The 72,089-nt window shown below is 42.5% G+C and overlaps 3 protein-coding genes and 1 long non-coding RNA gene across 10 annotated transcripts in view; 2 read left to right on the top strand and 2 right to left on the bottom strand.

Annotated features, from left to right (window-relative positions):
• LOC121681568 (polycomb group RING finger protein 3) overlaps positions 1–16,098 on the bottom strand; it is a 20,244-nt gene extending 4,146 nt beyond the window's left edge. The window contains exons 1-8 of the mRNA XM_042061371.1: positions 15,976–16,098; positions 5,198–5,300; positions 4,432–4,549; positions 2,990–3,086; positions 2,341–2,396; positions 1,664–1,774; positions 1,344–1,426; positions 817–954 (exon numbers count right to left, since the gene is read on the bottom strand). Of these exons, the coding sequence (XP_041917305.1) occupies positions 817–954; positions 1,344–1,426; positions 1,664–1,774; positions 2,341–2,396; positions 2,990–3,086; positions 4,432–4,549; positions 5,198–5,212 (618 nt within the window). The 5' untranslated portion in view covers positions 5,213–5,300; positions 15,976–16,098. The remainder of the gene's footprint in view (positions 1–816; positions 955–1,343; positions 1,427–1,663; positions 1,775–2,340; positions 2,397–2,989; positions 3,087–4,431; positions 4,550–5,197; positions 5,301–15,975) is intronic.
• Positions 16,099–19,184: 3,086 nt separating this feature from the next.
• Positions 19,185–30,113, top strand: slc49a3 (solute carrier family 49 member 3). 2 transcript variants are annotated; one of them, XM_042061359.1, is made up of 10 exons: positions 19,185–19,597; positions 21,421–21,579; positions 22,310–22,529; positions 23,056–23,132; positions 23,582–23,719; positions 25,909–26,025; positions 26,154–26,306; positions 26,549–26,706; positions 26,918–27,024; positions 28,550–30,113. In XM_042061359.1, exons 1-10 carry the CDS (start codon positions 19,430–19,432, stop codon positions 28,864–28,866), a joined length of 1,614 nt encoding a protein of 537 aa, XP_041917293.1. In that variant the 5' UTR covers positions 19,185–19,429; the 3' UTR covers positions 28,867–30,113. The 2 variants fall into 2 exon arrangements, with proteins under 2 accessions (XP_041917293.1, XP_041917294.1); XM_042061360.1 differs by lacking the exons at positions 19,185–19,597; positions 21,421–21,579 and adding an exon at positions 21,631–21,661.
• Positions 24,256–48,207, bottom strand: LOC121681554 (nuclear cap-binding protein subunit 1). Of its 5 annotated transcripts, none has more exons than XR_006022176.1 (24): positions 47,989–48,205; positions 46,853–46,941; positions 46,509–46,609; positions 46,082–46,238; positions 45,437–45,544; positions 43,054–43,175; positions 41,099–41,168; positions 40,791–41,006; positions 40,319–40,416; positions 39,981–40,044; positions 38,432–38,542; positions 37,758–37,822; positions 37,480–37,542; positions 37,291–37,365; positions 37,032–37,135; positions 36,272–36,394; positions 36,030–36,132; positions 35,391–35,484; positions 35,190–35,293; positions 34,962–35,079; positions 33,710–33,850; positions 33,510–33,623; positions 32,837–33,076; positions 24,256–24,273 (listed from the first exon to the last, which is right to left on the bottom strand). XR_006022176.1 is itself a non-coding variant. In XM_042061353.1 (23 exons), the coding sequence occupies exons 1-23, from the start codon at positions 48,020–48,022 to the stop codon at positions 32,963–32,965; spliced, it is 2,385 nt and encodes a 794-aa protein (XP_041917287.1). In that variant the 5' UTR covers positions 48,023–48,207; the 3' UTR covers positions 32,524–32,962. The 5 variants fall into 5 exon arrangements, 2 of the variants coding, with proteins under 2 accessions (XP_041917287.1, XP_041917286.1); XR_006022178.1 differs by lacking the exon at positions 24,256–24,273 and adding an exon at positions 24,293–24,311 and having other exon boundaries at positions 32,839–33,076; XR_006022177.1 differs by lacking the exon at positions 24,256–24,273 and adding an exon at positions 24,401–24,416.
• Positions 48,208–69,558: 21,351 nt separating this feature from the next.
• The window catches only part of LOC121681573, a 2,766-nt gene continuing 235 nt past the window's right edge, over positions 69,559–72,089 (top strand). The window contains exons 1-3 of one of the 2 annotated variants that reach the window (XR_006022185.1): positions 69,559–69,673; positions 70,591–70,653; positions 72,033–72,089. The exon at positions 72,033–72,089 is cut by the window's right edge and continues 235 nt beyond it. This is a non-coding gene — a long non-coding RNA (uncharacterized LOC121681573). Of the gene's footprint in view, positions 69,752–70,590; positions 70,654–72,032 lie in introns of both variants that reach the window. The other variant, XR_006022186.1, reaches the window with a different exon arrangement.

Here is a 72,089-nt window from a genome sequence, read left to right as displayed (position 1 = left end):
TCTCATGGTAAGATGGCGTCCTGAAATTTGTTTTAGACAAGGGGCGCAAGGTTCACGGAGGTGAACGGCTGGACAAACGCAAAATGACAATGTGTTAAACAATGTAGTAGGCCTAAGGTAGACAGGCTTTGTGGTTAAAACTATGAAAACCTGTAAGGTTAGGCTAGTCTGATTCGCGATTCATTATCGGAAAATCCTGACAGCGAACCCGATGCAAAGCCAAAACGCCGCCTAAATCAATTTGTTGACCTTTACCGTTTCATGGCTTCTGCTGAGAAACTAGTTCGCCACACACACTGAACTTGAATCAAGCATTCTTCAGAATGCAGCTGATCAACCCGTCTCGTCTACTTTCACTTTCAATTAAATCCATTAGTAAATGGAATACACTACTTGCGGCGTGATATTCGTTAAGATGTGAAGCACAAAACCCGTCGTTATTGTCAGCGGCCTGTTATAACAATGGCCTGTGTTATACAGAAATATAGCCTACCTCTGACCGACAGACCCCCCCCACCCCAAAAAAAAAAAAAAAAACTCATCGGATCTATACGAATTGTGTGGGTCTCATTTTCAAGTCGAAAAAAACGGAATTCCGTTTAAAAACGAAAGAATCACACCCCTGGCACATATTGCCCAGTCCCACGTTGATTTGCCTTTATGGCGGATGTTGAACAGATGAATGAACCAATGAATGAGCCAAATCCGTGATCAACTACAGACACCAAATTGTGATTAAATATTCAATCAACTGACAGCCTTGGTAAGTATGTGCATGATGTGTGTGCATGTGCGACTGCATGTGCATGTGCGTACCTCATTGAAGGACGTCAGGTTAAGTTTTTTGGCGATGAACTTCTTGAGGTGAAGGACGGTTGCCTGAGCTGAGCAGCGAATCCACTTCCTCTTCAGACCACGCAGTTTACTACTGTTACACTCCAGACAGATGCTCACCTACACACACACACACACACACACACACACACACACACACACAAGAGTCATATCCACTTCCTCTTCAGACTACGCAGCTTACTACTGTTACACTCCATACAGATCTCACACTCTCTCTCACACACACACACCCCAAACGAAGCAACATGAAGGTATGAAGGTAACATGAAGGGAAGATGTAATGTAACACACTCCTTTATAGATCTGCACAGGAGTGTCTGTCTGAGGGTGTGCCCTCTAGCTTTATGTGTGTGTGTGTGTGTGTGTTGGATGAGTAGGACTAAATGAGCAGAGTGTGAGCCTGAATAAAAAAAATAACTATAAAGAAGAATGCTGCCCCCCCCCCCCCCCATAAGGATGTATCTGTATGTGTGGTTGTCCAGGTGTACCTGCTCGTCGCTCCGGTGATAATCGTTGTCCTCCTCGGGCTTCTCCTGCTCCTTATTGGCTGAGTCCTCGGTCTTCACATCACCTGCAGCACACAACACACAGTCAACACACCAGTGGGACAACGTGTGTGTGTGTGTGTGTGTCTGTGTCTGAGTGTGTATGTGAGTGAGTGTATGTGTAAGTGTGTATGTAAGTGTGTGCATGAGTTTGAGTGTGAGTGTATATCTGTGTGTGGGTGTGTGTTAGTGAATCTCTGTGTGTATGTGTGTGTGTGTGTGTGTGAGTGAATGTGTGTGTGTGTGTGTGTGTGTCTGCGTACCATTGCGTTGGGTCTCCAGGTGAGGTTTGAGGTTACAGAGTTCTCCTTTCAGGTCCCCTGGGACCTCCATCCCCAACTTCTGATAGAACTCCCTCTGTTTCTTAATCTCCGCTGGAGAGAGAGAGAGAGAGAGAGAGAAAAGGTGAGGGGGGGGGGGTCATGTTAAAGACAACCATCGTGATGAAAAATGAGGAGAAGGCGTGTGTGGAATGGTAGAGACAGAATGTGTGAATGTGTGTGTGTGTGCAGACTACTTGTTTTCGTATTTGGTAGCCTAGAACTACACAGGTTGGTAGAAAGAGGGCTGCAACAGCTTGGGATGACCAAACAGAGGGCTAAACGGCTGGCAAACAACTGTGTCATCTCTGCTATTATAAGTGGCCGCCACATATGGCAGAGACATTGCTACTTGTACCCTTAAGGACTGAGTATTATGCTTATTGAATGATATTATGAAGACCTGCTGTATGTCACTGGTCCATGAGTTTGTGTATGTATTCTACTGCATCCTTAATATTTGTGTTTGTGTTCCTGTACCATTTTCTTTATGTGGACATTAATATATGGTTAATATGTGTGTGTGTGTGTGTGTGTGTGTGTGTGCACATGAGGAGAACATGTGTGTGGAAAGCCAGAGGTGTGCTGGGGAAAGGGGGCAGAGAACTCTGAAGACTCACCTTCCTGAAGACCTGGAACCAGTTTATACACAATGTCCTGCATGGTCCGATCATGACTGAAAGACGGAGGGGGAACAAGAACAGAGATACAGGGATGTTTAAAAATTGCAGAGAGGAGAGAGAGAGAGAGAGTGAGAGAGAGAGAAAGAAAGAAAGAAAGAAAGAAAGAAAGAAAGAAAGAGAGAGGAGAGTTTAAACAGCAGGAGAAAGGACAGTTAATTTCCACAGGGCAGAGTGCAGGCCCTAGAGCTATCATATGGAACTGGAGAGACTGAGGAAGTACCACACCCATTCTGTTCAATGGCTGATGCTAATAGGCTGAGTAAAATCTAATTCCAAGTAAAGTTCCATTAAAGCCATTATAAGGACACCATAGGATATTTTAATGAAAAAAGAGAAGGGGTTTAAGGGTGTAATAAACTGCAGGAGCTCGTCTTTAAAGTTTGCGGTGGCCAACTGGGGATGTTAACTTGCTGACATTAACCCTTTAAACCCAGACCCCCTGGTGTAGGAATGAGAGATGTCAAACTCATCCATCCCATAATACCCCACATAAGCCAGCATGTGACTCACACACAAACATATGAGTAAGAGAGAGTGTGTGTGTGTGCGCGTGTGTGTGTGTGTGTGTATGTGTGTCAGTACTTACCCGATATACTGCAGTGGATGGCTCTGATGAATAACAATTCTGCATGTGGGACAAGTGTTGTTCTCCTCTAGATACTTGACAAGACAGCTTCTGCAGACTACACACACACACACACACACACACACACACAATCAACAATTATGACCATTTTAAAGGTATTGTGGATTTCTTTTGCTGGCCCATCTTTACATGTATCTGTGCTGTTCCTGGCACAGTTGGTCTGAGTGTGTTACCCAGGGAAGGGAATGTGTGTGCTGAGCGATATGTGTGTGTGTGTACTGTTCTGAAGTGCTGCTGAGCCAATAGTGTGCTGTTCTGAAGTGCTTTGGTGCCCTCTAGTGTTTAAATACAGTAATTTCACACCCTAGCCACCAGGAGGCAGTATGGCTCTCTCTGCCCCCCAGTCTGACCCTGAGTCTACAATATGGAGAATGATCTGTCTGCAGAGCCGCAGAACCACAGCCACAGTTTCACCACAACAAATTCACCACATACTAATCTTCACACACACACACACACACACACACAGTAAACTCCATTTACACACTCATACACACACACTCTCATATCCTAAACCCTATACCCTGTAAATGTTGTATGTTCAATAAATGTAAATGTTCAATACCAATGCTAAGTAGCTTTGAATAAAAAAAGTCGGTCTGCTAAATAAACATAAACCTGTCAACAGTACTACAGGGCACCATCATACAACGGAGTGAACTGAGATTGCATTGTGTGTGTGTGTGTGTGTGTGTGTGTGTGTGTGTGTGTGTGTGTGTGTGTGTGTGTGTTTTCTTTTTTGAAATGCAATGTTTATTGAGTTTTGAACATAGGGACGTATACATACAGTAGCATTCGTCTTAAGTACAGCAGTCAAATGTTCCCATAAAACCCCCTTCCCCAGATTCCTACCCCACCCCACCCAATCTGTTACCAGATAAATAACAGTCAGCTAGTTACCATTAGTTAGATTAGAGTACAAATACATATACTGTATGTTTGAAGCAATCTTAAAAAAAGCACATACACATAATAAAAAAGGATTGAGAAAAAGAAAAAGAAACACATTATTTAGAAAGTAACTCTTTAACCATATCTATGCAATGTAGCCAATTATTGATCGTGGATGACTTTGCATGGTTAATTCTATAGTTAATACTATCAATAATTGGTTTTAAAGTTCTTAGTAAATAATGTCTAATAGTGTATACAACCAGTGTTTTACAGAAAGATCATGGGGTGGATGCCACATCTGAATCACTAATGTTTTGGCCGTGGTTGTACCTGCTAACATTTTTGATTATCAAGCAAAAGGTGCAGGATCCATTGGAAATGTGGTGTTTATTAAATTAGATATGGTATTAACGACACTATTCCAGAAAGAAAACACATCTGGAAATAAGGAGCAGCTGTATTTTCTGCTGAGTAGAGTGTGTACTTACAAGTGTGCAAGCACTCGGTTACGGTGGTGGCGTCTATCAGGTAGCCCTCACACAAACGACACGTGATGTGAGCATTGATGTCCCACAGCTTAATCTTCCTCGTCAACATGTCTGGGTTCTATATACACACACACACACAGAGAGAGAGAGAGAGAGAGAGAGAGAGAGAGAGAGAGAGAGAGAGTGAGAAGATACACAATAAACAATATTCACACAAACAGAGGCCTTTAAGGTGCAGATCCCATTTAGCCCATGTTTGTCTGAATCCAGCTGGACATCTGTCTGAAGGTATGAATGCTACTGTCACAAACTAGGTGAGTTTACATGGAAAGTTTTTTTGTCATTCCATTACACTATTCCGATTGAAAAATGTGTGCTATCTGTGCTTACAGGCGTTCTAGAATCTTTGATCGGCACAGACGTTGTTGCTTTACATTTCCTTGAGAAGATACAGCAGGCAATCCGACTGACCGTATACATGGCTGTTCAATCGGAATAAGAACGGAGTACACCACCCCTTTCATTCTGATTAAAATTATAATCGGATCGGTGATTTTATTCCGATCAAGGTGTTTATAAGTGTAATTTTTATTCCGACTGAGCGATTTTTTCTATTCTAATCGGAATAAAAGTGTCAGTGTCTGAAAAGTCAGAGCTGTTCCCATAGTGACACTATTTATCAATATCAATTCTCACAGAACACACACATACACACAGAAAGAGTGCATTTAAAAGGAGAAGTTAAAGGTGAAAGGTTGTGTCTTACCCCGAGGGCCGCCATGTGTAAGCTGAGCAGGTGAGCCAATCAGCTCGCGTGTCCAGGAAAGGGGGAGGGGCTAACTCTTCATCACGGACCGCCCCTCATACACCTACACAGGTGACGAGAACAAAAACACAAATCACTTACTAACATGCACAAACAAACACAGAAACTCTCTCTCTCTCACACACACACACACACACACACACACACACACACACACTCAGATAGAGCCTGTTGCATACTCATTCACCAGTATGCACCATTCATTCTTATGCAAAGCACTTCTTACACAACAGCACACACTACACAGGGAAAACTCACTACATGAACCATATTACTCACACACACAAACTAAAGCTCTCACTTCTCTCTTCTCTTCTCACACACACACTCATGGACACAGTTGTCATGTATAAAGCTGCATTGCAGAGAGAGAGAGAGAGAGAGTTAGAGATAGAGAGAGAGTTTGTTTGTTTAATTTAAGGCAATTTCCGCAACTAAGGCTATTTACAGTTTTTCTCAGTCGCTTTGGTGCTTTTCTCACATCACTATTAACATTTGCACAGCAGTTAGTGCATTTCTCAAAACAATTAGTGCAAACTGCAAAACCTAGTGGATAACCTGCAAAAGCACGTCACTTGCTCAAAATGGATAGTCCATTCCTCAAAAGCAAGTATTTATGTCAATGAAACTGCCAGTGTCATCAAAATGAGAGGTCTTGACACCATCGTTTATGAACAAGATAGTCAAATGGCTTTGTCATGTTTTCATACGACAGTTTATGCTCTCAGTGTTTTCCCCAATGAAAAAAAAGGTCAGAACTCAGTGACACTACCTGAAAATGCTCAAGACAGCACTATACAGTACTTGTACAGCTATTTGAAAACTACAGTAAAGTTACAAATTGCTGTAGTTAGGGGAGTAAGTGAGTACAAGACACTGAATATGTACATTTCACAGTTTTACTGTATATGCTCTTTGCAATTCTACAGAATTGTGACAGAATTTGATAATGTTGTATGAAATGAAGAATAGTTTTATTGGGAACGACTATTCAGCATCCATAAGTATAGTTAATTTTGACTGACATGACAAAGCAAGTAATACATGTTCAAAAGCATTTGCAATTTGTTCAGAGGAAGGAGAAATTGCTACTATGATGTGCACAAATTACTAAATGTTGTGGAGGTTGAACTAATAGTTATGAGAATTTTTCATTCTGATCTGAGAAAAGCACCAAAGTGACTGAGAAAAACTGTAATGGCCAGAGCATTGTGTGTTATAGAAACTTAAATATGTTTTTAGATAGAGAGAGAAAGAAAGAGAGTAGATTCCTTTATAGATGGATAACTAGACAGACAGACAGACAGACAGGATGGATAGATAGATAGATAGATAGATAGATAGATAGATAGATAGATAGATATCCTTTACATCCACACAACAATATTGGTGGTAATTGTTGCAACAAAAAGAGGTAACTCAACCTAGTAAATAGGAAAAGAATGAAAATATGTAAATAAATACATAATGCATTGTTCAAATCCATTTTGTAGTCATATTGCTGAAGGGAAGAAGTTATCTTGCAAACGTGTGGTTTGAGTTTGTATGGACCTGTAGAGTTCTCCAGAGGGGAGAAGCTGGAACAAGTAGTGGTTTGAATGAGAGGAGTCATTGATTATTTTGGTTGCGCAGTTTAAGGTGTGCTCAAAGTACAGAGGGTGGACTGGAGGGAGCTCACGGGACAGATAGACAGATAAAGGATAGAGAGAGAAAAAGAAAGAAAAGATAAAAGTATATATATATAGAGAGAGACAGAGAGAGAATGAGAGCGTATAAATTACAAACACTTCAAGTTCAGGGTCACACAGCCAGACAAACAAACACACACACACACAGACGTAAACATGCAAACAGACACAGATACACATGCAGACACACAGATGACTCAAAAAGGATAACTAGTGATGTAAAACACATTTTTAGAGGGTAGCCTAGTCACACACACACACACACATGCACGCACACACACGCACACGCACACACACACACACACACACCCAGTTTGTTTCCACTGTTTAGCCTTAATGGCAGCAGTTTCAGCCTTCTTTCTCAATATCGGACCAATTTCTTTCGTTTATGTCCCTCCCTAGTAATAATAAGTCCCCAAACACAATCCCAGGGTTCTTCTTTAAGCTGTTTCAACACAAGTGATGAGGTCAGATGTGTTTGTGGAGGCCAGAGAAGTGTGTAAGAGTGTAACGGTTCCAACAAACACTGTGTGTGTGTGTGTGTGTGTGTGTGTGTGTGTGTGTGTGTGTGTGTGTGTAACACAAGTGATGACGTCAGCTGTGTTTGTTGAGGGCAGAACACAGTTGTGGGGAAATTGTGTAGGAGTGTAAGGGTTCCAAATAACACCGGGACACTCACACACACACACACTCACACACACACACATACACATACACACACACACACACACACACACACACACACACACACACCAAGCCTGTTTCATCCAGAGCTGCAGAGAAAGACAGGAACTCCTCTTCATTTGCACTTCAAGTAATTTCTTTCAATACAGTAGCAAGTGTAGCAGCTCAAAGGTCCCAAACATTGATGTTTCAACCTCTATCCATTTTAATAACTATCAGCAACTATTTTTGTGAAATCGTTACAGTCAATTCTAATCTTGCTAGTAATAAGTCTACATGCATGGACTGCTGAACTGTTTCAAACATAATTCACCATTCACCAAGAGCTAGCTGACGTCTATCTCCAACAGTGGCAGCTAAACCTACCGTAGCCCCACAATTCCATTTATGTACTTGTATAATTATGACCGCCGCGCAGCGAAGCGGCGGTCATATAGGTTTAGTCAGATTTTTTTTTTTCTTCTTTTTTTTCTTTTTCGCATGCCCACATTTCCGTCAATGATTCCCGGGACACTGAAAGACCGGGGTACACGAAACTTGGTGGGCATGTAACCCCACATGGATAGCATGGAACCATCGTTTTTCGTTTTGATCTGTAGCCCCCCCGCTGGACTGGACCCCCCGAAAGGAGGGTAGGGCAGACACAGTTTTCTGTGAATATCTCGAAAACCGTAGGGTTTAGGAGGACCATTTTTTTTTGTATGTTGATCTCAAGGGGCCATGTCAACCCATTCCATAACCACTCATTTCATGTATAGCGCCACCTAGTTAAACACAAAAAAGTAAAAATGAGGTGTTGTAATTGAAGGTATCTGTGACCTAACATAGTCAAAACTGCACGAAATTGGAAGTGTAGGATCATTATGACACCCTCTGTATGTACGCCAAGTTTTGTGGAATTCCGTTCATGGGGGGGCCACACAATAAATTAATTTATGTTACTATACCCCAACTGGCCTGTAGGTGGCCGGAGACAGTTTTCTGTGAATATCTCGAGAACCGTAGGGCCTAGGAGGTCCACCTTTTTTATGTATGTTGGTCTTAAGGGGGCATGTCAACCCATCCCATTACCACTTATTTCATGAAGAGCGCCACCTAGTTAAAAATTAAAAAGCAAAAAATTAGGTGTTATCATCACAATATCTCTGGCTGACAAGGTCAAAACTGCACAAAATTAAAAGTGTAGGATCATTATGACACCCTCCGAATGCATGCCAAGTTTTGTGTACTTTCATTCATGGGGGGCCTTACAATAAAATAATTTATGTGTACATTTAGTGACGTACATCAACAAGGATTCCCGGGACACTGAAAGACCGGGGTACACAAAACTTAGTGGGCATGTACCCCCACATGGATAGCATGGAACCGTCATTTTTCGTTTTGATCTGTAGCCCCCACGCTGAACTGGACCCCCCGAAAGGAGGGTAGGGCAGACACAGTTCTCTGTGAATATCTTGAGAACTGTAGGGCCTAGGATGACCTTTTTTTTCCGTATGTTTGCCTCCAGGGGTCATGTTAACCCATTTCATGTGCACACATGTGCACAAACAGATACACACACACACACACATACATTCACAGTAATCATACGTATGACACATACTCACACAGTAGACATATGTACGCTTGCATGCACAGGCACAGGCACATACGCAGGCACACACACAAGCACGCACACACACACACACACACACACACACACACACACACATAACATAAACATGTACATGCACACATTTCAAGAATTTCTCAGAATTATGAACAGGCAAGATGGAGGTGGGCTTGTATAAAATGAATTTTACATGTGAAATCTATGAACTAATCATGTTTTGGTACTTGTTGTCTAGCAGATACCAGTGAGAATTGAGTGTGGATAATGCAATTTAGTGAGACAGAATCATATAGGCCTTTCAGCGTGATTTATTTTTCTGGAAAAAATGTGCTGGACTGGGCGGCGGTCATATTTTGTACCGCTCGGCGGTACATCTAGTTAAATAAATAATAAATAAAAAAAAACTCGTTCTCATCACTGGACTTTGGCAACCAGCAACCATCCATGTGAGGAAACTTTTTTTTTACATTTTAAAGATATAGCCTTTATCTTAGCTCAGAGGTGCCAGACAGTTCTTTGCTGCCAATTAAAAAGTTAATCCAAAGCTACGAAGTTCTATCACATTAAACAACCAAAGGTTTTATTAATCACAAATCTCAAACTAAACCATTTATCCCCATATAATAACAAAATATGAGTTGAAAAATAAACAGAAGTAGGGAAAGAGTGAATGAGTCTCAGAAAGGGAAACGAGATATGGAAAATTTTAAATGATCTGTATACTGGTGGAAGAGAATGTGAACTTGAAGAGGTGTTGTCATCTTCAGTGTTTTATCTCAAAATGTTCCCGCGCCACAGATCATATGCCCTCGGCAACAACTCTCTCTGATAGAGCTTCTGATGTAGGCTAATTAACACTCTCCAACACTGGTTTGGCTTGGCAGCCTTTTAATGTCAGCTGACTGCAAGATGATTACACTCAACAACTACGTTAGGCAAACCCAGTTGGATAAGCCAAGTGCATACAGGATAACTGAAATAAATTGGAATATTAGATGATCTGTGGCTGTCCAACAGCATTGGAATATTATAGATTATCTGTGGCAGTCCAACAGCATTTAACACATTTCACTTCCATTTATACAACTGGCTTGAACCCACCTCAGACTGCTTCATTACAGGGACTAGTTCGGACTGCTTCACAATCACAACAAGAACCATTTCAGACTGAAGCACGAAAGGAACCCCTTCAGACTGCTTCATGACAGGAACTCCTTCAAACTGAAGCATGACAGGAACCTCTTCAGACTGAAACATGACAGGAACCACTTCAGACTGAAGCATGACAGGAACCACATCAGGCTGATGCATGACAGGAACCACTTCAGACTGAAGCATGACAGGAACCACTTTAAACTGAAGCATAACAGGAACTTCAATTCTCTCTCTGTAATAAGTGAAATAGGTTTGGGCTGGAGAACCATCCCCTAAGCTGAGTGAGTGTGGGGTGATCCAAGCAGAATCCAAACATGTCCAACTTCATCCTACTCCTGCTGCTCTGAGAAAGGGTGCTGTTCTCACTACTGAGAGACGGGTGCTGTTTTCACTACTGAGAGACGGGTGCTGTTCTCACTACTGAGAGACGGGTGCTGTTCTCACTACTGATAAACGGGTGCTGTTCTCCCTGCTAAGAGACTGGTGCTGTTCTCACTGCTGAGAAACAGATGTTTCCCACAACTCCCCTGAGTTTCTGGAGCCTGTCTGTGTAGCCTCCGTTTCTGAAGCTTAACAGCTTTCTGTCTGCTAATGGCAGATGATGGTTGATGAAGGCTGTCTGTGTCCACCATGTTTATGACATGATTGTAGCAGTTCTGTGACAGGGCTGTCTGTCTGTCTGTGTCTCATGTTTATGACATGATCGTAGAAGCTCTGTGACAGGGCACATGTTTATGTCACATGATTGTTGCAGCTCTGTGACGGCTGTCTGTCTGTGTCTCATGTTTATGACATGATTGTAGCAGCTCTGTGACAGGGCTCGTGTTTATGTCCAATGATTATAGCAGCTCTGTGACAGGGCACATGTTTATGTCACATGATTGTTGCACCTCTGTGATAGAGAGCTCATGTTTATGAGATGATTATAGCAGCTCTGTGACATTGCTCATGTTTATGACATGATTGTAGCAGCTCTGTGACAAGGCTCATGTTTATGTCAAATGATTATAGCAGCTCTGTGACAGGGCACATGTTTATGTCACATGATTGTTGCACCTCTGTGATAGAGAGCTCATGTTTATGAGATGATTATAGCAGCTCTGTGACATTGCTCATGTTTATGACATGATTGTAGCAGCTCTGTGACAAGGCTCATGTTTATGTCAAATGATTATAGCAGCTCTGTGACAGGGCACATGTTTATGTCACATGATTGTTGCACCTCTGTGATAGAGAGCTCATGTTTATGAGATGATTATAGCAGCTCTGTGACATTGCTCATGTTTATGACATGATTGTAGCAGCTCTGTGACAAGGCTCATGTTTATGTCAAATGATTATAGCAGCTCTGTGACAGGGCACATGTTTATGTCACATGATTGTTGCACCTCTGTGACGGCTGTCTGTCTGTCTGTGTCTCATGTTTATGACATGATTGTAGCAGCTCTGTGACAAGGCTCATGTTTATGTCAAATGATTATAGCAGCTCTGTGACAGGGCACATGTTTATGTCACATGATTGTTGCAGCTCTGTGACGGCTGTCTGTCTGTCTGTGTCTCATGTTTATGACATGATTGTAGCAGCTCTGTGACAAGGCTCATGTTTATGTCAAATGATTATAGCAGCTCTGTGACAGGGCACATGTTTATGTCACATGATTGTAGCAGCTCTGTGACAGGGCTCGTGTTTATGTCCAATGATTATAGCAGCTTTGTGACAGGGTTCACAGAGCTGCTGTGGCGAGAACATGATGAGTGGATGTTGCATGTGATTTAAAGAGAAGAAGAACAGGAGAATGAATGAGACTGTACCGATAGGTTTCATTGCTCAGTTTACTATTACAGTTTATACTTAAGAGTTAGTTTTACACTGCATAACAACACAGACGCAGAAAAATAACATTACACCATTTAATTAGACATGCATGCACACGCACACGCACATGCGCGCGCACACATACACACACAGGCTGAATCTCAATCGCATCCCTAAGTTCTAAGCCCTGAACCCTCACACACTTAACTGACATCCATCGTAAGGGATCAAGTTTACGAGTGTGTAAGGTTTCAGAACGCTAATAACAGGAATGGGACAGCACCTGTGACCTATCATTAAATTGACAACATAAAAAACATGTTGCAAAGACATTTCCGTTTCCGTTTTATGGGAGTTTACTGATGGGAGTTTACTAATGTTTTTTAAGCATCCAGCCTCCATTTAGGTAACCCTGTGTTTCACGTCACAACACTATGAATTGTACTGTAGATAATTCCCTTGAGTAAAGTGTGCATAGATGCAGACTTACAGAAAGGGTGCGAGTGAGCCCTTGTGCACTTCACAATTTTGCAGTAGGACAGCCCTAAACCCTCACAAAGTTCACGGGAACACGCATCAAAGTGTGTGAGTCTGTGAGGGGAGAGATTGAGATTCAGCCATAGCATCCCCAAATGACTAATGTAATTTTGCTGTGACAACCCTTTGCATCCCCTGCAGTCTCTGTAGTGAACGATGTATTGACAGTGGGGAGGGTTGCAGGCTGGTTGATTGTGAATGCCTACACCTGCAGTGGGACTGGGATATAGAGGCCTGAAGATTTTGCTCACTCACACACCCTTCAGACACACACACACACACACAAACTGAGATTCTGTCACACACATCTGCTCTCTCCACAAAACTTACACACTCATTACTTCTTACACCTTTCATGGCAGCACCCACAGTTTGGTTCAAAGTGTAAAGTAACTTGTGTGGTGTGATTTCTACACTGACACAAATAAAAACAGGTAGCCTACGCAGTTAGCAAAACTGAGTAAGACTGACCCATGCAGTCTGTCAGATACAGTTAAGTTAACGTCACAAAAACAGGTACCATCATTTGATTCATGATAGCCTACTAATCCTGACTTGTCCAAAGTGTTGCCTGCTGCTCAACGTGAACATGGGTTCACAGTCACAACATCTGTGCGAGTAGTAAGCTTGCTTGTGGCAGAAACATTATAGTCATATCTTCAGTCAGTCTAGGGACATCGCCACCTCACAACAGGTCATTATGAGCTATGGCTGTCTGTGAACATAGTCTATCTGTTAACTGAGGACATGGCCTAATTACACGTAACAGAAACTCAGTGACCACATTGAGCTTTTTTGCTTGCCCCCACCACTTCCTACACTGTTTGGCTTTAGCTTAGCATCTGAGCAGATGGGGCAACAATATTCTATAGTTATGAGTGAGTGGGCACACTTCAGAAACAAATTAACCTGCTCCGCAGCACCTATAAGCAAACGCCTCTGTCATCTATTCCACGTGCCATCTCTGACGCATCTGCAACCAGCAACCCACATACATAACCTACACATTACTCCTGATCAATCGATCGATTATACCGTGTCCATTATTCCTGATCGATCAGTCATACCCAGGACATTATACCTGATCGATTGATTATACCCAGGACATTATTTCTGATCAGTCTTGAAGATTACCGTCACAAGTGAACCATTATGTGGTGGGCACATGCCTTTCATATCCTCGGCCTACGCCAGCCTGGGTCGTAACAGTCTGGCGTACGTACACACACACACACACACATTTTGGCCATAAATATCACACACAAGTTGCGTCCATAAGAGGGCGTGTGATGTGACCATAACCCTGATGACTGAGGAGCTGATCATGTTCCTGAACTCTCCACCTCTCTCTCTCACACACACGCACACACAGTTGTATTCAAACATACACACTCTCACTCAGTCTCTCTCTTACTGACACAGACAGTCTAACTCTTGCTCTCTCTCAAACACACACACACACACACACGCACAGAGAACTGATCCTTACCCTGCTCAGAACTCTCATTCGAACAGAACCAGCACCAACTAAACCAGTGTGGTGGAACTGTTTCCCAAGATTCACACACATCACACACACACACACACACACACACACCAAATGATCATGACAATACACTCACTAAAAACTTGCATGTCTAGGGAGGACACCAGAGTCATCAGAGGGGAGGGGGGGGGGTTATCAATGAAAATGGTGTGAGGGTGAATCATCAAGCCTCCATTTACAGGACACATAAACACATACACACACACACACACATGGTCGTCACAGACATTTGACGATAACTGAAGCTCTAACTATGCTTTATGCTTTTTACATCTATAAAAGCAAAATTGTATCTGCTTGTCCAGGGCAGAGGAGGCGACCACTAGACCAGGATCAGAGACTTCACTCACACACAAACAGACACAGACATACACTCACACACACAGATCCGAAAGTACAGTTGGCGCTTGAGTGTAAATTTTTTGGCAGGCGCATCAATGGGCCGCTGTTGTGCCAGATACCCTCACAGCTTCTTGGGTCAAGAGATTAAACAGCAGCCCTCCTCCCCACTCCCTTCCTCCTCCTCACACACACACTTTCACTTGGACATGTTGAATAGTAAGCTTTTATGTGAGAGAAAGGGAAAGATAGGGGTTAGGAAGATACCATGTGTGTGTCAAGACTAGCTCGAGGAGTTTTCCAACAGGTATCCAGAGAAAAACTTCGCGTCTTTGCCGGGAGTCTTGGGGAAATAACGGAGAGACAATGCGGGCTTCTCTGCAGCCTTCCGATCTAATCAATGATCAGCGCGTTGATCAATGCGAAAAGCGAGTGGGCTACTCAGGCAAGGCCTACCGACACCGGACCGAACCGATTCCACAGACACACTCACCACAAGTTCGCACCAGTCTTCACACCCTCGTTTCAAGAATCTCGACGGGTCAACTAAGAAGTTGCCAAGGCGTCTGAATTCCTATAGGCTGTGGTTGCTTCATGAGACATTAATAGGGATTTCGTTGATTCAGTGGTCTTAGGTAACCCACGCCACTGAATACTAAACTCGAAACATCCAGCGACACCCCACAGCGCTCGGCCTCCGCTCGGCTCGTAGTCGAACCTCTCGCTCTTGTCACTGGGTGAAATCCACCCCTCACCCCTCGCCTAGCTGCGTCTACTTCACCCACTTCCACTCTCGCCACTGTCCCGGTAAAACAGGTTATTACATGCTCACAGGCGCAATCACATAACCCGTCTCTAACTTTCTTAACACTGTTTTGTCCCGTTCTGTCCGAATACACAACCCAGCGAGCCCGTACCCCAACTTTCAGCGTCCTCACGGGCTCGTGAGGGTGGATGGAGCTCTCACGAACATTCCAGGCAACAACGGGAAAAAAACTGGTTTCCCGTGGAAAACAGCACGAGTATCTCAGGCGATATGTTCAGCCGTTCGCGACGGACACACACGACGGCACTAAAAATGTACTCCCCCGTCTTCCCAGCGCCTCAAAAGCACTTTTCCACGCGACAGCGATGACCCCGGCGCGACTGCAGGGCCCGGCGTCGCCATACACACAACACGAGCGCATATAACAACACGTATAGCATGCATAGCTACGGCCAAGCGGAAAAGACACGGCTCAGGGATCACCGAATACTGCACGGTTCCCCCGTTAACCACACAAAACGACAGTCGGATGGCACAAGCTTCGAAAGCGCGTTGAAAAAAAGCGAACTGACCTGTTTGGTAGCAGAGGAGTCCGCAGGATATTGGGTTCAATCCGAGTTAAATCCACTATCAGTAAAACAAAGAGGCGAAAATGTCCGGGCGATCCCGAAACCTACCGAGAGCCCACACTTGGTGGGGCTTTGCGCATGCGCACCGATGCGTATAGGAGGGGGCGGGGGATTAGGTAGGCTACATTGTATCTGAGTAGCTCATTCACTTCCAGCGTCGCTTTGGGAAGTTTGAAGTGCAACAGAATGACAAACATCACACACGCAGTTCACAGACTAAACACATGTTGCGTTTGCAAGACAAAGGGCTTCTGATGCGGTCTAATTACGTTGCTTCTCAATAAGGCTACTTTCTGTACAGCACATCTGGTCACATCTGGTCACAGACTCATAGATGTAAGACATTTGATGGCACAAGCTTCGTTTTATGTGCCTCATACAAAACTAGAATAATATAACGATTGTACATTCAGATGATTGATGGTTGGAAAATTGAATAAAGATAGATAGATAGATAGATAGATAGATAGATAGATAGATAGATACTTTATTGATCCCCAGGGGAAATTCAAGGTCTCAGCAGCATACATACAACACAAACACATTCTTTAACAGCAGAAAGAGTAATTAAAGTATATAATATAAAAAACACAACTAAGCGGTAAGGACAGTAGAAGATAAAGAATATGCTAAATATACTAAAATACAAATTATACTAACACTTAATACAATATATAAAAATATACTAAAATACAAATTACAAAAATACAAATTATACTAACACTTAATCTAAATCAATTCTAAAAACAGTATCCACATAGTGGTGATTAATAAATCAGAGGCGCTTGCAATGACTGAGGCAGGGACTGAGCCTGTGATTCTCTGTGCATAGTAAGGTATGGTAAGGTGCTCTGTGTGAATGAGTGTCATGGTGGTAGTGCAATGATGATAGTGGTCATGGTGATAGTGCAAATGAGTAAGTCAACAGTGCAACAATGCAGAAATAAAGTAAAGTAAAGTCTATATATCTATATATTTAACTATTTAAGAAAATGTGGCCACAGTTCGGCTGTGGCATGGAGGGGGGGGGGTTATGCATATGTGCTAATGTGCTAATATAGCACGCAAACAGTGAGGCATAAAGACAGTGGTACAAGTGGCTAGTGGACAGACAGTACCAAACATGGAGGGGATAAAGAGGCAGACAGACTATGCAGAGAAGTCTATCTCTCCTCTTCCCTTAAGTGAGGCATTGAACAGTTCAATGGCCCTGGGGACAAATGACTTTCTCAGTCTGTCAGTTGTGCAAGGCAGTGAGCGAAGTCTCCATCTGATCAGGCTCTTCTGTTTAACAATAGTGCTGTGGAGTGGGTGACACTCATTGTCCAAGATGTTGATCAGTTTGTTCAGGGTCCTTTTGTCAGATAGTGAAGTGATACACTCCAGTTCAGCTCCCACTACAGAGCCAGCTTTCCTTACCAGCCTGTCAATTCGCCCCACATCCTTCTTCCTTGTGCTTCCTCCCCAGCATACTACTGCATAGAAGAGGACGCTGGCAACAACAGACTGGTAGAACATCCTGAGGAGCTTACTGCACACATTGAAGGACCGCAGCCTCCTCAGGAAGTACAGCCTGCTCTGCCCTTTCTTGTAGAGTGCATCAGTGTTGGCTGACCAGTCCAGTTTATTGTCCAGGTGGAGACCCAGATACTTGTAGGTGCTAACCACCTCCACATTGACCCCATCAATGTGGACTGGTAGCAGAGTGGGCTTAGACCTGCGGAAATCCACCACCATCTCCTTGGTCTTTGAAGTGTTAAGTTGAAGATGATTGAGTTTGCACCATTGCACAAAGTCCTCCACCAGGCTCCTGTACTCCTCCTCCTGCCCGTTCCTGATACACCCCACAATTGCAGTATCATCAGAAAACTTCTGCATGTGGCATGACTCGGTGTTGTAGCAGAAGTCAGATGTGTACAGGGTGAACAGGACTGGAGAGAGCACAGTTCCCTGTGGCGCTCCGGTGCTGCAGATCACAGTGTCAGAGAGACAGTTCTTCAGTCTGACGAACTGTGGTCGCTCGGTCAGGTAACCTGTAATCCAGGTTACCAGGTGAGCGTCCACACCCATCTGCAAGAGCTTGTCTCCCAATCTGAGGGGCTAGATGGTGTTAAAAGCACTTGAGAAATCAAAGAACATGATTCTCACAGCACTTTTCCCCTTGTCCAGGTGGGAATGTGTCCTGTGTAGAAGATAAGTGATGGCATCGTCCACGCCCACTTTCTCCTGGTAAGCAAACTGTAACGGGTCTAGTGCATGGCGTACCTGGGGTCTGAGCATGCCTAAGACCAATCGCTCCATTGTCTTCATCACATGTGATGTAAGAGCGACAGGTCTGTAGTCATTAAGCTCACTAGGGTGTGGCTTCTAAAGGCAGTATAGGCCCATGTCTGGCCGGCCCATGTTCTGAAACCAAGGTGACCCTATAGGCTATATCATCCTCGGTCATGGCTAGGATTTTTTATTATTTTTTTGACATTTTGAAGAAAAACACTGTGACATGAGTACCATTCATCAATTTAAGCGGATGCTAAGAGTGCCCGCAAGTGGCCCATACAGTCTTAATCCCCTTCTCACTCTCTCTCTCTTTCCCTCTCTCTCTCAACACATCAATATCAACACACCAATATCACCTCTGATTGACATGAATATATCTCTCTCACACACACATACACACACACACTTAGAGAAAGAGAGAGAAAACTCATGTCAATCAGAGATGATACTGGTGTGGTGTGGGTTCGTTGATCTCTGTAAAAATGTGTGGTTTCGGTTGGTACACAACTGGTGGGAAGGATGGGTTCTTGATTTTTTGTTATCGTGATTTCGTTATTTGGCGTTAAAATGCAGGCCTGCACGCATCACTGGCATTACTTCTTTGGTCAAGAGATAGGCTAGACACACAGTTAGGTCTATAATTTAAATGGCAAATATGTTGTTTTTACGTAGACTATTAGTCTAAGACAGATACTTGAAAGGTGTTGAACTTTTAACATGATTCGTTATAGGCAATATTTTAATCAATTGCAGGTCAGTAAATCAAAGATACTAACCTACTCCAAACTTCAAACTTCATACGCTAAATCGACTCTCTTTAAGACTGGCTCGTGTCGATGTGCGCACACAGGGTGGAGCTCCAGCCAGCCCGGAATTCGACCGGGATAACCACAGAAACTCGGAGCATCTCGCTCCCGGCATTAGAGCAGAACGAGGAAACTATAAACCAGGACCACAAATGATCACGGTCAGGGCACATACGCGCAAGACTACCGCAAAGACAAGTTAATAATGAACGACCAACTCCTGGGGTTGAAGAGAGTTGTCAGATTCTGGAGCGCCTCTCGGGTAGAAGGAAGAGAGCTGTGTGTAGGCTACTTACGAAACTCCCTTCGCCCTGATGGATCACGACAGCCCGGCGGCGCCTGGCTTTGTTTCGGAGGAGGTTCGGTGCGAGCCCAGCCCAGAGCCCAACCAAGTCCTGCTCAAACTGCTTCAGTTTAAAGTGTACCGCAGGAGATGGTTTATTCTACTGGTGCTTTGTCTGCTCAACTGCTCCAACGCCATGGTAGGTGACCTGATTTCGTCCTCTGGATGGCAGGACAACTATGTGACTTTACTTCAATAAAAACAGTTAGCTATTTGGCGAAATAGAATCCACGCCTCTAGGTTAAGAGTAAATTAAAGCAGACGCGTGAAAAGTGTAGCTAAATTGAAGTTGCCGCGGCAGAATGACGCTTGGAACTATTGCGCCGAACAGCTGTGTCTGTGTGTCGCATGAATGCTGAAAGTGTTTTACTTGAACTTGTAGGCCAGCAGAACAGATGTTTTACCGGAGAAATGTACCACTAGATTTGACATGTTTAAGCCTTATCCTAATTAATGATCAGGTTATTAAGGCTCGCTTTGTTCTGTAGCATTGTTTTTATAAGTCAAGCAAGGTCTGGTGTTGACAATGACCAGTTCCTATGGCCACTGACACTAAAGTTTAAGTTTGTCAGTCACTGGGGTTGACCGGGAGTGCACCCATTGATTGTATCAGCGCATGTATCAGGTGACCGGAGGGGGGGAAAAGTTTAAAACTGAGACATGGAGACCTAAAACCACAAACTAGGCCTACCAGCTACGAGCAGAGGCGTCAGCAAATTATGGGAAGCAGTGATGATAGAGAAATCACACACACACACACACACACACGCTTACTATGTCTGACACAGATCGTTGTTGTGGGGTAATGAAAATATTGTGACAGACAGACAGCGCTAGTGGGTCAGCAGGTCGTAGGGTGCCGTGGTGGTTTAGCGGTCAGTGTTGTTATGGTGTTATTATAACAGTGTGACATTGGCCTAGTTGTGTCCTGTCGTGGGCGAAACTATTGAGACAATTCAGTGTTTTCATGACATTCTCACATGTTTAAAACCATGACAATGAAGACGGTAGGAACACTTTGTTATTGTATACAATGAAATTGCTATACAACAATCAATAGTCTGATGTCCTTTACCTTTATTCTTCAAAACTTGCCGGTTGTGGCTGGGCATAGTCAAAATGGTAAAAAGTAATCTGCAATACTCTGATGTCACCTGCTCAATCACGGCTGTTTGATTCCATCCTGGTGAACAGCTTCTGCCTGTTTGTCTACTTGTACTGAAATTTACAATACAAAAAAAAAACATGATCTCCTTCCTGGGGGGTATTCAAAGTGGTTTAGTAAGTTAACTCAGAGTAAGTGGCAAACCTACAACAAAAGCCCTAAGGCATTGTTTTCTAAGGAGAATGAAGCCATACAGCTCTTCTATTAGGTTGTTTACCACTTACTCTGAGTTAACTAACCCAGGTTTGTCACTAAACCACATACCTGGAATACCCCCTTGGAGATTGTCCAGCAGTTTTCTGTTGGGTATACTGTAGGTCTGGACATGACCCAAGCCATGGCTCCAGAAGCTGAATGCCATTGTCACATAGCCAGTTTGTCACAGATTTTGCCATGTGGCATGGAGTTCCATCTTAGTGAAAAACAGTTGCTCCATGGAAGTCAAGACTGGAAGAGTTTTTCCCTTTTAGTATTTCTAACTATTTTGTATAATTTACAGTTTGTGTGCAGGGAGAACTAATACAAGGCATATGTTGTTTTAATACTTTTGTCCATCAGTGTATGTCTGTGTCAATGGCTCTATGTTAAGGGTTTCTGTTTGTATAAACATATATGTTCTTGTGTGTGTTTGTAATGTATAAATGTCCATGTGTTGTGTGGTTTTGTTTGTTTATTTTGTGTGTAAATGGCTGTGTTTCCCTTTGTATTGTAGGTTTAGGTTGTTATATCCATACTCATAGCATGTGTGTGTGTGTCTGTGTGTGTGTGTCTGTGTGTGTGTGTGTGTGTTTGTTTAGCTGTGGCTGACTTTTGCCCCGGTGGCAGGTGACTGTGCGGGAGCTCTGGGCGTCACTCTGGATCAGATTAATTGGCTCTCGATGGTCTACATGATCGTGGCCATCCCACTCAGCTGTCTCACTACCTGGATGCTCGACACCTGTGGTCTGCGGCTCACGGTACGTGTGTGTGTGTGTGTGCAGGCCTGCGTGTGTTTGTGTGAGTACCTGGATGCTCGACACCTGTGGTCTGCGGCTCACGGTACGTGTGTGTGTGTGTGTGTGTGTGTGCATGCCTGCGTGTGTTTGTGTCAGTACCTGGGTGCTTGACACCTGTGGCTTGTGTCTCAAGGTACATGTGTGTGTGTGTGTGTGTGTGTGTGTGTGTGTTTGTCCTGTACCTGGGTGCTTGATACGTGCAGCCTACAGCTCACAGTATCTGTGTGTGTACACATGCGTACGTATGTGTGTGTTTTTGTCAGTACCTGGATCCATAAATCGATCAATCAATCAAGCAAGCAAGCAGATTTTGTAGAAGGTTCTAACCAAAAGTCATGTTTTTGAACCTGAGTGGAGATGAAGTCACACATCATCTCTGTATAAAGCAGACAATTTCAACTATGTTGGTATTGGTACAATTATTATGCTCTTGAATAGTGGTGTCCTAATCTAAGGGTTAAATTATGTTTTCTAAACAAAGTTCTTAAGGAGCCCATAGGGTTGATTGACAGCCATCCACTTCCGTTTGTAGATTTAAACCCTCCTTAGTTTAGAAAATATATAATGTTTACATCGTCTCTGAGTAATCACGTTGAATAATCGTGATCTCAATATTGACCAAAATAATGATTTTTTGTGTGTGTGTGTGCGGGCTGTGTGTGTGTGTGTGTGTGTGTGTGTGTGTTGGCAGCTGATCCTGGGATCGTGGCTGAACATGCTTGGCAGCGTGCTGCGTCTTATTGGGGTGCTGCTCATGGATATGGATCCCCAAGTGCGGTTCCCGCTGGTGCTGACGGGGCAGCTGGTGTGTGCCGCTGCCCAGCCCCTCGTCATCTTCAGCCCCACCAAACTCGCTGCCGTCTGGTTTCCACAGCAACAGAGGGCCACTGCCAACATGATCGCCTCCATGGGTGAGAGCTCACGCACCCACCCCAGCCCACCTACAATACACCTGTCTCCACCCATAATGCTCCTGTCACTACCCACAATGCACCTGTCTCCACACATAATACACATGTCTCCACCCACAAACACATATGACTCGACCCACAACGTTCCTATCTGCACACACAATGTTCCTGTCTCCACCCACAAACACACCCACATCCACCCACAAACACACATGTCTCCACCCACAAACATACCCATATTCACCCACAAACACACATGTCTCCACCCACAAACAAACCCATATCCACCCACAAACACACGTCTCCACCCACAAACACACCCATATCCACAAACAAAAACACATGTCTCCACCCACAAACACATGTCTCCACCCACAACATTCCTGTCTCCACACACAATGCTCCTGTTTCATAGTGCTGTCTTTGGGTTGCTGTGTGCTGCCGAATGAAGGTTCTTACAAGTGTGTGTGTGTGTGTCCGTGTGCGTGTGCGTGTGCGTGTGCGTGTGCGTGTGTGTATTTTGTAGCCAATCCACTTGGTGTGCTGATCGCCAACATTATGTCGCCTCTTATCATGGGCTCTCCTGGTGACCTCACCAAACTCGTAAGTCCAGTTTCACCACAGACACATGCACACACACAAGTGGTTCTGCAGTGAGCACCTTCTCCACACACACACACACACACACACACACACACACACACACACACACACACACACACACACACACACACACATACACACACACACATACACACACACACACACACACACACATACATACATACACACACACTTATTCATGTACATATATTAGAGTTTATATTGAGATGGATTTTCTTTTGTAAACATCACTGTTCCTTTCTCCCCCTTTCTCCTCTCTCTCCTCTTTCTCCTCCTCTCATCTCCCCTTTTTCTCCTCACTGCTCTCTTCTTTTTATCCTCCTCTCATCTCCTCTTTTCTCCTCTCTCTCCTTTTTTCTCCTCCTCTGCTCTCCTCCTGTCTTCTCTGCTCTCCTCCTTTCCTTCTTTCTCTCATCTCTCCTTCTCAGCTCTTTGTGTATTCGGTCCCTGCTACTGTTGTGTGTTTCCTAGCAACAGTGGGTATTCGTGAGAGCACCCCTCCAACCCCACCTTCAGCCAGCGCTGAGACCTCCAACTCAGAACCCTTCCTCCAGGGCATCAAACTGGTACACACACAAACACACACACACACACACACACACACCCCTTCTTCCAGGGCATCCAACTAGCACACACACACACACACTTATTCCTCCAGGGCATCCGACTGGTACACACACACACACACACACACACACACACACACACACACACTTATTCCTCCAGGCATCCAACTCGTACACACACACAGACACTACACAAACACACACAGACACACACCTTCCTCCAGGCATCAGGCTGACAGTGATACAAAAATACACAAACACACGCACACACCCCTTCCTCCAAGGGTATTCACACACACACACACACACACACACACACACACACACACACACACACACACACACACACACACACACACACACACACACACCAGTGTTTCCCATAGAATTGAATTCTATTTGTGGTGGTAGGCTTGCAGATTAGCGCAGCGTGGTTATGATGCTAACCAGAGTACAACCTGGAAAAATCATTGTGTGGTGGTCAATGTTGATATTGTAGTGGGCCACCACAAATAAGTCAATGTATGGGAAACACTGCACACACACACACACACCTTCCTCCAGGGCATCCAACTGATACACACACACACACCTTTTCCTCCAGGGCATCTGACTGGTACACACACACCTTTTCCTCCAGGCATCTGACTGGTACACACACACACACAGACACACACACACAAACACACACACACACCTTCTTCCAGGGCATCAGGCTGACAATGATACAAAAATACAAGAACACACGCAAATACACGTTCACACCCCTTACTCCAGGGAATCCGATTGGTATTCACACACACACACACACACACACACACACACACACACACACACACACACACACACACACACACACACACACACACAGACACACAGACACACACACACCTTCCTCTAGGGCATCAGGCTGATACACACACACAGACAGTAACCCATTCATTCTGAAACTATATGTATCCTATGTTCCTGTGAAGATGTCCTGGACATTTCTACTGGGTATGTGTGCTCTATGGTGTCTCTGTAAGGCAGGGATGGACTGGCAATCCGTGTGTTCTGGAAAAGTCCAGAACGGCGGTCCATCCAACAGCCGTCGACTGCCTGGCTCAGTGGCTCATTAGGGCTCATATAGGGCTCATAGGACTAAGTGTGTCTAGCTCTCCGCATAAATCGTCACTCAGGCTTACTCATGTCTACGCTGCCAGTTGTCATTGTCATCCAAAAAAGTAAACATTTGTGCCAATATGTGCCATTTGTGCCCCCTCTCTATGGTTCATTCTTGCTCATAGTAGCCTTGCGCCTCTAAAGTGCGCTAGAATTGAATTCCGTGCGTGCAGAACAGGTGGTGAATATCAGTTAGTCAGTAAGATGTATTCGTGGAAGAACTTGGATAGGCCTAGCAAAAACGAAAAACAAGGTAACAGAAAACTGAGTGGGAGAACAGTGACATTTAACCAGTTTTCCCCCAAAGGTAAGCTATGTTTAGGCTATTAACAAACTTTACCTCTAGAATAATTTAGCGTAACCTATCGTGCGTTTGGTGTGACTTAAACCTTACCCCTTATCCAGTTTTAAACATGGTGCTAGAATATGAAAAATGTTTTTTAAAAGGGGCTACGAATAGGCGTGCTGCACATCTAGGCATTACCGTTTATTTTCTTCAGTTCAACAAAGTGGTATTCATAAAACATTGGCAAAACACAACTGTATTATTCAAAGCTTGCTCAGAAGCTAGGCTTACTTCCTTCATGTAGTATGTGATGAGATAAAACTCCCAATAGACTTGCTTAACATTAGTTGAATAAAACAACCTGTGTAGGTTTTTATAGGTTGTAACTTGTATTGTAATATGCTATCAGTATATTATAATATAATATATTTTAAGTCAATTTATCAATTAGTTTCCACAAAATTCACCAGAAGTAATAATTTATTTTTCAAAATTTCCATCACGGGGGAGCATGCCCCTGAACCCCCCTTTTTTCAGTCTGTCCCTGCTGTAGGGTCTCTGTGTGTGTGTGTGTATATTTTGTCTAGCATATGTCATGGCACATGTGTGTGATGGTGTGTATATGTGTGTCTGTATATGGTGTGTGTGTGTGTTTATGAGTATATTGTGTAATTGTGTATAGTGTGTCTGTTTATGTGTATATTTTGTAATTGTGTATGGTGTGTGTGTGTGTGTATAGCTCCTGTGTAACCGAGCCTACATGCTACTGCTACTGTGTTTCGGCTCCGGCATTGGCATCTTCACCTGCTTCTCCAGCCTACTGGAACAGATGTTGTGTGTCAAAGGATACACCAACGTAAGTGTGTGCGCGCACACACACACACACACACACACACACACACACACACACATGCGCACACGCAACACAGTACGACACAAACCACAGCGCACATACACACACCTTATATTTATTTGTGTGTTTAGGACTTTGCTGGTCTGTGCGGAGCCCTCTTCATTCTGTGTGGCGTGATCGGGGCAGGAGCTCTTGGTTTCTATGTTGACCGGACCAGGAAGTTCACAGAAGTCACAAAGATCAACATGTGCCTAGCCTCCCTAGGCTGCACTGCCTTCGCTGTGGTCAGTGTCTGTGTGTGTGTGTGTGTATGTGGTTTTCTTAGATTAAGGGTGGTAGGAAATTGGTGGCAGCGGTGTGGTATGTAATGTGTGGTTTTCTCAACTGTGAGGTCAGAAGGTGTCTATAATGTGTATGTGTGTGTTTTCAGCTGCGGAGTCAGAAGTTGTGCATAATGTGTGTATGTGTGGTTTTCTCAGGAGCAAGGGTGTGTATAATTATTATTATTGTGTGTGTGTGTGTGTAGTTTTCTCAGATGCGAGGTCAGAAGGTGTTGCTGGCGGTTATGTGTTCTCTGTTTGGTCTCTTTGGATTCTCCATCTACCCTGTTGCCATGGAGCTCACGGTAGAATGCTCCTATCCTGTCGGCGAAGCCACCTCAGCTGGCCTCATCTTCATCGCTGGGTATGTGTGATAGTATGTAATACTGCAACACATCTGTCTCTGTGTGTGTGTGTGTGTGTGTGTGTGTGTGTGTGTGTGTTCGATGGCAGGTTTTCTGTAATGTGTGTGTTTGTGGTGTATATGGTCATAGTGTATACACTGATGTTTGTGTGTGTGTGTGTGTGTGTGTGTGTGTGTGTGTGTGTGTGTGTGTGTGTGTGTGTGTGTGTAGGCAGGTGTTGTCTTTAGTGTACATGATCATCCTGGGAGCTCTGACAACACCACTGGCCGACTCCCCCCTCTCTGTGTGTTCTGAAGGAGGGACTCTCAGCTGGAGGGGTGAGTTCCGCACACACATGTGCACACACACACTTTGGAGCATTCCTCAGAAAAGAGTTACATTTCTGTTTGTTAAGCATCTCCATCATCACCTATGAACAACACAACAGCCATTTCTAAATTCCTTTGAATGTTTTGCAAATGCAGTCATGTTAAAGGTACACTATGCAAAATGTTCACCTTTACGAGCCCATTTGATGGTAAACGAACTTGTAATAGGCGAATCGTTCACCTAGCATAGCTATACACCATAGACGTATACAGCTTAGAGGGAGTGCAAATGGGATCTGTGATCATTATGGCTGGATCTGAAACATCTATTCGCATGCGCCCTCTCTCCTCGGTCCTTAGTCCTTCAACTTGTGCCCCGGAAATCGTTCAAAGCTTGACGTCATCAAGGATATCTCATTTGTCTAATTGCAACCATAGGAGATGAGAACGAGGAGAGGACAGAGGAGAAAGGGCCGATACGCGAGGAAACACGAGAGCATCCTATGCAGAAATGTTTTAAGTCGGAATTATGCGATCATTGGTCCAAGCTGTCAAGGTAAAAAAAGTTCCCTCCCACGTCTCTCAACTTTCCCTCACGGGATCAAAACTTTCAGTTTCAAAGAAATTTGTAGCGTATGAAGATTTGTTCTGGGCCTATCTTTTCATCTATTGTCCCTAATAAAACGCTAAAAAGGACTTTTTTTAAATCGAAAGTTGACAGATGTGCAGGAATGGGAGGGAACTTTTCACCTTTGCAGTTTGGACCAATAATCACTCATTCAGACTGAAAGCGCTTCCGCGTACGATGCAACTCTGCTTCCTCACGTATCGTCCCTTTCTCCTCTCTCCTCGTTTCTCACCTCCTCTGGCAGCAATTAGACAAATGAGAGATCCTCGATGACGTCGAGCTTTGAATGATTTCCTTGGCACAAGCTGGAGAATCGAGAAGACGCATGCAAATAGCATAATGACCTGAAGCCAATGTGTCAACCATATGCTTCATCAGTCCCCAATGACATGGTGTACACACACACACACACACACACACACACACACACAGGTTATGGTAAACTCCAATGTATGCTGATTATGGTGCATTCAGTTTTCTTCTTAGGTGAGAAATGCACAGACCATAAAATGCAAATGTTTAAGATGATTTGAGAAATGTTCCAAAGACCAAATGTTCAGAAAAAAAGCACTGTACTGATCAGCATCATGCATTGATCACAAAAAAGGAAATTGCAGTCCCTACAGTTACCACACACACACAGACAGACACACACACACACAAAACACCACAAAAGCAACTTGCGGCCATCATTTGTGCACACACACGGAATCGTTGAGGAGGAAGTGAATGTGCCCCCATGGAACATCTCTCGGCACTCTCGCTTCTGCTTTACTGAACAACCAGCTATACAGGACCACACACACACACACACACACACACTTAGTATTTATTAGTCATAATAACTTTTCTTGTGTTGTGTTGTGTTTTTCTCTCTCTCTCTCTCTGTGTGCGTGTGTGTCTCAGTGCCTGTGCTGGTGATGGCGGGGCTGTTTTGTCTGGGGGCCTGTGTGTTTGTGTGTTTCTTTCACACAGAATACAAACGTCTGAAAGCAGAGGAAGACGCAGGAGGACAATCACGCAGCACACACACATCCACTATTACAGACACACACGATACCTCTAACACAGAGAACCCATCACACACACAAGATACCACTGACAAACCTAATCTTTCAGACACACACACACCCAATCACTCAGACACACTTCACACAACACCCACCACCTCACTCGCTCTTAATACCTCAGACACACTCGATCCACCCGATACAATAGCCTAAAAGAGACAGTGATGCCATGGATCCCCACCCAATCAGACATGGAGGTCAAAGACACACACACACACATACAGCATCAGACATGGAGAGAGGTCAAAAACACACACAGACAGACCTTAAATCTCAAATACTACATGCTGCTGTATGTTAACATACAGACATTTATTCAAGCACACACACACACACACACACACACACACACACACACACTTTGGTCGGAAGCCTCTTAACATATCCACTTTTCCCTTACACACACACACACAAACTTTCCTTCAGGACATCAAACTGGTAGGTTACTGACACACTCCTTCCTCCAGGGCATCAGACCAGTATAGCATACACACATCTTTTTGGGCATCAGGGACTGGGACAGACAAACACACACACACACAGACAGCAGCAGTAGCACGAATGGCAGTGGTCAGGTCTTCTGCCTGAAGATCACACACACACACCGATAGCAGAAGAGATGAAACAACTCCTGGACCAAAGCAGTAGCTACTTTGTCAGAAATGTTGTTTTTGTCGTTTTTTTTTTTTTCATTAACCATTTGTTTGTCATTCCCATTTTTTCACTAATATATTGTATGTTTACTAGTTTTTCTACATCATATATTTTTGTAATGCTATGATGGTACTTACCTGTGACCAAATAATGTAATTAATCGGTATGTCTTCTGATGTGCTTTCATACATGTGGATGCTGCACTGATTCGATCATTTGAATGTTACTAAAACATTAACTAGTTTTGCATAATTGAAGGGCCCCCTTACACCAAACAACTTTGACAAGATTTGGGAAAGATTCTTGAAAGATTGTAGTCTTTTGAGTAAAGCTTAAATGGGGGGAATTAGGTAAAAGACTCCAATCTGTCAAGAATCTTTCCCAAATCTTGTCAAAGTTGTTTGGTGTAAGGAGGCCCTAAGTGGCTCAAATACCTGATAACTGCTAATTACCTTTTTTTAGTACTGTACACCAGTATTTGCACTCAGCAATTTTACTTGAGTTTCTAATTGGCATTTGTCAGGTTCATATCCAGACAAAGACTAGACAGAGATTTGGGAATAAATTCCTCATTACAACTGGTTTGTATGTGTGGCTTCTGAGGACCTGTCATTTTTGTCTTACTTGTGTGTGTGTGTGGCACTGATAATACCTGAGTGGATTCTGATCTCGCTCACACAAAATTATTTGTAGGATTTTGCTTGTTCACAACTTGAGTTTTTGAATAAAATATACTTTTAGGATTGCTTAAGTCTTTTTATTAGTATTATTTTATTTGAGCTATTTCCATGTTCCACATTTTATATTGATATGGCTTGATGGCAATATAAAATAAACACAGTATGGTATTAGATTGCAATAGCCTATGATTAAATATATAATTAAATATAGATCTTGCCTGTGCCTGTTGAGGTGTACACGACCATGGCAACCTTGACAGGGACAAGGAGATGGACATTTTTGCCCATCAACAGACCCCAACTAAAGTAGACTGCTGTTGTTCACAGCACTAAGCTATTTATGGTTACTGACATACTCCAAGTCTCTGGCCCTCTCATAGAGCCAGGCATAGTGAACTGGCCCTCTGAAAAAAAGTTTGGGGACTACTGATTTAGCCTATTAAAACTGTATCATAAGGCAGTTAAGCACAAAAATCGATCCCTCTGTGATAAAAGCATCAACGTTGGTATAAAAACTCACGAAATGGGTCTGATCAGATTTAGAATCGTAGGCACATCGCATTTGGCCACTGGGGACAATGGCAGACATTTTTTTATAATTGATTGATTGAAAATAGGAACTATCAACTAATAGTTACAAATTTAACCATGCATCTTTGTCATTCTTCACACATACTCATCAACAAGGTCCTTAAATATGTAAATAATTAAAAAATGTATACAATTTGGCCCGTGATACCAAATAGTATAGTCTGCCTTTGTCTACCAAAGCCTTTGTCTAAGTTCATGTAGAGTGAACACAATTTCTGTAGTGAGAATTAAGAGTCATTCAAGAATTTATATTTACACTTACTGACAGAGCTTTTAATCAACCAGTCATCAATAGACCAAAATCATGTGTGTTTTTTACAATATCCGTGCCCAAGGTTCCGAATTCAAGTCCAGTGCAGAACTGAACAAGAGAATCATAAGGCTATGAACCTTGAAATTCCAGTATGTGATAAACTTGATGTGCCTAAATATCTTCAACCTCAAGTATGCAACTAATAAGGAAATAGATCATTAGACTGTTAGAGCAAGGACATATTAGTTATTTAGTCAAGGTGAACGTCTCCGCACTGTGGAATGGAAAAATGGATGCTACAAGGATGGGAATTAAAACGCCTAATACCTTACCATCTACACTCTTAAAACTAATGTGTTGAAAACAACACAACTTTCATTGTTTTTAACACATCTCTGTGTCCAGATAGGACAATACAGTATGTGTTGTTTCCTTTTTTTTTTTAATTTGTTACACAATATGTGTTGAAAATAACACAACTTACATTGTTTTTTAACACATCTCTGTGTCCAGATAGAGACAACACATTCATTTTAAGAGTGTATTGATGCCATTGTGGTTCACGGAGATACTTGTAATTTTTTTCCAAAATAATTTTTAAAAAAGTGCTCATCTTTACTAGTATACGTCTTCACACAAGGAGGGCTTGACACCAGGGCTGACGCTTCGGCAATACCAGTCACTGAAATACTGAGCTTCGTTGAACACGGCTGTTTTCACATTAGCTGATTGTGATTAGCGTAAACCATTGTTGGGCATTGGGCTTTTATGCCTTTAATATGATAAGACAGTGGAGTGCCAAGAAGCAAGTGGGAGAGAGAGATGGGATAGAATCGGGAAACTCCCTGGGCCGGACTAGAATACGGGTCCCCGTGGACCTAAATGTGATATGGACACTTAGACCCTTTTAACAAGGTAAACAATAACAATGCTTGAACGTTCTATTTGGTTCCCAATCTACTTCCTCTGCAAATAGAACGTTCAAGCATTGTTTTTGTTTTTATTGTTGAAAGGGTCTATAGCCAGCTACGCAACAGATATTCCAAATTCAAAGGTTCTACCAAAAAAGGCAAACATGAGTGTGGGTGAGCAAGTAACTGAGATTGAGTTGTATGGGTTGGTGGGTGGTAGAGGAAGTGTAATGCCATGTGACCTTTTTTCAACAATTTTTCACACAGATCTTTTTCTCGAGGTCACCGTGTACTGTCGGTACTAAACCGAAACTGAACAAAATCGGTTCCACCTAGCTAGAATTGCTGCAGCCAATAGCTAGAGCAGCCAGGCAGTTACATTGCTAGACTTTGGGGGGTCATGTTCACGAGTCCCCATACTCATGAAAACTTGCCAGTATTCTCCTTTAATGCCTTTGAGCACAACCAACTTTTTGAAAAGTCAGCCAGTGAAATGTCATCGATGAAGGCTGTTGATCAATGTACATTTGTTGATCTAAATAATAAAAAATAACAATAATGTAATATAACGAAAGAGAGCAAATGCTCTACTGGAGGAGATAATGAGATGATTATGTTAAATCTCACATTGGTGCTTGATACTGTTCCAAAGACTGTGTGTGTGTGTGTGTGTGTGTGTGTGTGTGTGTGTCAGGGAGACCAAGAGACAGACAGAGAAGGGTTTAAAAAGAGGAAGACGTGTATTTCAGTAGGGTCTTGAGGCTCACACAGATTCCACCTGGGCGAACACACACATGACCTTTCACCCCACTCACCCTCCTGTTGGAACACATCTATGGGTCACAAAACTACCAGCAACTGAAAAATAAAAACAATAAAAACAAGCAAAAGAAGAAAAAAACAAAACAAAAACAACTGATTGACACTGGAACATTCTCAACCAGTGTAGTTATACTGTAGCTAAAAAGACACATGCTCTCCCTCACTCACACACACACACAAACTGTTCCTCTGTGACATTCTCGCTCGCTCACACACACACACACACTGAGGCTACAAACACTGTCATACAAACGGCCAGCTCCTCCACTGACACATTTTATCTCGAACAAAGTCCAACTCCCCCCTGGCCCTCCTGGAGAGTACGTGTGTGTTAGGTTTCAGAGTTGGAGAGCGCAGAACTGCTGGTAGACGTGTAAGATGTGGGGGTCCAGTTCAGCAGTGAACAGAAGGTGCTCCAAGGTCCCCATGTACTGCTGAATGGTGCCGTGATGCTAGAAACACACATAGGAGAAGAGTAAGAGTCTGACTAATCTAAGGCAAACATGTTCATGTCATTAATGGTGTGTGTGTGTGTTTTGACTGGTAAAATTGAAGAAAAACTGGCAAAAGTAAAAAAATTAAAAAAAATAATAAAAAGCCTAACTGTAATAGGACATGCGTGTTCATAACAAAAATGTCTATCAACAGCCTACTGTGGGACTGACTTGACATCTATTAACAGCCTACTGTGGAACTAACTTAATCTATTAACAGTCTATTAAAGTCTACGATGACAGTAAATTTCAAATTTGTCCGGTAAAATACATTTTCTCCAGTCACTGGATCGGCAAGACAAAACCCTAGCGGACATCCTGGTGGTGAGGTATGATTGTGTGTGTTAAGGTATGTGTGTGTTAGGTTCGTAGGAAGGAGGAGGAGGAGTACCATGAGGAAGACCTGCTGCAGTCTCTCGATGCAGATCTTATACCAGCTGGTGTTGAAGTCAATTCCGCCAGTTTCACAGCGAACCAGGTGCTCAGTCAACATCATTATAAACCTCTGTGAGGGAGAGAGAGAGCTGGTGAGTGAGAGCAGCTGTTCCAAAAGTAAGTCTACTCTTGGGTAAATGGTGACCTTTGACCCACCTGGAAGATGACCAGGAAGAGGTTCTTCTGCTCGCTCTGGGCCGCTTCCACCTTCTCCTGCAAACGCTCAATCTGCTCCTCCAGCTGCATGTCCTCGTCCCCACTCAAACGATCCATCTCCTCCTCGTCCCCACTGTCCTTCTGAGAAACACACACGTCAGATAAGAAACATCACTACCCTCGTACCCCCTCGAACGGTCCAGTTCCACATCCCTGCTGTCCCTGCCCATCCGCACACGCGTCGGAACAAAAACATCACTACCCTTGTCTCCACCCACCCAGTCAGAACAGAATATGGCTGTAACTGTATTTCTTACTGCGCTGAAAACACAACAAATGACAGATTTGCTGTTTACTTACAAAGAGGTCCCTCAAGGAGTTTGTTTATTTTTACTGTTATGTTAAGGAATTGCGACGCTACGCAGACCTGCGCACATAACACAACACCGTGTAGGCAACATGCTTAGGGAACACCATAAGCTCTGCATAGATTCAATGTAAAACCATTTGCTAGGATCAATTAATAAGCATAGTGGTGGGACACGAAAGATAAAGAATTAGAGTGTACATATGTTAGTAATTATACAACAATTGGGTTCTATGGAACTATTTATTTGTTTCTGATTGGCAGAGAGACGTTCCATGAGTTGGAATATCCCTGAACATTTCAACTCAGACTTTACACAGCTAATAATAAATCACTCAGCGATACAATGCGAAGATTTGACACAATGTTCTCATCCCAGCTCTCCACTATTTCAAGCAATGGGTTACTCCTTAGCAAACCATAACGAAACAGTGCTTCACCACATCTGTGGATTAAGCTACACAGTCAGCTCAATGTAAGTAAGATAAACGAGGATGCTAATTGTTCTCAGCATTGCCAGCATTGTGTAGGGCCTATAATATGATTGTCACTTGGAGGAGACTTGTAGATAACTAACGTGGCCTCATGGCTACGGCCGAACAACACCCGTGGGAATATCCATGACCAACCCCACGCTCACTCGTGCTATATTGCTTAAATGGACTATGGCAGACTTGCAACAATACAACATGGCCCCCATCAGGTCTGGAAAACTGCATTCACGGTACTTCACCCAAGAAAATGTTGTTTTCAGAATTTTAGTATCGGCTTGGTACCAAAGTATCGGTTCTCGTGACATCTCTAACACTAACACGTAGACACCATTTGTTTAGCTGAAATCCACATGCCTTATCTTCATCCTTACTGTATCGCTCTAACACACACCTTTTTGTGTTGTTGTTTCTCCAGCTTGTCTTTGGCCTCCTCCAGCTCCTTCTGGACCTTCTGCACATGCTTATTCATCTTCCTCAGAGTCGAATGGAGGATTTCCCACATGTAGAACCTACACACACACGCACACACACACACACGTCAGGCTTCTCACGTGGGAGGTCAGAGGCCCTCACTTGGCCACCTCCAGGCTAATGCTGATGACATCTGTGAGCGCCTCACCGTGTGAAGTCATGTGCCATGTCCTGAGAGAAGACCCAGTTGGCGACGGCAGCGCAGTCCACAATCTGAGTACGCACCATCTTATCCACCAGCACCGCTATCATCTGAGAGAGGGGTAGGGAGGGAGTGAGTGTGTGTGTGTGTGTGTGTGTGTGTGTGTGTGAAATTGACTGAGCATGTGTTGCCTTATTCATGCCCTACCTGTGGGTGGTTCTTCCACACCTGGTAGACCACTTTGAGAATGTGAAGTTTCCCCTCATCACAATCCGAAATAGCCTTCAGAACTTCATGGAACCTAACACACACACACACACACGAATCATACTCCTCTTCGACACAAACGGACAGGCTTGTTGTATGTTTTATGTGTGTGTGTGTGTGTGTGTGGACGCTCACTTGGAAAGTGCTCTGAAGGGGAGTGAGTGTGTGTGTGTGTCCGCCCACTGAGGGAGGGGGAACAGCAGTGTTTCCCATACATTGACTTATTTGTGGCAGCCCATCACAATATCAACATTGACCCCCACAAAATGATTTTCCAGGTTGTACTAAATTGTGCTTAAATCTGGTTAGCATCATAACCACGCTGTGCTAATTTATTAAAAACTGTTGTATTCAAGTTAATTCTGCAAACCAACCACTACAAATGGAATTCAATTCTCTGGGAAACACTGAACAGGGTCTGTTGTACCCGGACCCCAGGAAATTGTGTCAACTAGATTAGCTTATGATGAAACAGTATGCATTAGTGAGAGCTCTTGTGTGTTAAAGGTATGTGTGTGGCACAGCGGGCTTGTGTGTGTGTGTGTGTGTGTGTGTGTGTGTGTGTGTGTGCAAACTCACTTGGCGAGTGCACTGAAGGAGTGGCTGAAGGACTTGGCTGCGAGGTGGAGAAGCGTCTGCAGGAACACCTCAATCTTCAGGGGGTTGAAGCTCTCGCCCTCATCTACACACACACACACTTTAGAGTTATACGAGTGCAGCTGTGGCTCTACAGCAGCCTGTAACGCTGATCATGAATGCACCTGGGATCTGCACAAGAGCTACATGCACTGCGCGTGTGTGTGTGTGTGTGTCTAAGTTACCGTCGTCATCCTCCTGGTTGGGGTTAGGCACATCTCTCAGGACGGCGATGATTTCCTCATTGGTTGCCCTATTCTTGATGGCGTTGCCAACAGAGATCGATACAGCGTATCCGGGCAACGAACCTGTGGGGACAGAGAATTAACAGGGTGTGTGTGTGTGTGCGCGCGCAAGTGAAATGGCTCAGTCTCTATGTCCCCTTAAGGTCTAAACGCTGAACCCTTAAAGACTAAAAACGGACATCCGTTGACAAGTGATTGCGTTTGAGAAGCTGTAAAGGTTCAAAATGCTAATAACAGGACTGGGACAGCACCAGTGACATTGTTCAATTTCACATCACAACACTATGAATTATGGGTAATTCCCTTGGGTAAAGTCTGCATAGATGCTGATGCAGAGAAAGGGCAGAGAAAGGGTGCGAGCACTTCAGAATTTCACAGCGGGACAGCCCCAAGCACTCATGAATTTAGTAGGAACGTGCATGAAAGTCTGTGAAGGGGTACACTGAGATTCAGCCGAGTGAGCGAGTGAGTGAGTGAGTGAGTGACAGAGAGCGAGAGAGTTGATGGAGTGAGAGAGTGAGAGTTGATAGAGTGACAGTGTGAGAAAGTGGGAGTTGAGAGTGGGAGAAAGTATGAGTTGATAGAGTGAGAGTTGATAGAATTCTTGAATTTCCCCTTGGTGATCAATAAAGTATCTATCTATCGTGAGAGAGTGAGAGAAAGTATGAGAGTTGATAGAGTGAGAGAGCGTAAGACTCACTGCTGGTGTCCTCTCCATATTTGTACTGGAAAAGAGGATCAGCTGGAATTAGAGCAGAGAAACTGGGGGGGACGATGTCCACGATCCGCTGGTGGTACGACAGCCTACAAACACACACACACACACACTACATTAGATACCAAATGACACATACCAGTACTCCACAGAGAGCTACGCCAAAACATACATGAATGTGTATGCAGAGGTGCCTCAAACGTGTAAACGTATGTGTGTGCGTGTGTGTGAATTCAGTACCTACCTCATGCACTTCTCAAGCACCTCTTTCACAAACTTGGGTTTGGGCTTCTCAATGTCCACAGTCAAGCAATCCGCCCTGAGAACACACACACACTTTTTTTTTTGAAGAATGGCATTACCGTTTCTACAATGAGAATCTACTGACATTGGGCATACATATACATGCGCCCTCTCGCTCACACACTCTTACCAATCATCCCAACTCCAACGGAACTGGAAGTTACTCAGATGGTGTGCGAACCAGTTGATCAACCTGTGAGGACACACAGAGTTAGTTAGTGTCTGTCTGTCTAGTGTCTGTCTGTCTAGTGTCTGTCTGTCTAGTGTCTGTCTGTCTAGTGTCTGTCTGTCTAGTGTCTGTCTGTCTAGTGTCTGTCTGTCTAGTGTCTGTCTGTCTAGTGTCTGTCTGTCTAGTGTCTGTCTGTCTAGTGTCTGTCTGTCTAGTGTCTGTCTGTCAGTCACACTCACCGGTCGATGCAGGTGGTGTGCATGGTGTCCAGTCTCATGTAGAGCATCTCTGTGGCTTGGGCCAGCTACAAACTCACTTCAGGAAACACACTCCTCACTGATGAGCACATGTAGGTGATTGTGTGGGTGTGTGTGTGTGGGAAGGGGGCAGGGGGGGGCTGTATCCACGATATTCGTGAGCCAACAATGGAAGTCGCCTTGAAACTTCATATTAAAAGGAAGCAGCAGTGAAAAAAGGCAGTTACACCTTTGTTCAGGCATCGACAACATAGTGTATGAAGTCTAGGCAACAAGTTAAGGTGCTGCTTGTACTTAATAGCTAATCCAAAGTTCTGGCTACTTGTCATACTTAAGTACTGTAAATAATAAATACTTTAAGACGTTTACTTAAATGGTATGCTTATAGATGACATTTACTTAAAACATCTGGTCATATTATATAGAATATCCATATTGAGTGTAGAATTGTCAACATTGCAAAATGAATATAAGTTTAAGAATATTCGGCCTGCTGAGTATGTTGAGACTACACCAAGTAATTATGTAAACAGAGTGGACTGAAAATGAAAACCAGACAGAAATAAGGTTTCGCGAATAACGTGAATATCAGAGCAAGAAAAAAATAAATAAAAAGCAAGCAAGAGAAAGTTTCTGTATGTGTGTGAGAAGGATACGACTTGAGGGAGTGATCCAGGCTGCAGCTTGCAGAGCTCGATGAGCAGAGCTGTGTACATCACCTCTATGTGTGGGGGGGCCGGCAGCTGGAACAGCTCTCCGAAGATCACCTGAACACACACAATCCAGAATGGAGACAACCGCTTAATGACTACACCTGAATGGTGATTGGTTTCTGAGGGAGTTTGCGAGTGAGGGATGCTACGGTACTTTATTGCAATGGTTCCCAAAGTAGGGGTCAGGACCCCGCCCGGGTCGAGAGATGATTTTCCGAAATAAAAAAAAATAATTAAAAAAAGTTTTGTATACTTATAATAATAGTATTGAAAAAATTATATTGTCATTGTTAAATTATATTATGATTGTTAGGTTGTTTTTTTCTTTTGTGGTATTGTGCTTGTGCTTCAGTAGGCCTAAGTGCGCGAGTCCTGGGATAGTGTGTGTGAGTCACTGGCAGCGTCATTTTGGGGGTCGTGGGCAGAAAAGTTTGGGAACCCCTGCATCATTGAACCGAATTGTATGCCCGCTACAGTTAAATGCAGACGTGAAGCACTGTAGTACAGTAGTACTACGTAGTACACCCGTCAGTTTCCCAAACATGCTATTGTGCTGCAGACTGCACTCATGTACTTCATTCACAGAACGTCTGGAGCCCACAGACATCTACCCACAGCCTGTTCACCCTTACCATGCAAACAGAACCACGGCAAACTTCAAATCCAGTATAAGAGAACTCTTCAAAATAATGTCACTACGACAGCAAAGGTAAGAAAACCATAAACAACCGAAGAACAATCTGCAAGTGTTGCTTATCTACTGCTGTCTACTTGAGTGGAAACGTTTGCATCATGTCGTCTCACATGCTGCCAGCTCTATTCATTACATGTGCAGCAGGGAGATTCCACTTCATAGAGAAACTAAAATGTCTCAGTGCACTTTTCCAACAACAATTTGAGGCAAGACCTCCAGAGGAAGTAAAAGCTGCCCCAATGCAGTACAAACTGTAGGAACCAGAGGTGCGTTCAAATCAGCATAGGCGAACGTTTGCAAACAGGTCTCTGTTCGCAAACGTTCTCCAAAAATTCAAGGCAAACAATCACAAACTGTCTGAGGAGGCAGTTCTCCACAAATTCAAGGCAAACAATCACAAACTGTCTGAGGAGGCAGTTCTCCACAAACACATAGTGGAGCTGGACGTGAACTAGGCGAAGTGTTACCGTGACAATGGAATGATTACACCAAATAGTTCAAATTTAACTGTTCAGAGAAAACATCTTATCCATGAGCGTTCACCACCGTTTACCAAATTTGAATGCACCTTAAGTCTAATCACTCACACACCATTTCTGATTGGATTTGTTTTGTCTATTGGCAAAATAAATAACTGATTAAATTCCCCATTTGAAAATTGTTTTGGTTTTATTTTCAAATAAATATTAAGATATTGAAACTGCACTAACTGTGGCCCAAAAACCTTGATGCATACTGAACTGTGAGCACACCATCATTGTATCCCTAGTGTGTGTGTATGTGTGTGCTTTAACTCACCTCAACTATGTGGTAGTTCAGTGGGATCTTGTTCTTGCCTGGGTAGCTGAGTAGCTGGGCAGCGCTGCAAAGAGCAGAGGTCAAAGGTTAGAGTTCAGAGAACAGGAAGCATCACAGGTGATGAGGAGTGTGTGATGAATGAGGCAGATGAAGGTGAAGTGAGGGGGACAGTTTATAATTATAACACTACAGGCAATCAGTACTATACTTACTAGTGTAATACTAAGCGCTCTTATTAGTACAATAAATACTATACTATACTATTATACTACATATAAGTACACATCACGTCACTTAGAGCTTTGCAAGTACGGATGAACAGGATGATGAGGGCTCACCAGGTCTTCCTCTCCCTCCAGTGAGACTTGATGATACAGTGCAGATTCTCCTCAATCACAAAGCGCTCCACCGAATGACTGCCAGGCATCACAGGACCCTACACACACACACACACACACACACACACTTACAAAAATACTGTATACATGTTGTTTTGGTCAAAGTGTGACGAGATGTTTGCAGAAGCTATTAAACAGCAATTATTAAATAACAATCTCATAAAATGGTTGTTGAGGGAGAGTAATGGAGAAATCGGTATCTTCAGTGGTATTCAGCATACTTCTAATGGCAAGTGTTCACCTCAGGAAGACGACGCAGGGCATGGGGTAGCTGACGTCGGGTGTATGTGTGTGTCTGTGTGTGTGTGCTCCCCTCGGGGGCTTCAGTGTAGTTGGACATGCAGAAGACAATGCAGGATATTGGGTAGCTGATGTCTGGAGAGTGTGTGTGTGTGTGTGTGTGTTTGCTTACCTCGGGGGCGTCAGTGTAGTCGAACATGCGAAAGACGACGCGGGGCATGGGGTAGCTGGCGTCGGGGGTGTGAGCGGGTGGGGTGAAGGGGGGCAGGTTGTGCTGCAGGGCCTCACACAGCACGCTGTCGAAGGCCACGTACGGACGCATGATGTGCCGCTCCTGCCACCGGTCCTTCTTCAGCTTCTGGACCTGAGCGCAGAGACACTCCAGGTACTACAAGAGGAGGGGGAGAGGTCACACACACTACAATGTCAATATGAGCAACTCTATGTGTAATAAACACACACATACACAAACACACCTACCTCTTCCTGTGGATGTGGTTTGTCTGCACCCCACACCTGCAGCATGGGCACATGAATCTTCTGCCTCTTCCTGAGCAGGAAACAAGTATTAGCCAGTCAATCACAGATCAGCACATAACCATCCAGCCAACCCCATCACCGGTCAGCCAGTGCCAGAGAACCATCATGCCATTTACAATTTGACAGCAAGACAGACCCTCCCGCACAGGCTTAGCAGGAATACAGTCTCAAGGGGCCTGTACTACGAAGCGGGGTTACTGGCTTATCTGGGTAACTTCGAGAGTAACTTGATCACGTGTGGCGTAACTTCCCGATTAACCCGTACTACGAAAGGTGGATAGGTTTTAACCGAGGTATGCTGCCATGGCAATTTACGCTGCATCTCAAACCTGCTCCGACCAGGTTATGTTCTTGGTTAACCCGAGGTTTCCGTTAACCACACCCTTTATAAGTACCACCCCTCCACTAACAATTTCTCCCGAGACATGTCGGCGTACCTGGATGATCCATACGACATTGGAGCGCAAATCGTGAGGGACTCTCTTCGCAGGGCGAGGGGTTTTAGAGACCGCCAGAAAATATATATAGCTTACCCGGACGATATTCTCTATGAAGATATATATTGTCAGCCAAGGGAATTCGTTATCTTTGTCAGATGATCTAGGAAGACGTCTCATAGCAATGCCCATACGTGGACATTCATGTATTCCATCTGTGATGCAAGAATACTTTATGTCCGAAAATAAATCGGACATAGGCCTACAGTATGCTGAAAATCTGAGCAAGAATAGCCTAAAATAAATCGGACATAGCCTACAGTAGGCCTAATAAATTAAAGTCACAATTTTAACAAACTTGTTGAATTGAATGTCATATTACTGTACCCTGCACATAAAGGCTACACATTTCCACAGCACCAGAATCCGACCGAATGCCTCCCTCAACCCCCTCCATAATCGGCCTTCCACTATTATTTGCGATGGCCAACTCTTCTGCTACTGTAAAACACGCTGGTGCATTTCCTCCTACAGTAGTGTTCAAAGACACCTTTTTCTTGTTAGCTGTAAAACAGAGGCCAAGTGAAGGCTATAAGCTAGGCCTACATGTTTTCATAATTAAGAAATATTAATGCAAGCTATAACTATATAAACCTACTATTCTGAATAATGTTTTTGTGTTTCATTTTCACCTGCTGCCATGTGCGTTTGGCAATGGTGTTGCATCTGAAATGTTCACAGGATTAGGCATACACTAAATCAGTCAATGGGGGCTACTTAAACATTCAATTGTCCTTATTACTGTAATCTATATGCCCACTTCTGAATTGGGTTGCATCTGTAGGCCTTTCTATGAACTCAAAGTAGGCTATTTAATTATTTCAACTCATTTCAGACATTTCGCAAGCTACTAATCCTCCGTAACACATATTTGAAGAACATGTGGGAATAAAACTTTACTTTTAGGCATTTAGGCTACCCGATCTGCAATACGTTGCCAACAGCCTTGCTTTGTTCACTGCCGACGTACAGTATTTGATTTTTGTCGTAGAGTGGGTTTTAATTCCTCATAACTTGTCATAATAATTAATCCGTAAAATAAGGTGATCGCGTCATCATTGAAAGTGGTGACTAGCGCTGCAACCCGCCCCTTTTATGTGAACGCGCACAAACTCCAATTAGGTTAACCCCGGCTCAACAAATCAACTTCATAATCAACGTCGTAGTACCGATTAACACCACTTAAGATAACCAGGTTTTGTCAACCCCGGTTTAACAAAGTAACCCTGGGTTACATCTGGGTAGGTTAAGCTCCCTTCGTAGTACAGGCCCAAGGTCTGTGAGTGTTTACATCGAGATTGGTCCGAGGCCACTGACTCACTTGAGGTAGGCCTCGGTCTGGTTAAGGGATAGACTCACTTGAGCCTCGATCTGGTTTAGGGGGGGATATAGACTCACTTGAGATAGGCCTCGATTTGGTTGAGCAGGCGGTCCATCTCCACGTCTTTCTTTTCATACAGCTCCTTCCCCACCCAGGGTAAACATGACAGCACCACATACACAAACCAGTCACTGCGCACCTGCAACACACACACACAAATCAGTCACATCATGCATCAGTACACCCACAGGGTAGATAATGGCTCTTGCACATCCAGTCACTGCACACTTCAGGGTTTCCCGCAGCACTTTGCAGTCACGCATGCAGAACGCATTAAAAAAATAAGAAACGTGCCATGAATCGAAAAATAATCAGTTTTTATAATCTTTACATATGTGATATGCCTCCGAATCAGAGCTAGTGAACGGAGCTGAGTGGTGCAAATATCCCGCTCCTCCCTCTTAAGAATCAGTCAAATCGCGAACAGACACAGCTCCGTTTAATTGTCAGGTGTGATGAAATGCGTTCATGTTCCACTTTTTATGTCATAAACGTTGCAGGCCTATGGAAAGATTTTGTGGTAGGATTGTCCAATGGTCAAGTTGTTGCTTCAATTTGTGTTTTAATTTATGCGAAATTAAATTTAATTTATGCTGGGTTCATCAGTTTTGCGCAAGTTTAAAATGTTAAAAACGACTGCGTAATTGGTCATTTTCGTTCTATAAGTTCCACTTTTCATGTCATGAATGTAACATGCCTATGATAAGGCTTTGCAGTTGTCCAATATTGTCAATCTATTGTCTCAATTGTGTTTCATGTGACGCGCACATGCATCGTTTTGCTCCAGTTGAAAGTTTCAGCGTAATTGGTCAGCTGTTTAATAAATTCCTTGTTTATGTCATAAATATAACATGCCTATGAGTAATGCTTGTATGGTGTATCTAATCTAGGCCTCTCTTATGTTCAATCAAATTCGCTTTGCCCACCCGTTTGAACATTTCTGGCTACGCTACTGTTAGAAAGGAAACTGATACAAGCGTACTATTCCTACAAAACAACTAGATACTACTAACAATGTAGAGCAAGAATAACCATGTGGTGACGGTTTCAGTGGGTAAAGATTCATTTTCGAATCTAAGAGGACACATCGCAGAAACATGAGTGTGTGCTATGAGCAAAGAAAAACGTGAGCAATTTGAAATTGCTTCATATCAAGTAGAAGGCTAAAATTAAAGTTGGATGCTAAGCCTGTATTCTTTAGCCAACTAATCCCACTGATCCCTTGAATTTTATGCTTATGTGTATTAACATGGCAAGCGTTTGTTGTTGCACATCGGTGTTACACCATCTTTTAAAATAAATGTTCTGAGTGAAATATATTGCCGTTGCTCTTAGTTCTGTGGGATTTAAGTTCTGTTGAAGGTGACAATTTGGCTTGTAGATTATTTCTCCCTCTTTTAAATTGGAGGGAGCATAGAGTGATTTCACTGCAGTGGGATGATTTTCAAGTGGAGCAGGGAGCAAAATTGAGCGGAGCGACCCGACACGAATTTGAGCGAAGGAGCGACCGAGTAAACAGCCACCCACGCCTAGCAGTGTTGACTTGCGCGTCTTTTTAAGATGGTGACCGTAAACGAAGGAAAGCCCTCTAATCGGACGCGCAAGACTGACAAATCACAGTCCCGCCAGCGTATTCTTTCTAAATTTTGTAGCTAACTCCATTCCCATCAAGGAACTTAGGCTACATGGCCAATATCTTTGAAATGTAACGGTCTTGGTTTTATTAGGAAGACATAAATTCTGGGTGGGTTTAGGCATGCCTCAGACTCGTGGTGTGAGGGATCAGAGCAAAACAGAGCAGCCGCACCGGCCTCTAAATTAAAAAGCGCTCCGCTCTCAAATCCCATCCATATTACACAAAACTATAAAATAATCTAAACTTCATTCATTCACTCTCGGTGTATAGATCAGGACAGACTTGCGGAACAGGGCAACAGTCTGACAGCCTGCATGAAGGTAGGCATTAATGGTCCAATAATTAAACAGTGCAATTACAATGGGCCCTTGAAATGTTCTTTTTAAAGCCAAGGAGGATGGCTTGCAGTGACTGATCACATTTGCACATTTTGTTGTTTTGCACTTTCGTTTGCACTTGTTCTATAGTTTGTAATAGTCTTTGTTAAAATTGCACAAATATTTTGAAATAGTTGTATTCTGATGTGTAGTTTGTAGTGTTTAAATAAATATTTATTATAATAAATAATTGTTAAATATAGTCTGTAGTGCATCGCACAAACATGACGCCAACGCCAGCACCCACACCCCCACCGGTTGGACCGACACCATCCATTCCCCCCCCCCCCTCCCCCCACCCCGGTCGGACGACCTACCACCTTGACTAACAAATTCCCTGCAGGAAACCCTGCACTTTCAACACACACACACACACACACACCTTACCTGGGGTATGTCCTCTTCTTGAGTGACACTCACAAAGTTTTCAAACATGGCCACCATGGAGGGAGCAGCAATGACATGACAATTCACCAGGTCAGCCAAGAACCGCACCTGGCACACACAAAAACAGTTACTTAATCGAGCAATATACGCCAAGAGGCTGTAGGTTTCAGTAATTCAAACGGTTACTACATACACCTGGCAGAATTTCATAAAATAATGGCACAATAACAAGAAATGTAATAAATTATTCATAGAAAATCATTCTTCATCCAAGAAATATATTTCTTCTATCAGAATGATTGCCAAGCAATGCCAAGACGCAGCAACTCGAACTTTTGTATCAATTTGTGGTGGCGCAGTAGTATAGAACGAAATGTGGTCAACATGAAGGGTTGCACTTTTAGTTTTAGAAGGGTTTCTGAGCTAGTAGACTTCACCCACAGTTACTTGAGAATCACTGAGCTGGCAGGTCCACCCCTCTCTCTCACATACATATATACATACACAAAACACAACTACCAGACACAGATACAGTATATATACAGGTTTCTGTACTAGCAGATCTCTCCCTCACACACACACACACACACACAGTTAGCTGTGGGTCTTAGAGATGGCAAATTTCTCTCACACACAGACACACACCAGGTAGGCAGCCTCGTCGTACAGGTTGGCCTTAAGAGTCTCTTTGAGCTGGCGGATCATGGCCTCCACAAACTCTCCTCCAAAGTTGTAGTTCCGCGCATTCAGTAGTCCAACCAGAGTGCTGTAGACAGTCAGCTTCTCAGGGAGCAGACGAGCCCTACACACACACAAACACGTCATCACCAATACACAGCCTTTTAAAGTGTGGTGAACTCAGTATGCAAGTGAGAAATGTCTACTAACAGACATAATAGAACATTTAAAGAACACACATCAGAGGAAGCAGCTGATGTGCAGCAGCCGTCTACTCATTTGCCCCTGACTTGGTAATTTTAAACTTCGAAGGTTACCACAGACACACTCATTTGACAAGGGTGGCTGTTGAGGAGAGAGATGTGGGATTGTCAAGGTAACAAGAGTGTCTTACACGGCACAGAGGATGCGCAGGATCTTGCTCTTATAGTTGGGGAGGTCCGCCTCCAGCACCCCGGCCAGTCCTTCCAGATTGCTCTCCAGGGACGAGGTGCTCTACACACACAGAAAAATCAGGGGGTGGGGGATTCAGTAAAGTAACTCACAGTTTAACTTCACGTGTTGAAGATGTAGCTCATCACTGGTTTTGATGAGGTGTGTGGCATTTGAAGGCTGACAGCATGAGAGTATGGCGTCAAAAGAGCAGGGGATTGGGCGTGTGTGAGTGTGCTCACAGTGAATGAAAAAGGTGGTGTGTGTGTTTCTTATCTAGCACTCTGCACATGCAAGTGTGTGTACCTTCTCTCCCACTCTGCAGATGAGCGACTCCAGACGGTCTTCGATCTCGATGGGCTCGGAGGTTCGCCTCCTCTTATGAGGCTGTGCACCTGGAACACACAGACACAAAACACACACCATCAGAACTATAACTATAATTCAAGGAACTGTTGGAAAAATGACGAGTTGAGGCTATGGGCTGTTACTCAAGCAGATGAATTACCACCTACAGTGCTCTGATGCTGATGGCTGATTTCGGGAGATTGAAGTGCACAGATGCTCATGCTTCTAAAATCATAAAGATTCGACCCTGGCAGACCCTTGCGCCCTCACCGACAGGCAAAGTATTATTTCTGCTTGGCCATTATAGTAGCTGGCCTGTGGTGTGTATATATAAGTATAAGTAGGCATCGGTTTAAATCCTCCCTTGGCGCTAGATGGCCTGTCTGCATTTGTGTGCGTGTTCTTGCTCACCAGTAACCTTGCCATGAACGAAAAATGTAAGTGACAATTACGCAACACAAGGTAAGCACGCCTTGTACATCACACAACATCGCTGTGGCATTCCAGTTTCATCTCAGGCTTGCAGGCCTATAACTGAGAATTCCACGGCGTTTCCCCTTGACATACGCCTTCGATGTCATCTAGACACAAGATAGGAAATCAGACAAATAGACTGCATGTGTGCGCCAGTTCAGCCTCCGAGTGTGAGCACTGCAGTGTCCTAGCAGCTCTGATTAAACAATTGTTCAACTGGTGTATTTCACAAACCACACGGCCATATTAAAAACAATGTGATGGAAATGTGTGAACTACCAAGTTAACAAGCTTACGCAGCTAACTAGCTAAACAACCAATCACTAGCTAGCTAGCTATGAGCTGTGCGCTTAACGAGTCCGTTAGCAGCGCATTCTACTGATAACGTTAGCGTATCCAACAGTTTCCACAAGTGTAAACCAATATTCCCAAATATAACTATACTAACGGGTGACAAATTGAAAGAATAAACATCTGCTAACTAAATATTTAGCCGAGTGGTCGGCTGTGTAATTCTAGCTAAAATACAATCACAGTTTTGCTCATGGAGGAATGGCACGCTCACTGCTCAAACGCAGGCTAACATTATTGCTTTTTCGCTAACGTTACCCATCGCTTACCTTCATTTTCGTCGCTATGTCGTCTCCTCGACATTTTAATGAATTAGATCGAATAATTCCAGACTCCCGAAGATGGCTGATAGGCTGTTGAATGGCAAATTAATTTATTTATCGAAGGTAAAGCAAACAAAACTCAGGCTAACGTTTGAATGGACAGGACAGATGCTACTGCGGCTAAAAAATAAAAGCGGTCAGATTCAAGTTAACTGCTTCCGGTTAAATATTCCTTTCACCCGGAAATACATGGAGAACATAGGCTTTTTCCAGAGAATGTTTAATAAGATCAGAGAATGTCTAATAGGAAGTAGACGGGCTCTGATAAGATGGGCTCTGCTTTTTCTGCAGAGACGTTTTAATCATGGTTAAGAAGCACGCCTGACGGATTATTTTACCATATTTATTACATTTAGTTCTGATTCTACTAATTCTACATTCATGTGGCAGACTCGTTTATCCAAAGTGACTTACAGCAATAGAATAATATTTAGGCCTAAGCCATTTATTTGAGCATTTTAACATTTAAGCTAGGCTAGAGCTAGGCTACTGTTACAGCATAGAATAACATTTAAGTTACAGTGCAGAGGAATTACCAGTGGAGGATAGCATATTAGGAGTGCCCACATATTAAGTAGGCTTGTCAAAGTCATAGACAGTAAAAGGAGGAATGGTAGGAGGGAGAGAGAAAAGTGGAGAGGGAGGAGGGAGATGAAGGAAGAGAGGGAAGAGTGTGGTAAGTGTTGTGTGTGTGAGGTTGCCAGAAGCTCTAGGGGAGGAGGTAGGCTATTCTTGGAAGAGTTGTATCTTCAAGAGTTTTCTGAAGATAGAGACGCCCCTGCTCTGTATGGACTTGGCAGATCGTCCCACCATCGGGGACCACAGATGAAAAAAGTCTTGATTGCCGTGGGTGTGGGGGCAGTGTCAGACAACGTTCCGAGGAGCGCAGCAGCCGAGGGGTAACAAAGCTTTATGAGAACACATAAGTAAGTGGGTGCAGACCCATCAATCACTTTGTATGCAAGCATTAGTGACTTGAATTTGATGCGGGCGGCTAAGGAAAGCGAATAATTGAGGCAATTCTTTGGGAGCAAGTGCGATGGGTTGTGTCAGAGATGCAGGAAGTATTCTCACACAGGTCCTCATGGTGACTTTATTCTGGTGTTAAAATGTGGCAACACACAAAACATTAATGTTGATTTCGCAAAGCATACCGTCTCCAAATAGGCCATTTTCTCTGTGGAGGCATGCATGGTGCACAGAGATGAACTGTACAGTTGCTCAATCAATCCACCAGGTGGCTCTAATATTCAATCCTGTTCAACCCACCTCCACTGAAGTTCGCCCCCAAATAGATGCACAAGGCCTTACATTCACCACAGTATCTCAAATAAAAATCTAACATGACATGGTTACAAATACTCCAACTGGTAAAGTATCCCCAAAAGTATGAAGTGAAGGAGAGAACTACAGCTTCTGGAAGTATGCACTCTATCACAAACCATATACATAACAGGTCCCTGTATCTGACTCAGTCTTGTGTGTGGTGAAACAGTGGCGTATTAACACAGCATAAAGAATACACTAAAATACACAGTAACTATCTTGAAACCAAACAACAGGCAAACACTGGTTTCACTGGAATATTTGAGACTTCTGTCAACAAGTCGATTGGCATCACTCTTGAATTTCCCCTGAGGATCAATAAAGTATCTATCTATCTATCTATCTATCTATCTATCTATAATAACAACACCTTGTTTATACATCTGATACAACAGACAGTTATACTCTGATGAATACTTTTTGTCGCAACGTGTAAGTAAGCCCACTTAAATTAAAGGCTTTTTAACTATAAAAAGCAGTGTGCCTTTGAAGTTTTTTTGGTTAGACGTAGCCTACACCCATTATAATGAAGTTTAACAAGTCAAGCCAACTCTCTTAAGACAACAGACAGTTAACTGGCTTCACTATGTGGCCAACACGTGTTCTAACTATGGGTCAGAATTAGTCTGACACTGAAGCTTCGATACGTGCTTCAAACCATTAACTACAATTCCATTTGAACCACTGCTCCGAAGGTTGCTTTGGTACGGAAAAATCAAGTGACATATGGCGTCTGAAGCAGAAACTGATCGTGAACCAATCGTGCTGCCACTGCAACGGGCAGGGCCTCGTTTCTAGTCTGAATTATAGCGCGCTCAAAGCATAAACACTTTAGGCTAATGCACAACATTGCGTTTGGTTCGTAGCCTCTACTGTGACAAGCATAGTTTGTTCGTATTGAATTATTTTTATTACAATGTAAGAGAGACGTGGGAAAACTTTATTCTGATGGCTCCTGATCAATCTTTATTTGTAAAAAGAATGACATCCCAGTCTTATTCATGTGCACTACGTATGTGTGGGGGTGGGGTGGTTAGGTGCGTGCACTAGATTTATTTCACTAGTAAAGCTTCCTGTCCACTATCTAGCCGGGATAATTTAGATGCAGTCTTGGCTTTTCACCAGGAGAGGTCGCTGTTAGTGAAGCTTCGAGTAATGAACCCATTTTCGAATTAACTGTTCAAAGTGGTTCAGTGCTTCACCAAAGCTTAATTTGCCCATCACTAGTCATATCAGAATGCCTCTGATTTGCCCAGAAGTCCGAATGTATGCAGAAGACAGTTATCTACACACATGCTAAGGATAGAAAACAGGCTGCATCAAAACTCACTGCAGTAGCCTACACAAAGTGTGAGACTGGCTAGCAGCTGTCTGACTCTCAATGTCAGTAAAACAGTTGGTATGTATTGCTCCAACAAGAGAAATGCACAGCAACAACCTGACATTTTTGTCAAAGGAAAGGGGATTACAATTGTTGACAACTTCAAATATCTGGGCATAATCATTAGACGGGCTCTGGTACTACATGATATGTTTTGGATCACGTTCACGGGAGTACATGCAAGGTTAGAATGCAAACTTTTGCTGAATTTAGGAGAAATATACATAACAGGCGCGAGACACAATATAATGAAATAAACACCTAAATGTGTAAATCGGACTTTTTTGTTGTAGTAGTGTGATAGAATACATGTCAAAGTAACAAACTAGCTCAAAATCTCGAAATTGACCAGTGCATGAAAAACGATGTTTTCACCTGCCTTGTCTCGCCTTAAAAAGATATCCAGAAATGTCAGAGCTAGCTTAATTAATTTCAGACATATTAGGCTTCAATTACCTTTGCATGCTGCTAAATTGTTCATGCAATAATCCTCTCACATTTGTCATATTGCACCACAAGCTGGTCCCAGGCGGGTGTGACTATATGCTGAAACCATTGTACACCTTTTACAAACAGGCTGTGAACATTTTTGATAACAAACCAAGACACTAGGCCTACCATCACTGCACCATTATCAAAAAGCATAACCTGTTGACCTTTGACAGTTTGCTTTTCTTTGCTGACATGTGCTTGATGTACAAATTAATCCATGACCTTGCACCACCACCACCCCTCAAGCAATGTGTGTCACTCTACAGGGACAATGTAAGAGAGTATCCAGGGCCTCAATGAGAGGCGATTGTTCCACCAAATTAAACTCATTCCGCAACATATTAGGAATTGTGCAACTCTGAACAGTTTAAAAATGTCTTTGAAGACATGAAACAATCATGCGATCAACTTGTTTAAAGAACACCAAATTTATTATGTGTTTTGTATGATGTTATATCTGTAATGTTGTTGTTTTGTTTCTGATACTGTCTGTAATGTTAGCCTATGCATATTATTATTATTAACTCTTGCCCAGGGACCACAGATGCAAATTAGCTAACTAACTCTGGTATAGAACTAGTTCTCATGGTCCCTGACAACTAAAGTAATAAACTAAACTAAACTAATGAATAGTAGATTGTGCTGTGTGTATAATCAGAGTGCACAGACTACAGAATTTGTTTGTGTGTGTGTACCTTGACTGTCCGCAGAACAGGCATGTGTGCAGCTGTATTCAGAGTTTATCTCTGCCTATGGCTAAAAGGAAGTAAACTTCCTGCATGCTCAGACTCATTGCCTACATATAAGGCATCTTCAGGTGAGCTATCCCCTGTATGGCTCTCTTCACTCTCTTCACAATAGTCAGGCTTCTTAGTCCACAGCAGTCACCACTCCATCCACGTCAGAGACATGACCGGACTCATTCTCACGGGGTCACGGACACATTGGCCTGATCTGAGATACTGTCCATGTCCACAGATAAGATGTTCACAAGCATCAGCAGGTTGCGGTGCACAACTCTCTCTTGCCCTGTCATGGGGGTTGTGGATCCAATATGTGTGAGTGGAGGCATTCACACTGATGCCAGTGTATATCGTGGACTCCCACCAGTCTCTTTTGTTTCCATCTCTCTTGTTTGATACCAGGACTTGGGTCACCCACAGTGATGGACTTTTACCTTTTGTTAGACGGTCGTAGAGTTCAGTTTTTGCTCCTTGTCGACATACATTTGAGCGATGGCCATGCCCTCTTGTTGGTGTTTGTTAGAGGCTTCACATAGCTATCATAACAGCTCATCTCTGGGTCTTTAAGTTTGTTCTTGAAAAACACATCAACAGGTAGACATGGGACAGCCATAAGATAGAAAAGGGAGTATCGACTCATGAGCAGTGTAGTTATACGAGAGTCTGGAGATGATGTGGCCAATTGTGCTTTGCATCTGGCGAAAGGGCTTGAATCTTGTTACCCAATGTCCTGCTGAAGCGGGCCACCATTGCCCATATATGGTACGGTGTTGTCTGTGACTTCCTCACGCCAGCAACCTTCAACAATTTGCTTATCAATCAACAAGTCATCCTGATGCGAATGGATCCTCTTTGGAAATCCATAAATGCAGAAGTGCTTGTCCTAGACTTGTTTTTGCTACTTGTTTAGCAGATTGGTCTCGGCCAGGGAAGGCCTGTGCTAGACTGATGAAATGGTCCGTCACCACCGCCGCATCAACAGATTTGTTGTTAGCGTCCTCTGCAGTCCAGAACTGCAGCAGTGCAGAGGTCTTTATATTCTCTAGAGGCACCATTCCCTCGGATTGGCTGTCTTGCTGATGACACACCTTGGGCATTGATGGATATAGTCCTTCGCATCTTGGTCTATGTGAGGCCAAAATAATCTCTGACGGGCCAGGCTCAAGCTCCTAAACTGCCCCTGATGACTGCCATGAATGCCCCTGAGAACCTTAGATTTGAAGGAGCCCGGACCTATGAACTTGTGTCGCTTCTTCCTTGAGACCTGGTTCTACAACACTGTGTGAGGATTTCATTGCAAGTAGTCCATTTCTCCCAATGTTTGAGGTACCTGATGACCATTGTAGGCTCCTGATAGGCTTCTCTCTTCTGGACAGGTGTCGGCCACGTTCCGCAAAGTACAACACTGGAAAGGACAGGATCACTCGGCTGTCCTTGACGCAGCTCTCTTTCAATGAACACAGGCAGGGGTTCTTCATTAGGGGAAACTAACTGTGGGAGCTGCTGGAGGACATCAACAGCTCACGTCCTGGCACTGGACTCCCAAAGGCATCTTTGAAGAAGGATCGGTTCTTGGTACAAACAGACACTCCACCCCTCTCTTCCCTTCATTTGTAGTCATCTCAAAGTTGATATAGCTGGGCTGTGAATTAGGTGTGTTGTGTAGTAGCCTTCAGGAGGGCGGTCAAAGATCAAACCCCTGCTGAAAAGCCGGTGTTTAAATGGCCATTCACTCAATTGCTTTCGCAGACACCAGAGAAGAAAACATTGTTCAACCAAAATTAATTTGGGGCCACGAAATATGTATAGTCTAACGTGCACTGGACAGCTGGGTGAGCAAATTGAGCGCCAGTAGAAGCCTGTCGTGTCTTTTCTCATCACTCCCCACCAGCTCTCAATTCTCTGGTTTGCAGTAGGGTACAACCGGGACGATTGAAACGGGGGACGAATGAAACATTCCGGTTTTCTCCGAGTGCAACGATGATGTACAGACATCATTTGGACAAAACATAGAGCATATTAATCTTCGTTGCTCAGCCAAATGCCATCCTGTTACGTCCTGTTATCACAGAGTTACAGGCGATAAATGATTTCTGATAGTCACAAGTTTACTTCATTAGCGGTTTATTTTTTTTTGATTATTAAAGAGTGTTTTTCATTTAAAGGTTTGACTTCATGCTTATTCAGTAGAGCATTTAGTGCTCTCCCCAATCCCAGACGTTCACATTGCATGTTTGTTTGTAATGGATGCAAAACAGCCTATAATGCTAAATGTCTATGGGGGGACGATTGAAACACCTATTTCATTTGTCCCGACCAGGCAGTAAACCCCATTTATTCTAAGTCAATGCACACGTATCTGTGTTTATACTATATTCTATGCAGGTAAGACATGGAAAAGCAGTTTTAGAAAGATGCAAATATATTTGGGGCTATCAGGTAGGGGGTCGAGTTTTGCCATGTTAACCTATGGAGACTGACGGCCTGTGGGTCATGAAGGGCACTTATTTGGATGTGTGGTGGCTTTAACATAAAAACAGAGTGAAATAACATTTTGTACTATAGAAACATTATATAATTCGAAACATGCTTTATTCTAGCTATATTAATGGCATAGTGCATGCTATTTCCATAACCGCGAAATACGGCATGACGGCAATGAGTTGTTAACAGACATGAACCAAGACATATAGCCCAGCAGCAATCTATCTAAAATAACACATACTTGAAGTACCATTCATGGTATGTTGTCAAATATTGAAGTTGTGGGAAGTTTACATAATTTAAGCTGTGTTTCATTCGTCCCCCATGCTGTTTCATTTGTCCCAGCCAGGAGGGACAAATGAAACATAACGCACGTTCGACTTCTCCTTAAATAACTCTTGAACGGTTTTGTTCAGAGATGTAAATGCAACTGTATTTGACAGAGGACAGATGTAGGTTGCTAGTGACAAAATATTAACTTTCAGTGTTTTACAATGTCTTTGTAAATTACGTTTCATTAAAAAGTGTTTCATTTGTCCCGGTTCTCCATCAGCCTCGGCGTTGCTCCTGACCGTCCATCTATCTCGGCACAGGTCCTCGGGTCAGCGCACCTCTGCGATGCAACGTTTTACAAAATATAGAAGTGCCTGAGATATGATTTCATCAGCGCGCGGCGTATGCAAATAATAACAAAGAAATGGAACAGTGATGGGTGTGTGGGTAGAAGGCGTGAGATGAGATGAGGATGGGGAAATAGTGAGAGTGAGGAGGGGGGGGGGGGGTGAAGATTCACCTCCAGCTATCTGATGCATGTTTTAATGGAAATGTTCACGGCCGCCTTATAAAAAAACGCAAACGAGAGAGACACGTTCAAGTCGTACCTACGCCGGTGCAGCGACCTGGCTCTTAATAGTCTGTGGAGATGCCTCTCGCTAATAATGAATCCCTCCAATGCCAGGCTTTTCAAAATGTCTTTGTATTTCATTCCCAGCCTAAAATAGCACTCTACCATACTATCCCTGTCCATTGTGTGACAGTGACTGTTCCTGTTTGAGGAGTTGCGCTTGATTTGCTCATCCAGCTGTCCAGTGCACAGCCTATAGGCCTACCTATTTCGTGGCCACAAATTAGTACTTTGTGGGAACGAATTGCTATTTCGTGGCCACAACTTATTATTATTTTATTTTTTTTCCCCATGACATATCCGGGGCTCCGTATGTAAGTAAATGGCAAAATACTCTCTGCATGAGATACGAATTAGAAATATAAGTATTTTGCCATTTACTTACACATTCTACACATTCCTAAGATTCCTAATATTATTCTTACTTTGAGATAATATAAATTAATACATATACACAATATTAAAAACTTTGCAAAAAAACCCAAAGTGAATCAGATATACAGTACAGCATACAAATCAAAACACTACAACCATTTTAATGAGTCAAAAAACAGTGGCCATAAAACGGTAAATACTACACTTGTGGACCTAGAACACAACAATGATGCTATTGGCATCTATATCAAGAACTGGCTATATGCCATGTAACGGTTAAAACATGCATGAGACACAGCTTTTGAACAAAGAACAAACACTAGAACAAACACTTTTGGTTACAGCACAAAGGGTCATAAATATAAACACATGTCACTATTATTACAGTAATACTGCTGACAATATTTCTTATGATATTGCTTATGGAATTGCTGGCTTTTTATAAGCCATGGAGGTACTATACCGAATCTTTTAATAATGCCGCAGACGCTCAGTTGTGTGAAAACCTAAGCTCTAGCAGTTTCCTTTTTTATCTTATCGAGGCATCTTAGCTGCTAAGATTTTGCAGAAACTAGTGCAGAGCGCTGAAGCATGCATTGGGCCTCCTACAGTGCTAAAACGTGTTGAAAAAATGTCTTCTAGAACTAGCATGTCTTATTTTATTATTTCAGTTGTTATATTGATATTTTCCCATTGTTGTCAATCAGCCACAACCTAAAAACATGTTAGCTACTAAAACAGCTGAATGTGACAAAGATATAGAGATGTACTTTAAACGGAATTTTAGTGGTGGTTTCCTGTTTGAAGCATGGGGGAACGCATGCTGATATGTTCCCCCACTAATGTTCTCTGTGGTCTCTTAAAGAGACAGTATGGTACCTCCAACCGGATGGCAGCTTGCCCACATTTACATACACATACCAACTCACTCAATGCAGGTATGACTGTACAGAGCCAGTCATCAGGTGTGGGAGTTTGGGACAGACTTGAGGTTATAAATACAGAACACTTTAGATTTGATGGTAATCACTGGGCAGCAACATAGTATTACATTGTGTGAAATGATTACATAACAACAATCACTTGGTAAAGTGTGATTAGTAAGTATTAAATCAGTTATTATATATATATTTTTTTTTTTTATCACAACACAGTAATGGCTAGTAAAATATCAAATGCCTCCAAAAACTCTAATGTATGCCAGATCAATATAGAAATATCTCAAGAACTGCTGATCTCACACTACAGGATTTTAAAATCTTTTAACATCTGCAATTTCAGCTAGTGTCCTGATTATATTATATATATTAAAAATTACAATGGCAGAAATAATAACAGTTAGGACAAGGGCAAAGATGTTCATGATACAGGCAGTGGATCCATAACTTTTGGCTCCTGCAAGGTCCCCTGCCATCTTCCTGTCCCGTGACTGTAACACAACAGAATTACTGCAAACTTGAATGTTGCTATAATCGCAGACAAATTCTCTAATTTAAGATGCTTTTTAAAGGCATTAAATAGGCTACTGATTAAGTGCTAGAATATTGTAATGCAGAATTTTGATAATATTCATATTTGATATATAGTTGTGTTCATAAGTTTACATGCCCTGGGAAATTATTACTGAGGTCATCAAGCAGGCACCTTCTTTCTTCAGAGTTTCATTGAATTAGGCCCACGACACCTCCAGAAGGCTAAACAGTGTGTCTGGCATCCCAGACTCACCCCCCTCTACACTCATGATGATGCCAACAAATATCAGGAACAATCAAACTACAATTACAAAACAACAAAGTCAATTCAGGCTACAACATGACCCCAATTAGTCTGTGAGCGCCTCAACCTTAACTGCTTTTTCAGCAGCCTCCGATAACTGTTTTACAGCTCCTTCCAGTGACCGTCCTTGAAAACCAAAGTTTAGCAGAAGTGTTGTGGCTGCTGTAGCTGCTAGCACTTATTAGTCTCGCACCAATCCCCATGGGTCCATCTAGCATCTGTCTTATGTGCTTGCCAGTCACGCTCTCGTACCACTGCTACCAGTTCAGTACTTTGTTTTTTTCCTTTCAAAGGCTTCCTCAATCACAGCTTCAAATGGAATAGATGGCTCGATACAGTAAACGATGCGTTCACTCTCCAAATACAACACCATATCTGGTCTCAAAGCAATCACAATGAAATATCCAAGAAGTTTTCAGTCCCGTGCTTTGCCCCATTGTCTTGTACTGCTTGTACTGCCCCTCTAGCACAACAATTCTACAGCCCCTGTCATTTGCCAGCATAAAATGAATCTCAACTCTCTTGTTCTCAAGCAAGCCCGCCAGTCATTTTAAAACCTGATTATGTCTCCAGGTGTAGCGACCTTGGGTCAACCATGATATGCTTTAAAGAGCCATGACCATACTAGCTTACAGCTTGCATCTTCCCCAACCCATGAGGTTCTGTGGAGTTGGAAGTGGCTCTTACAATACATTTTATGCGGTTAGCATCCATGACCCATAGCTCCTTCCAGGTGCATGATCTTTGTCTTTTCAACACCACGCCAGTGCATCCATTGATCCATAATCAAATTAAGACATGGAGTATTCCGATCTTAGTCGAATTATTGAAATGTGTTCTTAATTCTTAAAAGAATGGTGCACATTTCACAAATTCTGCCAGGGTATGTAACCTTATGAGCACAACTGCAATCTAGTTGTTCATAGCTGCCTGAATGCAAGTATCATTTGTGTGGATATTTATTAAGCTTCATACACAGCAATATGACTCATTGTCTAGGCCATTGACATAATGAATCTGTACATGTGGTAGCATGGAATATTTCAGACTTCACACAACATCTGAATAGCAATCATTTTCACTCACTTCATTTCAAACATCAACAGCCAATGATTTACAGATTCCATGACTATTTTGGATGAAGAGAAGGCCTGTGTCACTAAGGGAGACAGGTGGCTTTTCTGAATTTTCTATTAATTTTCTGCCTTTTCTATTCTCTTTTAGTTGCAGCTAATGTGTTTTTTCATTGTTGGATAGCTACCTTAATAAAGACAAGTAATTTCTCTTTCTTCCTAACAATTATTATGTTACATCTTACTGTCTAAAAAACCCAAGTAAACAGAATAGGCTAACTTATTATGAATTCTGGAATTTAAGCATTAAAAAGTTTGAAAAACTTTCTATTGAAAAATGGCTGTCGTGTTTCTACTCACCTTTATGGAGTATATGAAGGCTACCAGCCCCAAGCAAAATGGGTTACAGTAGACAAGATGGAACATTGACCATATGATATGGTCTCTCGGCATGGGGACATCCACATAAACAAGTTGACTCTGCGGCATGTGGGTCACGACTTGCATTGGCACGTTGTCTTGGTTTGATGGCATGTACTGCGTTGCATAGTTTGATGATGGTACATATGCCATGTTCTCTCTTTGAAAGCTAAGAGTCGAAACGTTGAGTATGGCATGTGTTGCATTTAAGTTTGCAGCCTTTTTGTGTAGCCCTCAAACAGGAAACCGTGGGGTCTTTCCTCCCTCCCCTATTATCGGAAATTAACATGTTTTCCTGTGACTAGACACCCCCACAAGTGTGACATCTGAAGCCCTGCCCTTGCTTGTAGGCTACCTACACGCTTACCTACACGTCATATACTAGCCTACAAAAGTTAAATTATGCTATTTTACCAATGTCATTATACACTGCTTATTTACCTAAATGTGATTGTTTATTCAAAGTGCTAGAACTGCATTTTGTCAAGGCAAATGCATTTAAACTGATCATGCCTCTGTAGGGTTATGCCAGTTTAGAGCAGGAGTGTTGTCAATGGAGCCTGCATATGGAGCCCCCGAGGTGACATGGGAGAAGAAAAAAAAATGAATGCAGCTGAGGAAAACAAATCTGTCTGAGGAAAAGAAAATCTGGTTGAGGGAAAAATATTTGTCTGAGGTAGAAACCTTTTCTGTATGTGACTTCCTTTATAAGAATAATCTACTAGCAGAGGTGGAAAGTAACGAAATACATTTACTCACGTTACTGTATTGAGTAGTTTTTCTGTGTATTTTGTATTTTTTAAGTAGTTTATAAAATCGGTATTTTAAATTTTACTCGATTACTTTTTGAGTGAAGTATTGTACTTCGCTACATCAAAAATCCCATCCGTTACTTGAGTAAAAAAAAAAGTTAAGACTAACGAAAACAGAAAGGGAGAGAAAAAAAATTGCGCCCTAAACCACTAGCCTAGTGATAATGATCAACATGTAACCTACAACAGGACATGAATCAAGCTGACGCCATGCAGTCTTTCTGAAAGTGATGGAGATGGAGCTGGATCACGAGATGCATCAGATTAGCCTAACCTATGAAAGTGTATTTTCCGCTATTCCAATAGGTTGTCTCAGTTCGTTTTAGCACCAATGATTGTGGAGATATTCAAGCAAACACCATGGGATTTCGCGTTTTGACGTTTGTGCTCACCTTTCTTTTGAAAGAAGTTTATAAGCAGTTGTTTCCCCTCATTTTGATATCTCTCTTTTTCCTGTTTTGGCCTTTGTTTTTAGTAACCTGACTTGGCTTTCTTGGAGAAAGACATTGCACCAGCAGCACAACAATTAGCGGTCCACAACTAGCGATGCTCAACTAAATAAACAAAAGATAGACTACCTTATGAATGTGCAGGCGGACTAAACCATTTAGCTCTTTAGCAAGGGAGAGTGAGAGTGACCTTAGACAGTTTTCACTATGTTTTGTATACAAAATCCAGTCAGTCAAACTTTACATTTCGTCTGACATTCATTTTTACATTTAATTTTGAAGTTAAAATATTCAGGTAAAATAAATATATGGTGGAAATAAGTATTGAACACTTAATTTTTTTTTTCAGTAATTAGCCTAAACTTCCAGTGAGTCTATTCGAAATGTTCACCACACATTATATTAACACACATATAGGCCTAAAAAATCCAAACATAAGAGTTTTGTGTATTAAAGTGGAATGACACAGGAAAAAAGTATTGAACGTGCCTACTGAAATTTCTTCAATACTTTGTGGAAAAGCCTTTGTTTGTAAAGACAGCTTCAAGACATTTCCTGTATGACAAAACTTATTAGTCGCAGTATCAGGTGTGATTTTGGTCCATTGTTCTAAACAGATTCCAGGGGTCCCTCTTGTGAATCCTGATCTTTAGTTCCAGATTACTTCCAGAACTGTTTAATTGAATTTAATTGAATTGGCTGCCTTCAAGTCTTTCTGGAGCTTTCTCCGAGAGGTCCTTGGCTCTTGGAATTGACTATCCTTCTGACTCCCTGGTCAAAAATATTGCGAGGAGATCCTGTGCCCTGTGCTGGTTGATGATGCAGTGATGTTTCTTCCACTTGGAGATAATGGCTCCCATGCTTGGAAGATTCTGAAGTTTTGAAATGCATCTGTAACCAGTTTCATTAATATGTTTTGCAACAATAAGGTTGCAAAAGTCTTGGGAGAGCTTTTTTGCTTTTATCCATCATGAAATGTTTCTTGTGTGACACCTTGGTAATGAAAAACCTTTTTATAGCCCATCAATATGTAAGCTACTAACCAAGCTTACCGGTATATTAATTTGCGCAGATAGAAAGGATAACTACTCTCTAACTACTTACAGATTCCAGCTCGTTCCTTCCCTTTCCTTGCCTTAGTGCTTTTTCTTAGCGTGTTCAATACTTTTTCCCTGTGTTATTCCACTTCATTACACATGACTCTACTTATGGAGTTGTTTGGATTTTTTATGTGTGGATTACCTGAGTTATTACTACTGTAATGCCTGATGAAAATGTTGTGTCCCCTGTATTCCACTTTTCAAGGGCCCTCTCCTCCATTGCCCTATACTTCCCACTTTCCCCCCCAGTTCGACACCCTTTAATCTGCTGAACCTTCTGCTCATTTCCAAATATAAAAAAAAACTCTGCAACTCAACATTGGCCTGCCTGCCTCAGCTGCCTGTGAGGGGCTTTTCAGTTGTGCTGGATTACTGTTCACTGCAAAGCGACCCAAGGATGAGTGCAACTAACTTTGAAAATCAACTACTGCTCAAACTTAAAGGAGAACTCCGGTGATTTTTCACATAGATCTTCATTTCTCAACATCCTTATCAGGCAAGTACCTCCACTCGGCGGCCACATTGCACTTATTGTGGGCACTTATTGTGCATCTATTTCGGCAGAAATGCGTGTGCGTAAGGCTTCACGACACCAATCTTGCTCCAGCAGCGAGATCACAACAGATGATTGGCACGATGTCTTCACAGCACACCACATGATTGGCTCAATGTATTTTACAACACACCACATGATTGGCTCAATGTATTCACATGTCAACGTTTTGCCGCGGAAGGGTTGTGATATGTGTAGACAACTGCCATATTGGCGTTACAAACTAACCCCATGCATTACTATGGAGGATTTTTTGAGTGCTGTATCTCCTCATTAGAAAGTCTCTGGTAAAACTGGTTGTTCTGGTACCCCGCCCCCCCCCCCCCCAAAAAAAAAAAAAGTAACTAAGTAACTTTTACTTAAAGTACGTAAAGTACAACTACTTTTTACTTTTACTTGAGTACATTTTCAGATCAGTATTTTAACTTGTACTTGAGTAATATTTCATCAAGTTATTGGTACTTTTACTTGAGTACAATATTTTCATACTTTTTCCACCTCTGTCTACTAGACCATATGCAGTCTGTTTTCAAAGGTGGTCATTCTACTGAAACTGCTCTTGTGTCTGTGACTGAAGCATTGAGAGTAGCTAAGTCCTCTGCTCAGTCATCAGTATTAATTCAACTAGATTTATCTGCCGCCTTTGATACTGTCAACCATGACATTCTCCTTTCTACACTATCTGAACTGGGAATTTCTGGGAAAGCTCTTGACTGGTTTGAATCTTACCTTAAATGGCATTCTTTTAGCGTGTCTTGGCAAGGACAGGTATCAAAGTCTCATGACCTCTGATCTCACCACAGGTGTGCCTTAGGGATCAGTATTAGGGACACTGCTTTTCTCTAATTGATGCCTGATTTAACTTCTCTGAGCATGTAGCCTCAATTGCAAAATCATAAAGAAGATCAGACCTTATCTGACACAAGATTCCACACAACATCTTACAGGCCATGGTTATCTCCAAGCTGGACTATTGTAATTCACTGTTAGCTGGCCTACCTGTTTGTGTAGTACGATCGTTACAACTGATTCAGAATGCTGCAGCACACCTGGTCTTCAATCAGCCAAAGGCGTAACTCCTCTTCTAGTTACTCTCCACTGGTTCCCTATAGTGGCCAGAATTAAATTTAAATCTCTCACGTTGATGCACCAGATTGTTTAACACAGAAGCGCGAAGGAACAATTCCTTTCTATGTCAAGACTCTTTTCATCAGTGGTTCCTTGTTGATGGAATGAGTTGCCCAGTGCTCTCCGTTCCTGTGATAGCTTTGGGTCTTTCAAGAGGGGTCTAAAGGCATATCTGTTCAACATGCACTTAGTTTATTAAGCCTTTCTTATGTTATGTGTTACGGTTATATTATAGTATTTATTTATTTTCATTAGGCTATTGATTGAATTGACATTATTGTTTATTATTGCTATTCTCCTTAATGTAGTCTTACCAACTTTTTAAATGGTTTATTGTTAAATTTATGTATGTCGCTTTGGACAAAAGCGTCTGATAACCATAACCATAACCAAAAACCTACACTGGTAGTCAACTTTTTTTCCTAACACAATTTTAAGCAAGTCTATTGGGAGTTTGATCTCTTCACATAGACAACATCAATAGAGTAGCTCTTGAGCAACTATAGCCTAGCAGCTTTGAATAATGTAAATGTGACACCTGTTAAACTCGAAATTAGCTGTCAGTATGCACAAAATGAAAGCAATCACAGAACCACAGCCCTGAATAAAAGCCACCTCCCTTCCAAACTGGTAAGTGGGATTCTGCCCTGAATAAAACCCACCTCACTTCCACACGGTTAGTGGCGATTCTGCCCTAAATATGACAAACGAGGTAATGGTTGGAAAAATACTCTCAATCCTGTCTAACAGCAAAGCGAAAGGTATATCTTGATATTGCACTTTTAAAACAGCATAGAGAATATATTACCTTAACTATTTTAATAAATAAGTCAACAAATGAGAGCATCTTCCCCAGTATCCTGAATTTTGCCATATGTTACCCCTGTAGAAATCTGGGGTCATACAGGAAGTCAGCAACTATCGGCCTATCAGCATCCTCCCATCTCTAAGGTTATTAAAAAAGTAGTGTCAGCAAAGATTGTTAAGGCGTAGCGATGTCAGAACAACTAATTGCTCACCTGGAAGGCTTTTTTACATCCGGTTTCAGGAAAAAACATTCTCATGAAACAACCTGCTGCTACTTCCTTGAAGTAATCAAAACAATCCTATCAAGGAGTGGTGGGAGCAGTTTTCCTTCATTTACGAAAGGCTTTTGACACTGTCAATATAGGCTACTGTTTAACGTAAGATACAACCTCTCAATAAACACTAAAAACTGGATTAAATCTTGAATGACCAACACCAGTGTGTGAGGAATAACACACTGTCACTACTTAAAGCATGCACACTGGGAATACCACAAAGGTCGATCATAGGACCGCTGCTATTCAGTACTGTATATATCAATGACATCTGTTTGCAGTGATGTTGACATACTAATGCTGATGACGCTGTTTTATATACTCATGGGGAAAATGCAACGAAGGTCTCTGTTAAACTAACAAAGGAATTGCATAAGATTGCTGATTGGCTGCACTATTCCTGTCTTAGGCTACATTCAGGGGTTGGTAGAATCAGAATACCAATGGGCTACGTGTTTTTGTGTGTTTTATTTGTTCCATATTTAGTTATCAAATTTAATGTTTTTGACTGGATAGCACTGAATAGTTTATAGTGTTACATTTTATAGAAGCCCTATGCAGGTATTCCTTCGTTGTTTCTGGGTTTTCGCTGGATTTGGGCTCGCATTTTTCACGACATAGCTCCCCCTGCAGCTTCGGTAGCAAGTGACTGCTACGCTAAACCCCCACTAGCTAGCGAGCTAGCCATCAAGAAACCAAGCTAAACACATACAGGGCTCACAATAAAACGGTCGAACACATTGTTCAAGAGACTATCAAACCACATTACATAAACGAAGTTCACCCAAGGGTAGGCTACAATTTCAACAGCAACAAAGCCAAGTCGGCGTCCGTTTTGCAATCTTCTTAGAAACTACAATCTGACTACATTTTCGAGGTGCGATTGAATACTTCCGCTGAGTCACATCCGGATATCCTCGGACCGGGAACAGAAAGTTGCATATTCGTTTTTTCCGCGGAGAAGCGATAGCGCGAGACGAAGCACCCACCAAACGACCCAAAAAGTGTTGTACCATCTCTCAACCTGCATAATTAAGGTAATTTTTGCTAAAATTGTTGCATAGGGCTTCTTTAAGTTAGCCAACAGCTAGCACTAGCGGCTAGCTTGCATGATTGCACATTAACGGTAATCTGTGTTCACATTTAAACTCCTACGCGTCTGCTTCGATCTGTCATGACCTATGGTTGTAGCATGTTCTAGCTTTACCTTCACCATATACTGTATCTAATGTTTCTTTTCTTTTCTTCTGCTCTTGTCTAGATTCTTCATGAGGAGGGAATGAAATGTAGGTCCAAAACATGAGTAAGCAGGAAATCAGAACAGGTGACTTTCTTCATTTGTGTCAAGACTAGCCTACAGTTTGAATGGCAGCACTCAGACATGTTAGAACCTTTTTATAAGCAATGGAGAATTTTTTTAGTCAATTGTGTACTTTGGATGAAATAAACTTTTCAATATTTTGCAAAGTTTGGCTATTTTAATTTGATCAGCTGTCTACTTCTATATAATACATTTAAAAGTGTAAATAAATACAACATTATAAGTATACACATAATAATAATTATTAATAGTAATATTAATAATGGTAGTGTCCAGTACAGTACTGTTTACCTGGAGGTCAAAGAGTCAAAGAGTGTTTAGAAGTGAAAGGGATAGTCATGAGTCTGCCCAGGATACAGCTAATGCAGCGATTTCATAATGACTCACCCGTCTGCGGCAGCTTCTCTCCGTCTGATCAGGCCTTTGATTAGGGCTGCCTGACCCGATTTACAAATTTCATTCTCATGCTAACCACCAATATACAATGCAGTCACACTTCAATGTTAACAATTCCTCTCAGACTCAAAAGAAGGCAATAAAGATGCAATGCATCTGTCGTCAGTGGTTGGGCTAAGCTGAGATGTTCTGTAATTGTTGCAGAAAAAACTATAAAGGGACATGGGTATGCTATGTCTTCCATTGTGGTGCCCTCTTCGCAAAGCAACTGTAGGTTGCTTTGGACCAATGTGTTTGCTAAATACCATAACCATAACACATCCAAAACTGTGGTATAAGCGGGGAAGGGCCAAGCCAACACTACTTTCAGTCCATCAGAGAATGAAACAGCGTAACATCTCACCAAGGCCATGATGAAGTAGCCACGAGACATACAGCAATCACAATTTTGTGGACTTTTATTTTTCATGATTAATTGTTTTATCAGTTCTTGAATGTTACTGTATGGCTCAGTTTGTGTTAACCTCACAGTTTACGCACGGGTCATCTTTTAACTTCTTTGTCATTTTCTTATATGTAGTGAAATCTGATTGGCATCCAAGATGAAAATGTCACTGGGACAACCCCAAGAAATATAACTGGCCAAATATTCAACACAGGTCATTTTTAGAGTACTGAATGTGACTCAATTCCAATGCAACACCTTTGTTTCAGGGCAATTCCATGGAAAATTATGTTTTTTGTAACATCCAACGCCAATAAAATGTGATGGTATGGTATGATGTGAATGATTACATGAAATTTGAGCATTTGCTATTTTTGGCTGAAGAATGTACATGAGAAAAAATGCACAAAAAATGAATAGTAACATTCACATCATACAAATGCCAAGGCATTTCACTGGCGTTATGGATGTGACAAAAAGTCAATTTTCCGTGGAATTGCCCTTCATTATTACTTTTCCTTATGTCTCCTACAGGCCCCAAGATGTGGCACAGATGTCACAGTCCATTTTCTATATGCCCCCAGGTACCAACACACTGTGGACCATCCTTCCAGCTCTGGTAAAGTGGAGACATTCTCCTTTGGTACAAGCTTTTAAGCCCGTACCATCACACTGGTGTTACGGAAATGTTGGAAATTGAACGTTCTAAAGAATATCTGGGTTCATTCAGAGCCCTAGAGAGTAGAGAGAGAACTTCCCGACCTCAAATGTTGTGGGCGGGACTAAGTTCGACTGGCACCCAGGCTAGGAAGGGAGAGGAATTGCACAAAACCACTGCTTTGGTTTGCATGCTTACACAATCTTGCACAATCAAAATGGTGGTTGTAGCATGTGTTATGTGCATATGTGTCACACCGTTGTACACTTTTTAAGAGTAAACTTTGCTTATTCTCCATGGATGTATTCACTTGCAAAAATCACCATTTCCTTTGGTTCACCTTTTTTTCATTATTTCCTTCATCCTATCACTTGTGCTGGGTTGCTAAAGAGTACCATCCTATCACTTGTGCTGGGTTGCTAAAAAGTACCATTTAGCGGGAGCGTACCTATGTTCCCCGGGTCCTATGTTCCCCGCTTTGTATGGGACCGGGGAACATAGGACCCTTTTTTAAAACCCTAACCATAACTATAACCCCAACCCTAACCCTAACCCCGAGTGGGGAATATAGGACCCGGGGAACATAGGGATGACCCCATATTGGGCAATTGTGTGCGAGGGAAGTTGAAGAAAGAATTGTGTAATTGTAAGTGTATTTCCCCGAACGGATGCTAAAGTAACTGACACGTCTGCTTTTTATCTACACAGCAGATTGAAGTGGTGTAAACATCAGTAGTAAAACTATGAAGATTTGTGTATGAGCCATGAACAACATGTTAAATTAAGGACCACATATAATAATAATAATAATAATAATAATAATAATAACAATAATAACGCTAATATCCATTTTCATCATTATAGTGCATTTATTTATAGGCAGCTTTCAAGGCACTTGAGGACACCTTACAAAACATTAAAAAAAACAATCAGCAGCACAGAGTAGCAAGCAGACTGGGAAACCATAGAGGGCTTGCATATATACTATCAGACAGAGCAGTGGTAGGAGAGTTGGAAAGGAAGGTCTCAGTGAACTACCATGTTATGTGTTCATATTAATTTACTCTACGAATGTTCAGTCGGAGGCGTGATTCATTGTTGGACCAGGTCAGGTTAGGTCAGGTGTGGCCGCTGTTGGAGTCACCCACTCCTGTCCAGTGTGTTCGCAGTGGTGCTCTTTGAGTTTTGCTTCCCTCCCATGGAGTGAGTAGGCGCCTCGGAGGCCATATGTTACCCCTGTAGAAATCTGGGGTCATACAGGAAGTCAGCAACTATCGGCCTATCAGCATCCTCCCATCTCTAAGGTTATTAAAAAAGTAGTGTCAGCAAAGATTGTTAAGGCGTAGCGATGTCAGAACAACTAATTGCTCACCTGGAAGGCTTTTTTACATCCGGTTTCAGGAAAAAACATTCTCATGAAACAACCTGCTGCTACTTCCTTGAAGTAATCAAAACAATCCTATCAAGGAGTGGTGGGAGCAGTTTTCCTTCATTTACGAAAGGCTTTTGACACTGTCAATATAGGCTACTGTTTAACGTAAGATACAACCTCTCAATAAACACTAAAAACTGGATTAAATCTTGAATGACCAACACCAGTGTGTGAGGAATAACACACTGTCACTACTTAAAGGAGAATTCCGGTGTGATATTGACCTAAAGTGTATTGAAACATGATACCGAGTGTGAACGTATGTCTCATAGCCCATCTCGACTTGTCCCCTGCACTCCAAAATCTGGCGCTAGTTAGCCGATGCTACCAACAACTTTTTCAGTAGTGGTGCTTCGGCATCGGGCTAGCCATGCAAATAAATCACTGTTTTACACCCATTTACGAGGCTCAATGTATCTCCACACTTCATTGGTAGACTTCCTAGGGCCCTGACATTTAAAACGAGACATTGAGAACTTTGAAAAAGCACTGGTAGTTTACTTACAAGACGATTTATACAGACAGTATCTTCACGAAGTTTAACGTTTGCAGCCATCTTGAATTTAGTCACGATAAGTCGAGCAACGAGTAAGAATGAACAGGTATGATAAGGGATCAGATTCCAAAAATAATTCAGTGGAAATGCATGGATTCCAGTTTCTTCCAGTAGCAGCAACTGGAATCCATGCATTTCCACTGAATTATTTTTGGAATCTGATCCCTTATCATAGCTGTTCATTCTTACTCGTTGCTCGACTTATCGGGTCTAAATTCAAGATGGCTGCAAATGCTAAACTTTGTGAAGATACTGTCTGTATAAATCGTCTTGTAAGTAAACTACCAGTGCTTTTTCAAAGTTCTCAATGTCTCGTTTTAAATGTCAGGGCCCTCGGAAGTCTACCAATGAAGTGTGGAGATACATTGAGCCTCGTAAATGGGTGTAAAACAGTGATTTATTTGCATGGCTAGCCCGATGCCGAAGCACCACTATTGAAAAAGATGTTGGTAGCATCGGCTAACTAGCGCCAGATTTTGGAGTGCAGGGGACAAGCCGAGATGGGCTATGAGACATACGTTCACACTCGGTATCATGTTTCGATACACTTTAGGTCAATATCACACCGGAATTCTCCTTTAAAGCATGCACACTGGGAATACCACAAAGGTCGATCATAGGACCGCTGCTATTCAGTATATATCAATGACATCTGTTTGCAGTGATGTTGACATACTAATGCTGATGACGCTGTTTTATATACTCATGGGGAAAATGCAACGAAGGTCTCTGTTAAACTAACAAAGGAATTGCATAAGATTGCTGATTGGCTGCACTATTCCTGTCTTAGGCTACATTCAGGGGTTGGTAGAATCAGAATACCAATGGGCTACGTGTTTTTGTGTGTTTTATTTGTTCCATATTTAGTTATCAAATTTAATGTTTTTGACTGGATAGCACTGAATAGTTTATAGTGTTACATTTTATAGAAGCCCTATGCAGGTATTCCTTCGTTGTTTCTGGGTTTTCGCTGGATTTGGGCTCGCATTTTTCACGACATAGCTCCCCCTGCAGCTTCGGTAGCAAGTGACTGCTACGCTAAACCCCCACTAGCTAGCGAGCTAGCCATCAAGAAACCAAGCTAAACACATACAGGGCTCACAATAAAACGGTCGAACACATTGTTCAAGAGACGATCAAACCACATTACATAAACGAAGTTCACCCAAGGGAAGGCTACAATTTCAACAGCAACAAAGCCAAGTCGGCGTCCGTTTTGCAATCTTCTTAGAAACTACAATCTGACTACATTTTCGAGGTGCGATTGAATACTTCCGCTGAGTCACATCCGGATATCCTCGGACCGGGAACAGAAAGTTGCATATTCGTTTTTTCCGCGGAGAAGCGATAGCGGGAGACGAAGCACCCACCAAACGACCCAGAAAGTGTTGTACCATCTCTCAACCTGCATAATTAAGGTAATTTTTGCTAAAATTGTTGCATAGGGCTTCTTTAAGTTAGCCAACAGCTAGCACTAGCGGCTAGCTTGCATGATTGCACATTAACGGTAATCTGTGTTCACATTTAAACTCCTACGCGTCTGCTTCGATCTGTCATGACCTATGGTTGTAGCATGTTCTAGCTTTACCTTCACCATATACTGTATCTAATGTTTCTTTTCTTTTCTTCTGCTCTTGTCTAGATTCTTCATGAGGAGGGAATGAAATGTATGTCCAAAACATGAGTAAGCAGGAAATCAGAACAGGTGACTTTCTTCGTTTGTGTCAAGACTAGCCTACAGTTTGAATGGCAGCACTCAGGTGTTAGACATGTTAGAACCTTTTTATAAGCAATGGAGAATTTTTTTAGTCAATTGTGTACTTTGGATGAAATAAACTTTTCAATATTTTGCAAAGTTTGGCTATTTTAATTTGATCAGCTGTCTACTTCTATATAATACATTTAAAAGTGTAAATAAATACAACATTATAAGTATACACATAATAATAATTATTAATAGTAATATTAATAATGGTAGTGTCCAGTACAGTACTGTTTACCTGGAGGTCAAAGAGTCAAAGAGTGTTTAGAAGTGAAAGGGATAGTCATGAGTCTGCCCAGGATACAGCTAATGCAGGGATTTCATAATGACTCACCCGTCTGCGGCAGCTTCTCTCCGTTTGATCAGGCCTTTGATTAGGGCTGCCTGACCCGATTTACAAATTTCATTCTCATGCTAACCACCAATATACAATGCAGTCACACTTCAATGTTAACAATTCCTCTCAGACTCAAAAGAAGGCAATAAAGATGCAATGCATCTGTCGTCAGTGGTTGGGCTAAGCTGAGATGTTCTGTGATTGTTGCAGAAAAAACTATAAAGGGACATGGGTATCCTATGTCTTCCATTGTGGTGCCCTCTTCGCAAAGCAACTGTAGGTTGCTTTGGACCAATGTGTTTGCTAAATACCATAACCATAACACATCCAAAACTGTGGTATAAGCGGGGAAGGGCCAAGCCAACACTACTTTCAGTCCATCAGAGAATGAAACAGCGTAACATCTCACCAAGGCCATGATGAAGTAGCCACGAGACATACAGCAATCACAATTTTGTGGACTTTTATTTTTCATGATTAATTGTTTTATCAGTTCTTGAATGGTACTGTATGGCTCAGTTTGTGTTAACCTCACAGTTTACACACGGGTCATCTTTTAACTTCTTTGTTATTTTCTTATATGTAGTGAAATCTGATTGGCATCCAAGATGAAAATGTCACTGGGACAACCCCAAGAAATATAACTGGCCAAATATTCAACACAGGTCATTTTTAGAGTACTGAATGTGACTCAATTCCAATGCAACACCTTTGTTTCAGGGCAATTCCATGGAAAATTATGTTTTTTGTAACATCCAACGCCAATAAAATGTGATGGTATGGTATGATGTGAATGATTACATGAAATTTGAGCATTTGCTATTTTTGGCTGAAGAATGTACATGAGAAAAAATGCACAAAAAATGAATAGTAACATTCACATCATACAAATGCCAAGGCATTTCACTGGCGTTATGGATGTGACAAAAAGTCAATTTTCCGTGGAATTGCCCTTCATTATTACTTTTCCTTATGTCTCCTACAGGCCCCAAGATGTGGCACAGATGTCACAGTCCATTTTCTATATGCCCCCAGGTACCAA

The sequence above is a fragment of the Alosa sapidissima genome, chromosome 14 (genome assembly GCF_018492685.1).
Source record: "Alosa sapidissima isolate fAloSap1 chromosome 14, fAloSap1.pri, whole genome shotgun sequence".
NCBI lineage: Eukaryota > Metazoa > Chordata > Actinopteri > Clupeiformes > Clupeidae > Alosa > Alosa sapidissima.
The sequence above is the reverse complement of the archived record's forward strand: the minus strand, read 5'-3'. Positions and strand labels throughout refer to the sequence as shown.

Coding starts and splice junctions, on each gene's coding strand:
- slc49a3 (XM_042061359.1), top strand. CDS start 19,430: ATGGATCACGACAGCCCGGCGGCGCCTGGCTTTGTTTCGGAGGAGGTT. Junction 21,580..22,309: donor CCTGTGGTCTGCGGCTCACG/GTACGTGTGTGT, acceptor GTGTGTTGGCAG/CTGATCCTGGGATCGTGGCT. Junction 26,026..26,153: donor GTGTCAAAGGATACACCAAC/GTAAGTGTGTGC, acceptor TTGTGTGTTTAG/GACTTTGCTGGTCTGTGCGG.
- LOC121681554 (XM_042061352.1), bottom strand. CDS start 48,022: ATGTCGAGGAGACGACATAGCGACGAAAATGAAG. Junction 35,080..35,189: donor ATGGCACATGACTTCACACG/GTGAGGCGCTCA, acceptor GTGTGTGTGTAG/GTTCTACATGTGGGAAATCC. Junction 33,624..33,709: donor TCTTCCTGGTCATCTTCCAG/GTGGGTCAAAGG, acceptor TCTCCCTCACAG/AGGTTTATAATGATGTTGAC.